This window comes from Mustelus asterias, chromosome 22 (assembly GCF_964213995.1).
Source record: "Mustelus asterias chromosome 22, sMusAst1.hap1.1, whole genome shotgun sequence".
NCBI classification, from domain to species: Eukaryota; Metazoa; Chordata; class Chondrichthyes; order Carcharhiniformes; family Triakidae; genus Mustelus; species Mustelus asterias.
In genome coordinates, this window is record NC_135822.1 from 72411363 (window position 1) to 72483451 (window position 72089).

The 72089-nt window shown below is 48.1% G+C and overlaps 1 protein-coding gene across 2 annotated transcripts; it reads right to left on the reverse strand.

The window, feature by feature from the left end:
* Positions 1-5351: 5351 nt before the first annotated feature.
* On the reverse strand, positions 5352-35418 carry tgfa (transforming growth factor, alpha). 2 transcript variants are annotated; one of them, XM_078238579.1, is made up of 7 exons: positions 35271-35418; positions 35039-35137; positions 27400-27453; positions 14054-14171; positions 11178-11327; positions 7216-7319; positions 5352-5780 (listed from the first exon to the last, which is right to left on the reverse strand). In XM_078238579.1, exons 2-7 carry the CDS (start codon positions 35076-35078, stop codon positions 5773-5775), a joined length of 474 nt encoding a protein of 157 aa, XP_078094705.1. In that variant the 5' UTR covers positions 35079-35137; positions 35271-35418; the 3' UTR covers positions 5352-5772. The 2 variants fall into 2 exon arrangements, with proteins under 2 accessions (XP_078094705.1, XP_078094703.1); XM_078238577.1 differs by lacking the exon at positions 35271-35418 and having other exon boundaries at positions 35039-35158.
* Between the last annotated feature and the right edge of the window lie 36671 nt (positions 35419-72089).

The following is a 72089-nucleotide window of genomic DNA, read 5'->3' on the forward strand; positions in this document are numbered from 1 at the left end:
TCCCACCGTTCACCCTATTTATGCCTTCCATAATTTTATACACCTCTATTAGGTCACCCCTCATCCTCCGTCTTTCCAGTGAGAACAACCCCAGTTTACCCAATCTCTCCTCATAACTAAGCCCTTCCATACCAGGCAACATCCTGGTACACCTCCTCTGCACTCTCTCTAAAGCCTCCACGTCCTTCTGGTAGTGTGGCGACCAGAACTGGACGCAGTATTCCAAATGCGGCCGAACCAACGTTCTATACAACTGCAACATCAGACCCCAACTTTTATATTCTATGCCCCGTTCTATAAAGGCAAGCATGCCATCTGCCTTCTTCACTACCTTCTCCACCTGTGACGTCACCTTCAAGGATCTGTGGACTTGTACACCCAGGTCCCTCTGCGTATCTACACCCTTTATGGTTCTGCCATTTATCGTATAGCTCCCCCCTACGTTAGTTCTACCAAAATGCATCACTTCGCACTGATCTGGATTGAACTCCATCTGCCATTTCTTTGCCCAAATTTCCAGCCTATCTATATCCTTCTGTAGCCTCTGACAATGTTCCTCACTATCTGCAAGTCCAGCCATTTTCGCGTCGTCCGCAAACTTACTGATCACCCCAGTCAATCGGGGAGCTTGTACTCCAGGAAGCGATCCACTGCCCATCACAACAATAATGAATAATTCAAAGTGTTAAGCAGATAAACATGGGAGTCAAACTCCAAAAATTTCTGTTGTTAAACTGAGGTCTTTTTTTAAGGTGAGTAAATCATCTCCGGCTACGGAGAAGTCAAACGTTATGGGAACATGTGATGTGGAGATGCTGGTGTTGGACTGGGGTAGGCACAGTAAGAAACCTCACAGTAAGAAGCCTCACTTCTTGTTCCACGCGCATGAGGACAGCCTTAACTGGGACCTTGGGTTCATGTCACATTCCGTGTAATCCCCACCATTTGGCCTGGGCTTGCAAACTCTCACTAACTGTCCTGGCTTGAGACAATACACATCTCTTTAACCTGTGCTTAACCCTCTCTCCACTCACAGTGTCGCTGTACCTGCAAAGACTTGATTACCTGTAAAGACTCGCATTCCAACCATTATCTTGCAATTATCTTGTAATTGTGTCTTTGTGTCTATATGCTGGGTTTGGAATTAAGGGTTATGGTGAGCGGGCGGGTAAGTGGAGCTGAGTCCACAAAAAGATCAGCCATGATCTTATTGAATGGCGGAGCAGGCTCGAGGGGCCAGATGGCCTCCTCCTGCTCCGAGTTCTTATTTTATGTTCTTGTCCATGCCGCCCTTTTTTTTTAACCACGACGCTAGTCCCAATTGCCTGCATTTGGCCCATATCCCTCTATACCCATCTTACCCATGTAACTGTCTAAATGCTTTTCAAAAGACAAAATTATACCCACCTACACTACTATCTCTGGCAGCTTGTTCCAGATACTCATCACCCTCCGTGTGAGAAAATTGCCCCTCTGGACCCTTTTGCATCTCGCTCCTCTCGCCTTAAACCTATACCCTCTAGTTTTAGACTCCCCTACCTTTGGGAAAAGATATTGACTCTCTAGCTGATCTGTGCCCCTCACTATTTTATAGACCTCTATAAGATCACCCCTCAGCCTCCTACGCTCCAGAGAAAAAAGTCCCAGTCTATCCAGCCTCTCCTTATAACTCAAACCATCAAGTCCCAGTAGCATCCCAGTAAATCTTTTCTGCACTCTTTCTAGTTTAATAATATCCTTTCTATAATAGGGTGACCAGAATTGCACACAGTATTCCAAGTGTGGCCTTACCAATGTCTTGTACAACTTCAACAAGACGTCCCAACAATTGAGAAAAACATTCTACAATCAGGCAGAGTCAACATGGTTTTGTGAAAGGGAAGTCATCTTTTTCAAATTGACTTGAGTTCTTTGAGAAGGTGGATAAAGGGGAAACAGTAGATGTGATGTATTTGGATTTCCAAAAGGCATTTTATAAGGTGCCCCATGAAAGGTCAATGTTCAAGATCTCATGGTGTTGGGTCGATATATTAGCATGATCAGAGGGGCTGTCTCACTCACAGGAGACAGAGAGTCACTGGAATAAATGTATGATTTTCAGGTGGGCAAACTGTAACTTGTGGAGTCCCACATGGCTGGGGTCTCCGTTATTTAGAGTCTCTATTATTGCAGCTCCATTGGAGGTAACTTTGCTGAAGATACAAAGGTCAGCAAGATGGCAAGTTGTTAGGAGGACATGAGGAAGATGCACAGGGATATAAATCAGGAAATGAGTGGGCAAAAATCCGGCAGATGGAACATAACTCGGGGAAATGCAAGCTTGCCCGCTCTTGCAGGAAGAATGAAAAAGCAGTAGATTGCTTAAATGGAGAGAGACTGTAGATTGCTGCCATACAGAGGGATCTGGGTGTCCTAGCACATGCAGCACATGGTGTTAGCTTTCAGGGACAGCGAGTGGTTAGGATGGCAAATGCAATCACCTTCTTTGCAAAGGTGATGGAACATAAAAGTAGGGAGAACTGTGCAGGTCGCTGGTGAGACTGCACCTTGAATAGTGTGCAGGTCACTAAGGAGGGGTTTAGTTACACTGAAAGCAGTTCAGAAAAGTTTCATTTGGCTAATTGCTTATTGCTTATAAGGAGAGGTTGAATAGATTGGGCCGTAACTCATTGGAGTTTAGAAGAATGAGGGGTGATCTTATTGAAACATTTAAGATCTTGAGAGGATGTTGACAGGATCAGGTTCAAGTTTTTAGGTGTCCAGATCGCCAACACCCTGTCCTGGTCCCCCCATGCCGACACTATAGTTAAGAAAGCCCACCAACGCCTCTACTTTCTCAGAAGACTAAGGAAATTTGGTATGTCAGCTACGACTCTCACCAACCTTTACAGATGCACCATAGAAAGCATTCTTTCTGGTTGTATCACAGCTTGGTATGGCTCCTGCTCTGCCCAAGACCGCAAGGAACTACAAAGGGTCCTGAATGTAGCCCAATCCATCACGCAAACCAGCCTCCCATCCATTGACACTATTTACACTTCCCGCCGACTTGGAAAAACAGCCAACATAATTAAGGACCCCACGCACCCCGGACATTCTCTCTTCCACCTTCTTCCGTCGGGATAAAGATACAAAAGTCTGAGGTCACGTACCAACCGACTCAAGAACAGCTTCTTCCCTGCTGCTGTCAGACTTTTGAATGGACTTACCTTGCATTAAGTTGATCTTTCTCTACACCCTAGCTATGACTACATTCTACACCTTCTCCTTTCCTTCTCTATGAACGGTATGCTTTGTCTGTACAGCGCGTAAGAAACAATGCTTTTCACTGTATGTTAACACATGTGACAATAATAAACCAAATCAAATCTCATGAGGGGATTGAGCAATAGTAGCTTCAAAATCAGGGTCGTCCACTTCAGACGGAGATGAGGAGGAATTTCCTCTCTCGGAGAGTCGTTAGTCGGTGGAATTCTCCCCTCCCCCAGACAGCAGTGGGGGATGCGGGTCAGTGAATATATTCTAGACTGAGTTGGACACGTTACTGATAGACAAAGGAGTCAAGGGTTAAGGGGTAGTTAGACATGAAAGTGGAGTTGAGGCCTCAGTCAGAGCAGAAATGATGTTATTGAATGGTGGAGCAGACTCGATGGGCCGAATGGACTACCCCTTCCTCCTATTTCCTACAATCCTATCAAACCTATCTCTTTGGCCAGTTTTTCAGTCACCTGACTCGTGTGACTCTGCATCAAACAGTCTCACTATGTTTGGGATGTTTTGCATTCTGCAAATGGAAAATCCCTCTCACCTTCCTTCAGCAAATGAGAAAGTAACATCCTTTCCTGGAACACTCCTCAACTTCCTATGACTAACATTCCAGGACAGGAAGTGATGCTGATGTGAGCAGCCAATGACAGCGAGGGTTTGTTGTCCAGTCAGGTTGTGACGAGATGGAGCCTCCCTGATTCCGAATACCCCCGAGTGCTTCAGGGAAAAGTCAGGACTTCTGAAGTATAGTCACTGTCATCATGCATAGCAGCTCATTTATGCATAGCAAGATCCCACTCTCCCTCACGGTGGCATGGTGGTTTAGCACTGCTGCCTCACAGCGCCAGGGACCCGGGTTCGATTCCCAGCTTGGTTCACTGTCTGTGTGGAGTTTGCACATTCTCCCCGTGTCTGCGTGGGTTTCCTCCGCATGCTCCGGTTTCCTCCCACACTCCAAAGATGTATAGGTTAGGTGGATTGGCCATGCTAAATTCTCCCTCGTGTCAGTAGAATTAACTCAGATAAATGCATGGGATTATGGGGTTAGGGCCTTGGTGGGATTGTGGTCGGTGCAGACTTGATGGACCAAATGGCCTCATTATGCACTGTAGGGATTCTATGATTCTCTCCTTTCCTTCTCTATAAACGGTATGCTTTGTCTGTATTGCGCGCAGGAAACAGTACTTTTCACTGTATGTTAATACATGTGACAATAATAAATCAAATCAAATTCAGTGAGATAATGGTTCTGTTTCTGAGTGATATTGGCTGAAATCTAGCCCTCTCCAAGGGCCAGTAATAGGCATGATGGGCCAAGTTGCCTCCTGTACCATCTGATAAGCTTTCTTTCAATTCCCTCTCGAACTGACTCCATATCCTGACTCAACACTCCTTGAAAGTGGAGTCACAGGTGGACAGAGTGGTGAAGAAGGCATTCAGCATGCTTGGTTTCATTGGTCAGAACATTGAATACAGGAGTTGGGACGTCTTGTTGAAGTTGTGCAAGACATTGGTAAGGCCACACTTGGAATACTGTGTACAGTTCTGGTCACCCTATTATAGAAAGGATATTATTAAACTAGAAAGAGTGCAGAAGAGATTTACTGGGATGCTATTGGGACTTGATGGTTTGAGTTATAAGGAGAGGCTGGATAGACTGGGACTTTTTTCTCTGGAGCGTAGAAGACTGAGGGGTGATCTTATAGAGGTCTATAAAATAATGAGGGGCATAGATCAGCTAGATCGTCAATATCTTTTCCCAAAGGTCGGGGAGTCTAAAACTAGAGGGCATAGGTTTAAGGTGAGAGGGTAGAGATACAAAAGGGTCCAGAGGGGCAATTTTTTCACACAGAGGGTGGTGAGTGTCTGGAACAAGCTGCCAGAGGTAGTAGTAGAGGCGGGTACAATTTTAAAAAGCATTTAGACAGTTACATGGGTAAGATGGGACTGGAGGGATATGGGCCAAACGCAGGCAACTGGGACTAGCTTCGGGTTTAAAAACATGGAGAGGTTAGGCCGAAGGGCCTGTTTCCATACTGTAAACCTCTATGACTCCATAACACCATGTGACAGACACACACATATTAAAAAAAAGCTTTTTATTTCATGTCTCAGAAATTTAAATAGTTTCACAAATAATTTGAGTTATTTTCTGGTTGTTAAATAATGAAACAATCCCACAGGTATGGTTTTAAATTACACTCTGCAATTCTGAATGAGCAAATAGCTTGCCTCACTGTTTTAACATTTCTATAAATTAAATCAACAATAAAAGAACAAAAAAAAAGAAATCGAAGTCCCACATAGTACAAAACGCTTTCCTTTGTGCTCCTCAATAGATGTGGTTCTTGTACCCAGAGGTGAGGTCCCCTCGGGTAAGACAGAAATGTCTGGGGGTGGGGGGGGGGGGGGGAGATTCCGCTGCCTATTACAGTGCTGTGGCAGTGCAGGGGGGACAGATGGATGGATGGAGGTCAGACGTGGCGGGGCCGGTGTTTCGCGTCCTCACACCCCTGTCAGGGACGGAAAGGCAAGGGTTATTAAAACAGACGTCGCCACCGGAAACACAAGTTCAATCACTGCAGGCTCAGAACATGACAAAAAGAAAGACCCACCCGCCTACTCAGGACTCCCAGGATGTTCCAAAGCGGGTTACAGCCAATGCCTTACTCCTGGAGATGCAGTCCTGGTTGTTCTGTCGGAAATGCCGCTGCCAATTTGCGCACAGCAAGATCCCACAAACAGAAAGATAACCATGAACTGATCATGTGATGAGTGAGGGACAGGAAAGTGGGGAGAAAACCACTGATCTTCCTTCAAAGACGTGGAGATGCCGGCATTGGACTGGGATGGGCACAGTAAGAGGTCTCACGACATCAGGTTAAAGTCCAACAGGATGAAGGAGCAGCGCTCCGAAAGCTCGTGATAAACCTGTTGGACTTTAACCTGGTGTTGTGAGACTTCTTACTGGGCCCTTCCTTCAAATGCTGACATCTGACCCTGCACGAGAGGGGGCTTCTTTAATTTTCCATCCTCGAAGCAGCACCCTCTGGCAGTGCGGCACTCCCTCGCTACCGCCCTCGGAGGGCCAGCCAGGACTGTTTGCTCTCGTCTCTGACAAGAGATTCAAAGCCACGACTTTGGGACTGAGGAGGGGAGGCAGTGCTGTCCACCACACCAGAGCTATAACGGAAGCCCATTCAGATCCACGGCCAGTTCTGGGCTGTTTCTCTTGTGTGACGTTAGTGTCCCTTTGTGAGATGTGTTTTTTTTTAAATCATGATCTCTGCAGCTCTCACAGTCAGTGTTTCTCAGCTCACAACCTTCGGTGATGTCATTGTTGGGGGGAAACAAAAAAAGCTATGTGTCGCTCAGATGACAAGGGTTGTTTTGGCTGCAGCGTTAGAAGATTGGCTGAAAGATGCCTCTCTCCCTGTTTTTAGTTTTGAAAGTTTTACCAGTTCGCTGAAAACACAGCTTATTGCCACGCTGCAGTAAAGAATCCATGTTTTGGTGTTTTTGGGGAGCTGATGACTACAAGCTGCTCTGAGTTTTCAAGATCATTCAAAATCAACATTCAGCCCAGGGAATTGGATTCCAGCATCATGTGAGCTTTAGCCTGTGCAGTGATAAATCTGCTTCAAGGGTTCTGTCTATGGGTTTTGGTTTTAATTGCAACACATTAGGGATATTCTTTAAGGGTTATATATTATAGTGGTGGTTTTGTTGTTTGTAATTGATAAAAATTGCTGCAATTTTCTTACTATACATGTTAACTATATTCTTAAATAAACCTTGTTTGATAAAAGCTCCCAAGTGGGTCACTTGAATCACACCTGAAGTGAAACATCTCATGCCCACCCAAGCCAAATTCAAGAGGCAAAGCTTATGATTCAGGCGGGCTTCATACAACACGTTGGAGTTTCTAACCCGAACCGTAACACTTGCCTGTGTCTCCCTGAGTGCCGGGCGGTCCACTCTTCAGCAGGCTGGCTTCGGGTTTGGCAAATATCCTTTGGTACAGGTCACAATTCCTCCGTTTCCGGCAATAACTACCAGAGAGAGAAAACGTCAAGAGGTGAGTCAGTAAAATCCGGTGGACTTGAGTTATCCAAATATGGAACGTGGCTGCTGCTGACTAAGCTGGTGCTTACTGCACATCCCTCATTGCCCCTTGAGAAAATGGTGGAAAAGACACCTTCCTTAACCACTGAGTTACTCACTCAGCATTCCAGAGCCAACCACATTGCTGTGGCTCTGGAGTCACATGTAGGCCAGCCTTTGATTTGATTTGATTTGATTTATTATTGTCAATGTATTAACATACATGAAAAGTATTGTTCCTTGCACGCTATACAGACAGAACATAGAGAAGGAGAGAGTGCAGAATGTAGTGTGACAGTCATAGCTAGGGTGTAGAGAAAGATCAACTTAATGCGAGGTAGGTCCATTCAAACGTCTGACAGCAGCAGGGAAGAAGCTGTCCTTGACCGGGTAAGGGCGGCAGATTTATTTTCCTAAAGGACATTAGTGAGCCAGATGGGTTTTTCCGACAATCGACAATGGTTTTGTGGTCACCGTTACTGAGGCTCGGGCTGGAATTTTACCAACCCGCCCACCACGGAATCGGAGCGGGCGAGGGGCGGACAACGGAAATGTCCGTTGACATCGGGCGGGATTTTACGGTTTTGGGGGCAAGCGAGGCCATAAAATCCCGCCCTGGATTCCAATTTCAGATTCATTCGATTGAATTTAAATTCTCCACCTGATCGTCACGAGGACACTTGTGTGAAATATTGGGGAAAAGAAGGTTGAAGAGTATTGGATTGAGGGGTTTGGAAGGGTTTATTAACGAATTGATCGTGGGGATAAAGAGAGATGGTGAAGTGAGTCTGGGATAGAGAGGGGAGTGCATCTGGAAAAGAGAGCTCGACCATTCTAGAATGAAGCCAGGAAACAAACCCTCATTCCTCTCTCCACAAACAAAGCCCAGTTTTACCCCATTAATCACTTGAAATCTGAGATCAATCGGTATCTTGAGGCAAGGATGAAGGATGTGGAAACAAAGGCAAGAGTTGGAGTTAAGATTGAGAGCAAACATGCTTTAACTGAATGGCTAAACAGGTTTGAGGGGCTGAATGGCCTCCTCCCAGTTCCAGAGTGGTGTTTTGGCGCTTTGATTGACTTCCCTTTCATTCCAAATTCACTTCCTCTGGGATCTTCCCGATCTTAGTATCTATCATTGAACTCTCAGCGAGATCAGAGTTCTGTGGATTTCTGGTAACATAGAAGATAGGGGCAGGAAGAGGCCATTTGGCCCTTCGAGCCTGCTCTGCCATTCATCACGATCATGGCTGATTGTCCAACTCAATAGCCTAATCCTGCTTTCTCCCCATAACCTTTGATCCCATTCCCAAGTGCTATATCCAGCCGCCTCTTGAATACATTACATTGGTAACCGGATGTTGATCTGGAATATTCATCCGAGGGGCCAGTGGAGACAGATCGGGGAAGGTTTACGGGGAATGCGGGAGGGAGGATAATTGGATAGTTCTTTCAAAGAGGCTACATGCTTTGATGAACCAGATTTGCTCAGTAACAGGCACAATGCTTCATCTCAGACAGGATCCAGGTTGTTAAGAGCTGTTTTCGTGGGTTCAGACGTTGAGGATTACTGCTTGGGTGGAGGAGAAACATGAGAAGGACTGCTCGGGGGCCAGACGTTTCAATGTCTTATTGTCAAAGTCATCCTCTTTAAGTGGACTTGGAAAGTCGCACAGTCATTCTATCCTTCTCCCTAGAATCTGTATCGTAAAACCTTGTAAGAAGTCTCACAACACCAGGTTAAAGTCCAACAGGTTTATTTGGTAGCAAATACCATAAGCTTTCGGAGCACATTGTCTGTACCTTTAAGACCTGGCTGGCTGTAGGATTCGCATTCTAATCAGTATTCTGCAACTTAATTTTGTCTGTTTGCACTGTTTGAGAGCACATTTCCACTCCATCTGACGAAGGAGCAGTGCTCCGAAAGCTTATGGTATTTGCTACCAAATAAACCTGTTGGGCTTTAACCTGGGGTGGTCAGACTTCTTACCGTGTTCACCCCAGTCCAACGCCGGCATCTCCACATCGTAAAACCTTGCCACTTTTCTCTCTCTCCTCCTAACAGACTTCACAGAAAAATGGCCTCTTTCACCAGCCTGTGCTAAGATTTACTGACACTATATGGTTTGACTTGTCTGATTAAGGATGCGATATAACTGCTTCTTGTTGTTACTGGGTGAAGAATATCTAATGGTAACCTCTTCACCAGGTTCATGAAGGTGAGGTTTACCCTGTATAACCCGCCCACAGGAACAATTTGAGGGCGGGGGGGGGGTCTGTGCTCTAGGGGCATGGGCGAACCCGGGCGAGGTACATCCTGGGGAGTTGCGGCCCTTTGATACATTCCCTGAACTTTGTTAGTCTGCAAGTCACGGAAAGCAGGGCTTCAATAGCGGGAGATGCGCTCACTGCAAATACCATTCTGCCGCAGCTCCTCACTCTGCACCCAATTTCTCGCTAGGTTTGAGAGAGTCAGCGAAACAAAAAAAAGGGAAGAGGATGAGAGGATGTTGAACTGATGTTTCCCCTGGTGGGAGAGACTCAAAATAGAGAGCACAAGTTTCAAAATACGGGGATTCCCATTTCAGATGGAGATGAGGAAATGTGGTCATTGTTCCTTTTAGGGCAACACAGCAGAGTCAGGGTCACCTGGCTGCAGGGACCAAGTGGGACGGAGAGTGGGTCGTCACCCCAGTGAGTGGAGTCATCTCTCAGGCAGAAGACAAAGTGGAGACTGTGTCAACCGTGGGGGTGCTAGCCTCTGTAGAATCATAGAATCTTTCAGTGCAGGAGGCCATTCGGCCCATCAAGCCTGCACTGACAACAATCCCACCCAGTCCCTATCCCCATAACCCCATGCATTTACCTTGCTAGTCCCCCTGACACTAAGGGGCAATTTATCATAGAATCACAGAATTACTACAGTGCAGAAGGACGCCATTCGGCCCATCGAGTCTGCACCTACCACAATCCCATCTCGTAACTCCACATATTTACCCTAGCTAATCCCCCTGACAATAGAGTCAATTTAGCATGGCCAATCCACCTAACACGCACATCTTTGGACTGTGGGAGGAAACCGGAGCACCCGGAGGAAACCCACGCAGACACGGGGAGAATGTGCAAACTCCACACAGACAGTCACCCAAGCCGGGAATCGAACCCGGGTCCCTGGAGCTGTGAGGCAGCAGTGCTAACCACTGTGCCACCTTGCTGCCCCGTACAGTTTCTCTTATTACTAAATACCTTGTGTGTTTCCAATGAAATCTGTGAATGTGTGCCATTACACAGGGTGTCGTTACTCTGTGGAATTCACAGAGAACAGAAGCGGCTCAATTATTGAATATTTTTATGACTGAGTTTGAGAGATTCTTCGATGACAAGGGTGTCAAAGGATGTGGGGAATAGACAGTAAAGCAGAGACCACTATCAGATCAACCATAACCTTATTCAATAGTGGAGCAAGCTCGAGGGGCTGAATGGCCTATCCCTGCTCCTATTCCATAGGTTCCTCTGAGAGAAATTGAAAATAACGATGTGCATTTATGTCTCGTCCAACATAATGAGACGTCCCTTATCCATCCCACCCCAGGCTGCTTGCTGTGCCTTCTACATTTCAATACTTTCATCGGTTGTGAGGCTGGGTGGGATGCCCGCAGTTCCCGCGAGGCGCTCTGTAAATGCAAGTTCTTTCCTTCCTCTGAGGGGTTTTGGTGGAGCCCTCCTGTTCCCAGATGGACTCCTGACTGTCCCGGCTGGTCACTAACCCCACCCTGCCACCCTGGTACCGGCAAGACGGAACTTACTGTAGTAAGACGCACACTGCAATGAGGAGGACCGAGACAATGACAGACACCACCACTAACGTGGTGATGGCTTGCTGTTTCTGGTTGCTGGCCACGACCGCGAGCAGGTCAGCGTGTTCACACCGCGCGCCAATGTAGCCCAAGTGACAACTGCAAAGCAAACATCCCATTTGTGAAAGACATTCTCAAGCTGATACAATCGCACAGCGCGGTAGGAGGACCTTCAGCCCATCATATGCCAGTTCTGGATCTTTGGAGATAACTATCCAATCAATCCACCCAGATTCCCCAGACGCCTGGGCTAGAATACAAGTCAGAGTTTTAACAACACCAGGTTAAAGTCCAACAGGTTTATTTGGTAGCAAATACCATTAGCTTTCGGAGCGCTGCTCCTTCATCAGATGGAGTGGAAATCTCATGGAGTGGAGATCTGACAAAGGAGCAGGGCTCCGAAAGCTAATGGCATTTGCTACCAAATAAACTTGTTGGACTTTAACCTGGCGTTGTTAAAACTCTTATTGTGTTCATCCCAGTCCAACGCTGGCATCTCCACATCTAGAATACAAGAGCAGGGATGTACTTCTGAGGCTGTATAAGGCTCTGGTCAGACCCCATTTGGAGTATTGTGAGCACTTTTGGGCCCCGTATCAGAGGAAGGATGTGCTGGCCTTGGAAAGGGTCCAGAGGAGTTTAACAAGAATGATCCCTGGAATGAAGGGTTTGTCATATGAGGAGCGGTTGAGGAGTCTGGATCTGTACTCGATGGAGTTTAGAAGGATGAGGGGGATCTAATTGATAATTACAGAATTCTGAGAGGTTTAGATAGATTGGACGTGGAGACGATGTTTCCACTAGTGGGAGAGACTAGAACTCGAGGGCTCAACCTCCGAGTGAAGGGACGATCCTTTAAAACAGAGATGAGGAGGAATTTCTTCAGCCAGAGAGTGGTGAATCTGTGGAAGTCTTTGCCGCAGAAGGCTGTGGAGGCCAGGTCATTGAATGTCTTTAAGACAGAGATAGATAGGTTCTTGATTAATAAGGGGATCAGGGGTTACGGGGAAAAGGCAGGAGAATGTGGATGAGAAAAATATCAGCCATGATTGAATGGCGGAGCAGACTCGATGGGCCGAGTGGCCTAATTCTGCTCCTATGTCGTATGGTCTTATGGTCCAAGCCAGCAAATCTTCCCTTTTGGATCCTTCCAATTCTCTATCAGTGTTACAGCTTATTGGACAGCGCAGGACAAATCAAAACTCACCGCAACAAAAAACTCAACTCCCTCCAATCCCTCAACAAACCATCTTAATTTCCGTTTCTCCCTATCGACCTATCAAAGCCCTTGGTGATTTTAAACGCCTCTACTAAATGTCCTGTTAACCTTCCCTGCTCGGAGGATAATAATGGCAGTCTCTCCACATAATGAGGGCTCTTGGGATGGCACAGTAGCACAGTGGTTAGCACTGCTGCCTCACAGTGCCCGGGACCCGGGTTCGATTCCCGGCTTGGGTCACTGCCTGTGCGGAGTCTGCACATTCTCCCCGTGTCTGCGTGGGTTTCCTCCGGGTGCTCCGGTTTCCTCCCACAGTCTGAAAGACGTGCTGGTTCGATGGATTGGCCGTGCTAAATTCTCCCTCAGTGTACCTGAACAGGCGCCGTAATGTGGCGACTGGAGGACTAGAGTAACTTCATTGCAGTGTTAATGTAAGCCTTACTTGTGACTAATAAATAAACTTTTGACTCCTTCCTTCTGCTAAACCTCTCGGTGTCCTCCCTCCAAGGATGCCCAGTCTGTCTTGCCTCCCCCGCACCCCTCAGGATTGGTTTGGATTTGGCTACTGAGTCACTCACTGCAACTGGGGAGAACTAATTGACCAATCATTGCGGCTTCCTCATTTCCTACCTCAGCGACTCGACTGAAGTCATCTGAGCGGGACAGAATTAGTCAGTGGGTAACCCGCCCTCCCTGAGCCAGACACAGAGAGGGCAGCACATACGCCCGAGCTTTGGGCACAGTCGATAGGGAGAAACTGAGCCCATCGGTGGAAATATCACCAACCGAGGATGCATAATTTAAGGTAACTGGCAAAGAGAGCAATGACAAGGGTGGCACGGTGGCACAGTGGGTTAGCGCTGCTGCCTCACAGCGCCAGGGACCCAGGTTCGATTCCCGGCTTGGGTCACTGTCTGTGTGGAGTTTGCACATCCTCCCCGTGTCTGCGTGGGTTTCCTCCGGGTGCCCCGGTTTCCTCCCACAGTCCAAAGATGTGCAGGTTAGGAGCATTGGCCGTGCATCAGGGGGGATTAGGAGGGTAAATATGTGGGGTTACAGGGATAGGGCCTGGGTGGGATTGTTGTCGGTGCAGGCTCGATGGGCCAAATGGCCTCCTTCTGCACTGTAGGGATTCTATGATAAGATGCAGATAAAAGTCTTTCACGCAGTGAGTGGTAAGGATCTGGAATGCACTGCCCACGACTGTGGTGGAGGAAGGTTCGACCGTGGTTTTCCAAAGGGAAGTGGATCATGATGTTTTAAAGTTTAAAGTTTATTTACTAGTGTCACTAGTGGGCTTACATTGAGGTTCGGATGAGGTTATGGGGAGAAAAAGGGCTAAATGTTCAGAGAAATCTGCTGTCATTCACAAATCCCAACAAATTAACCTATAGATTCAAGGTGCCTTGTGAGGTGACTGTGGTGATTGTCCCTTTGAGGGCAACACAGCAGAGGAAGGCTCGCCTGCTTTGAGGGAACCGAATGGGATGAGAGCGAGTTTATGAATAAATACCTTTGGTGGGAGGGTTTCTAATGAAGTCTGTGAAGGTTCATTAATTACGTTCTGCCCCACTTATTCCAAAAGCTTCTGAACAACACGACTTACATGCACAATGCAAGAGATATCTGCGTCAGAAAATGACACGTCCCATGGAGACAGTAGTGTGTGTAAGAGACAGGACAGACCCCAAAGTGTGACTGGACAGCTGCGGCAATTGGTGGACCTACAGAGACAGAACAAAGAGCATTTTAATAAGCAAACCAATCATCTCCCTCACCGTGGCAAGACTTCATTCGTGTCCCATGTCATACATGTACATACTGCATGTTGGGGTTGGTGCTGTGGACTGCCCCTTTAAGGGTGTGGGTCAGGTGACACCCTGGGCTGTGAGCTCTCTCCATTGGGCAATCTGAGATCTGATTGTGAGCGAGTGAGTGCCCACCTTAAATAAACAGCTCCCAGGATCGAGGTTACCAAGCCGACCCCGTGATTCTTGATGCACCGTCAGTCCATAGGGGCATTCCTAATATTCTACTCCTCACGTTATTTCTCCCTCAGTCTTGCAGTGTGGTCAGATTTGAGGGGGCGGCAGGGGGTGCCACCTTTGCCTCTGAGGCAGATAGTTTAAGACCCATTCCCAGGACTTGAGCTCAGAGATCCAGGCGGACTCTGTAAAATACCGAGAGGGACACTTAGTTGCTGGAGCTTGCATTTTGTGTGTAAGAGAGGTTCCTGTGGGGCTGTTTCGATGGGCGCGAAGTATCGTAACACATGATTCAAAGGTCAGAAAGTCTTCAGATTGCTTTGCCATTTCTCGAGCTTGTGGAACCTTGCTGTGTGCAAAACAGCTGTCACATCTGTCCACATTGCAACACAGACTATTAGACCATAAGACATAGGAGCAGAATTAGGCCACTCGGCCCATCGAGTCTGCTCCACCATTCAATCATGGCTGATTTTTTTCTCATCCCCATTCTCCTGCCTTTTCCCCATAACCCCTGATCCCCTTATTCACCAAGAACCTATCTATCTCTGTCTTAAAGACACTCAATGACCTGGCCTCCACAGCCTTCTGCGGCAAAGAGTTCCACAGATTCACCACCCCTCTGGCTGAAGAAATTCCTCCCCATCTCTGTTTTAAAGGATCGTCCCTTTAGCCTAAGGTTGTGCCCTCCGGTTCTAGTTTGTCCTACTAGTGGAAACAGAGGTTGGGTTGCCACAAGAAACTTGTATTTGGGTTTCTGTTTGTCCCGTTGACAATCCTCAGGACATCTCGGGAATTTCACAACCCCAGGAAGTCATTTCAGAAGCCAATTTACACACAGGAAGATCCCACAAACAACAAGGTGGTAACACTGAGATCATCCATCTGGGTTGCAGGGTGAGGGGTGGTTTCCCTGATTAGTGCCATTGCATTGCCTGCAGTCACTCAGAAGGTCGAAGAGGGCAGGCAGGGCCTCATTTTGGCTTCTCGTTGAAAGAAACAGCTTTGACAGAGTCCCTAATTTATCCATAATATATTTGGAAATGTAGCCACTGCTGTGATGGAGACAAGCACAGCGGCCAATTTGTGCACAGCAAGATTCCACAAGCTCGACAACTGACGAAAGATCTGAAGACGTTCTGGTCTTTGAGTCAGGGAATTGTTAAACGTCTCTGCCACAGTCATGCAGCCGGGTGAGTGTCAGCCTGGATTAGGGGCTCAACTCAGAGTGGGGGGTCAAACCCACAATGTTCTGACTCAGAGGGTGGACACTGACCACTGCAAAACAGCTCGCACCTACTGAGGGTGCTGTCCAGCCAATCCAATCTCATTCTCTTTTCTCCAATAGAATGGAGAGGCGTGGTTAGAATCCATCATACTGGAAGCCTTGACGTGGAGATGCCGGCTGGACTGGGGTGGGCACAGTAAGAAGTCTCACAACCACCAGGTTAAAGTCTCACATTCCAACCATTATCTTGCAATTGTGTCTCTGTCTATATATGCCGTGTTTGTGAAGCCGACCTCTCCACTCACCTGATGAAGGGCCAACGCTCCGCAAGCTCGTGATTCCAAATAAACATGTTGGACTTTAACCTGGTGTTGTGAGACTTCTTACTGTATCATTCTGGAATAATGTATACAGCTGCCACAAAGCAGAAGCTGCTTTGGTCTAGGGGGTGGCACGGTGGCACAACGGTTAGCCCTGCTGCCTCACAGCGCCAGGGACCCTGGTTCGATTCCGGCCTCGGGTCACTGTCTGTGTAGAGTTTGCACGTTCTCCTCGTGTCTGTGTGGGTTTCCCCCGGGTGCTCCGGTTTCCCCCCACTCTCCAAAGATGTGCGGGTTAGGTTGATTGACCATGCAAAATTGACCTGAATGTCAGAGGATTAGCAGGGTAAATATGTGGGGTTACGGGGATGAGGCCTGGCTGGGATTGTGGTCAGTACGGACTTGATGGGCCAAATGGCCTCCTTCTGCACTGTAGGGAATCTACGATGGATTCTACAGTGGGTGTTTTGCTTTTTAATTAAAGCCTTTTCTGTACAGTCCGTCCGTCGCATGTATCTTCCTCCTGAGGTGTAAAGGCCTCAGGTACAGTCAAGTGTTAACAGTTTAAAAAGGCATCGCATGTCAATGTGTTGAAAATATGCAGGGACATCTGACACGCTCTGAACTGTGGAAGATGTTATTGTGTGGCCAGCATACGGCCAGCATACATTGCTGCCGTTTTGTTTGGAGAATAGGAGAGCTTTCATTCACCGGGCAGAATGGAGACATCCTATCTCAGCAGCTGTTGTCTGTGCAGTGCCTGCTTGCCCATGCCAGCCGCTTTGATCTGCCGACGGCTGGCTCAGGTACAGTCAAAAGCGCCGATTCCCCAAAGCTTCAGAGGTTTGGAGTTAGCCAGGGTTTCCAATGTCTGTATTCATGTGTTTACTGAGGGAACCTGTCGAGTGGGAGAGAACCATTCATCCTTCACCCCGCTTCTCCCTCCAGCCCTGCCGCTACTACACCTGGTACTCAGCGCAGAGAGAAACTGTCCTGTGTGTGTGTGTGTGTGTGTGTGTGTATGTATATGTGTGTGTTGTGTGTGTGTGTATATATGTGTGTGTGTATGTATATGTGTGTGTGTGTTGTGTGTGTGTATATGTGTGTGTGTATGTATATGTGTGTGTGTATACATGTGTGTGTCTGTGTGTGTATATGTGTGTGTGTCTGTGTATATGCGTGTATGTATGTGTGAGTCTGTGTGTGTGTATATATGTGTGTGTGTATATGTGTGTGTGTGTGCGTATGTGTCTGTGTGTGTATATATGTGTGTGTGTATATGTGTGTGTGTGTGCGTATGTGTCTGTGTGTGTATATTTGTGAGTGTGTGTGTGTGTGTGTGAGTGTGTGTGTGTATATGTGTGTGCGTCTGTGTGTGTATATTTGTGAGGGTGTAAGTGTGTGTGTGTGGGAGGGTGTGAGTGTGTGTGTGAGTATGTGTGTGAGTGTGTGTGTGAGTGTGTGTGTGTGTGTGTATATGTGTGTATATTTGTGAGTGTGTGAGTGTGTGTGTGTGAGGGCGTGAGTGTGTGTGTGTGTGTGTGTGAGTGAGTGTATGTGTGAGTGTGAGTGAGTGTGTGTGAGTGTGTGTGTGTGTGTGTGAGTGTGAGGTTTCCTTTTAACCCTTCGCTACGTGGAGACAAAGATGTGCATTTCTATAGCAACTTGCAGCAGCTCAAGACATTGCTTTTACATTGTGTTTGACAGCCAATGAAGTACTTTGGGAAGCACCATGGCTGCTGTAGGTAGTGTAGCAACCAATGTGCGCACTTTCGGTGGGACTGGAAGATGCTGCCGGTGGAAAGGGCCGGAGAATCCTGCCCGATAATCCTGCCCCTGGTCTCGGAAAGTGTCGCGCTCTGAAAGCGTTGGCATCTTGGACACGGGTGGTGTCAGATTTCACTGAAACCCACAAACGGGGTGAGGAAGGGGCCTGGGTTTTGACTCCATCTGACAGGAAGAGGGAAGACGCAGGAACACGTTAACTAATGTTCCAGGGAGCCGGGTTCGAATCCCACCACGGCAGATGGTGGAATTTGAATGCAATAAAAAAATATCTGGAATTAAGAATCTACTGATGACCGTGAAACCATTGTCGATTGTCGGAATAACCCATCTGGTTCACTAATGTCCTTTAGGGAAGGAAATCTGCTGTTCTTACCCGGTCTGGCCTACATGTTACTCCAGAGCCACGGCAATGTGGTTGACTCCCATCTGATTCCTGGGATGGCAGGATTGTCATATGAGGAGAGAGTGGGTCGACTGGGCCTGTATTTGGTGGAATTTACAATAATGACAGGGAAACGATATAAACATTCTGACAGAGCTGGGCTTGGGTGCAGGAGAGTTGTTTAAATGGTAAAAAATAGCAGCATGCTGCTGTGCAGAGGGACCTGAGTGTCCTTGTGCAGGAATCACAAGGAGTTGGTTTGCAGGTGCAGCAGGTAATTAAGAAGTCAAATAGAATTTTGTCCTTCATTGCTAGAGGGATGGAGTTTAAAAATAGCAAGGTTATGTTGCAGCTGTATAAGGTGCTGGTGTACTGTGTACAGTTTTGGTCTCCTTACTTGAGAAAGGATATACTGGCACTGGAGGGGGTGCAGAGGAGATTCACGAGGTTGATTCCGGAGCTGAGAGGGTTGGCTTATGAGGAGAGACTGAGTAGACTGGGGCTATACTCATTGAAATTCAGAAGAATGAGGGGAGATCTTATAGAAACATATAAGATTATGAAGGGAATAGATAAGATAGAAGCAGGGAAGTTGTTTCCACTGGCGGGTGAAACTAGAACTCGGGGGCATAGCTTCAAAATAAGGGGAAGCAGATTTAGGACTGAGTTGAGGAGAAACTTCTTCACACAAAGGGTTGTGAATCTGTGGAATTCCCTGCCCAGTGAAGCAGTTGAGGCTACCTCATTGAATGTTTTTAAGGCAAGGATAGATAGATTTTTGAACAGTAAAGGAATTAAGGGTTATGGTGAGCGGGTGGGTAAGTGCAGCTGAGTCCACGAAAAGATCAGCCATGATCTTATTGAATGACGGAGCAGGCTCGAGGGGCCAGATGGCCCACTCCTGCTCCGAATTCGTATGTTCTTATGTTCTGACTCTGGCTTGCGGTTGGGTGCTGGGGTCTAAAACAAGGGGTCACAGTCTCAGGATGCAGGAGAGGCCATTCAGGACTGAGGTGAGGAGAACTTTCTTCACTCAGAGGTGGTGAACCTGTGGAATACTCTACAGCAGAAAGATGTGGAAATCAAGTTACCGAATAGATTTAAGAATGAAATCGATTTCTCGGCTGGAATTTTACCGGGCGGGCGAGGCTGGCGAACGGCATTCTCCATTGGCCTTGGGTGGGCGAGATGGTGAAATTCTGGCACTGGAAGCTAAAGGTGTCCAGGGGTATGGGGAGGGTGTGGGAGTAGGGAGCTGAGATAAAGCATCCGCCATGATCATATTGAATGGTGGAACAGGCTAGATGGGCCGAATGGCCTATTCCTGCTCCCATTTTCGATGTTCCTCTTTGATATACCGACACTGTCTTTTCCAACTATTGTATAGCAATGGTCCTTAGCTCTCAAGTCTACCTCATTCCAGGAGGGAAGTGAATACCTGAAAATATCCACAACAAAACTCTGATTCCCAAAGGTGGCGGTTCAGAATTCTAGAGTTACTGCCGCAATTATTCAGCCTGACTTAGGTACAAAAACCGGTCAGATTGCAGCTGCTCTGCTCTCCAGCTGTCGGAGTATTTCTTTACTGATGGCGAGGCATCAAAGGGTTAGCGAGCATTGCCTTTGCTTCCACAGCTCTGGCAGTCAGCTCCACGGGGTAAGAGGCTGAGAGAGTCCACCTCAACTCAAATAGCAGCAGGCCCTGAGGCTCAACTGCATCGCAAATAAATCCCATCGGGAATTCAGAAGAAACTTCTTTCCCTACGGGGAGTGGGGGAGAATGTGGGGCTCGCTCCCACGGGGAGTGGGGGAGAATGTGGGGCTCGCTCCCACGGGGAGTGGGTCCCAGTTTCTTCCAGTTTCAGAGGGAGGTTCCTCAGTGCGAGTGGTGCGATGGCTTTCTGAAGGAGCGCCTTTGGCCAAACATCGATCCATCCTTTCGGAGGTCTTTGATCCAGGGGGTGAAGTTGTTCCCTCATGTTCCTGCTTCCCGGGGTTGGCTTAAACATGGATGGTATTTTCTCCCTCTCGCTGAGAAAGCTCAGCAGGCGAGAAATCAAGATGGACACTCCAGCTGCAGTACCGAGGGGGGAGCTGCACTGCCGGAGGTGCCATCCTTCGGGTAGGACGCTACCCAAAGTTCTGTCTATCCCCGAGGAGGGATGGAAAAGATCCCATGTCTCCATTCTGAAGGAGAGCAGGGGAAATCCCTCCCCCCTCCATCCCCCCCACTGGCATGGACCATACTGATTCCCCAACCAACATCAGAGTCTCTGCTCATGGTCGCTCTGTTGTTTGTGGGATCTTGCCGTGCACAAATTGGCTGCTGTGTTTCCTGCCTTCTTCAACAATGGCAACCTTGCCTTTTCTGGGGTGTGGCGGCTGGTACGGCAGATGTTGGACACATCTGGAGATTGTGACTGCAACTCACAACCACACACACCCGGGTTAATCAGCCTTCAGAGGTCAGGGAGCATTAACCAGGCTGGTCTTTCAGCAAGCACAGATGATTCACAGCTAATCCGAATGGAGTGTTTAAGATGATTAAAGGTTTTGATAATGTTGAGTTAGAGAGAAGCGATTGAGGGGAGTGGGGGGGCGGGGGGGTGAATGGTTTAGGGGCAGCGGGGAGTCCACATTGAGGGGAACAAGAGAATGTCACCTTTGAACTTTCAGGTTTGAGGTCAGGAAAACCTGCTGTGGCAGCAAGAATCGCTTCTCAATTCCACAAGCACAATTGTTAGGTTGGACTGTGTGGTTAGATTAGATTACGATGCACAGTGATTAGCACTGCTGCTTCACGGAGCCAGGGCCCAGGTTCGATTCCAGTCTCTCTGTGCGGAGTCTGCATGTTCTCCCCACGTCCATGTTCAGGCCAAGGTTAAAGTTCGGAGTTCAGGCACAGGTTGGCCGCTCTATGGTGGACCAGGTGATGGGGCTGAATGGCCTCCTCTGTAGATCCAAACCGGTTTGCCCATCTTCTCCTGGACATGGGGGATAGTGGAAGCAGAGGGACAGGGATGGAGAAGGTGGAGGAGGATTCCCTCCTGTTCTACATTCCCAGCTTTCTCCATCCTGATCCGTCAGGAGCCCTCCAGGAGGGAGAACCTCTTTGCTGCTCTGCTATAACTATGGCCTCTCCACCAGGACCATCTCTCATCCCTTTACTTGTCCCACTGCCATCTCCCTCCGCTTGCACCATCAACCCTCGTATTCCTGAATCTCTCCCGTCTCTCACCCTATCACAGGCTGTCTCTGTTATTTTCCTCATTGCCCCCCTCCCCGGTGACCTCCAGACACCCTCTCCCTGCCCCTGTGTTTGTGGAAAGCCTGTTTCAGCCTGAACATTATCCAGCTGTGGTGAAAGGGGTTCAAGCTAAAACATTAACTCGGTTTCTCTCTCCGCAGATGCAGGCCTGACCCTGCTGGATATTTCCCGCTCTCCGGCCTTCCGGTTCTGCCAGTCTCCATCCCAGGAAACGTAAATTCACAACTCGGAAAATCGGCACGCAAGCGCGTGGATTCTAACTGGAAGCAGAGCAGGGGTCAGGTCTAAAGTTTATTTATTAGTGTCACAAGTAAGGCTTACATTAACACTGCAATGAAGTTACTGTGAAATTCCCCTCGTCGCCACACTCCGGCGCCTGTTCGGATACACTGAGGGAGAATTTATCATGGCCAATGCACCCTAACCAGCACGTCTTTCAGAGTGTGGGAGGAAACCGGAGCACCCGGAGGAACCCCACGCAGACACGGGGAGAACGTGCAGACTCCACACAGACAGTGACCCGAGCCAGGAATCGAACCCGGGTCCCTGGCGCTGTGAGGCAGCAGTGCCAACCACTGTGACGCCGCGCCGCCCCTACCTGCCACCCTGTCCAATATTCACCCCTCAACCAACATCACCGCAAAACGAGAAGACGATTATTTGGTACGGCTGCCAGTGGGATCGCGCTGTGCGCGGATTAACCTCCTCATTCTCTCCATTCAAGCAGTGACGGCACTGCATACGGACGCCATTGGCTGTGAAGCGCTTTGGGTTGCTCTGAGGTTGAGAGAGGCAGGGGGAGGGATGTGAGATCCTGCTGTGTAAATTTGCACTTCAGGTTCAGATAGTCAGGCCTCCCCAGGCGATACAGCTCATTCCCCGAGTCACACCGGATCTCGGCAGTGTAATTACTGCCTCGGAGCTCCTTCCTGGTATTTGAGAACGCACACACTATTATTTTGGACGCAGGAATGTAGAGGAATGAACAGATTAGAACATTCCACAGCCCTGAAAGGTTCTGGCCTTTATTTCCATCTCACAGTGACGCTGCTCACTCAAGGCCAACTATTAACTGGGAGGTGATGACTGACCCCAGTGCCTCTGCTTTGGAGTCAGCAAGGCGGAATTTTATTACAATTCATTGCTGGGGTATGGGCCAGGTCAGTATTTGTGAACCAGCTCCTTGAGTAGGTGGAGTTGAGCCGCCTTCTGGAAACACTGCAGTCCAGGTGGTGTAGGTACACCCACAGTGCTGTTAGGGAGGGAGTTCCAGGATTGTGACCCAGCGACGGTGAAGGAACGGCCGATATTTTTCCAAGTCAGGATGGTGCGTGACTTGGAGGAGAACCTCCAGGTTCCCATGTGTCAGCTGCCCTTGTCCTTCTCGGTGGCAGAGTAAAGAGGCAATGAAAATGAATCACCCTGTTCAAAAGGGAACTGGAGAAATATTGCAAAAAGGAAATCACTGCAACACGAAGGAGGAAATGCAGGAGGGGAGGGGGTACTTTTTCCCAGAACCATCCGAGCCATGACGGGCAGAATGGTCTCATTCAATGCTGCGATCCTAAGGAGGGGAAGGGCACTGTAGAATTGCCAGTGTGAAGTTTGCAGAGGAGAGAGTTGGTCTTGAACAGTCTGGAGGTGGCCAGGAGAAGGCGTTCTGGTGACCACTGTCAAAGAGCAAGAGCAGCGTTCCAATTCCTGCCAGTGACTGTGGCGGAGATTCCAACCGGGAATCACCAACCTGTCACCTCCACAGAGCCTCCCATTTCAATCCCTATCTCTATTCAGGATTCAAGTTACATCTATAACTGGCTGCCCAGAATATCAACTTCAGGAAGCGGAAAGGAGAACATGCCCCTGTCTACATCAACGGGGACGAAGTAGAAATGGTCGAGAGCTTCAAGTTTTTAGGTGTGCAGATCACCAACAACCTGTCCTGCTCCCCCCATGCCGACACTATAGTTAAGAAAGCCCCACCAACGCCTCTACTTTCTTTGGAGACTAAGGAAATTTGGCATGTCCGCTACGACTCTCACCAACGTTTACAGATGCACCATAGAAAGCATTCTTTCTGGTTGTATCACAGTTTGGTATGGCTCCTGCTCTGCCCAAGACCGCAAGAAACTACAAAGGGTCGTGAATGTAGCCCAATCCATCACGCAAACCAGCCTGCCATCCATTGACTCTGTCTACACTTCCCGCTGCCTCGGAAAAGCAGCCAGCATAATTAAGGACCCCACGCACCCCGGACATTCTCTCTTCCACCTTCTTCCGTCGGGAAAAAGATACGAAAGTCTGAGGTCACGTAGCAACCGACTCAAGAACAGCTTCTTCCCTGCTGCCTGTCAGACTTTTGAATGGACTTACCTTGCATTAAGTTGATCTTTCCCTACACCCTCGCTATGACTGTAACACTACATTCTCCACTCTCTCCTTTCCTTCTCTATGAACGGTATGCTTTGTCTGTATAGCGCGTAAGAAACAATACTTTTCACTGTATGTTAATACATGTTTTAATAATAAATCATGATTCGTCACATTGAGAGATAACCAAGGTATGAATGAGGGTTTCAGCAGCTGATAAGCTGAGATGGGGAGTGGGAAGAGTGGGCTGAGAACAGGATTGAGAATGTGAATTGTAGGTGAAAGTTGCCTTCTCTCCACCCTGATACCATCATCATTCCGAATTGATGTATCACGCAGAGTTTCCACACAGGAACCGTTCTGTGTCACAATGATACCTGTCCTTTACCCCAGGGTGTAGGCCAGTGAACTATATTCAGAAGTTCCAGGAAAGAGAATTGGAAGAAGACACTTGGATCATTCATTCCCAGATTGAGAAGGATGAATCAAGTTTCACATTCGAGCCCCTGTTCAGGTGTGGTGTAACCCGAGCTCCGAGTATTCTGTTCTGAGTGTTTGATGTGCTGGAGAAGGAGTGATTGAAGGTGTTTGTGTGTAGGTTGTTGAATATTTTTAAATCCCTGTTGAATTCCACTCCTGAGTTGGGGCAGTTTCCCATCTCCCACCACCCCGCCCCCCCCCCCCCCCCCCCCCCCTCACCTCCGCCGGGCCTGGCCTGCTTTCCGCAGAGGCCGGTCCTGCCCATGTCTACCGAGTTTGGTGTTCTCCTCCGGTTTCGCTGCCTGGGAACCTGCCGCAGCGGGGCTGCTAACGGCGGGACTGGAAAATCCCATCAGCGGAAAGGACCGGAAAATTCATCAAATTACGTTCCATCTATTGTACTCCCAGGTGGGAGTGCAGCTCCAAATGTTTTTTAAAAATTCATTCGTGGGACATGGGCGTCGCCGGCTGGGCCAGCATTTATTGCCCATCCCTAGTTGCCTGAGGGCAGTTGAGAGTCAACCACATTGCTGTGGCTCTGGAGTCACATGTAGACCAGACCAGGTAAGGATGGCAGATTTCCTTCCCTAAAGAACATTAGTGAACCAGGTGGGTTTTTCCGACAATGGTTTCATGGTCATCAGTAGATTCTTAATTCCAGATATTGTTTTATTGAATTTAAATTCCACCATCTGCCGTGGCGGGATTCGAACCCCAGTCCCCAGAACATTGGCTGAGTTTCTGGATTAATAGTCTAGCGATAATGCCACTAGACCATTGCCTTTCAAATCTTCTTGTTATTAAATTCCCATGGCGATGGGGGAAAAGGGCAGGAAGGGCCAGTACAGGCTGGATAGAGTGAATGGCCTTCATTCTGTGATTGTTTACAGGATTTCAGTTGGATTTCCTGGTGAGGTTAGAACCAGGCTGGTTGTGAATCTGGAACACAATGTCTCAGCTAATGATGTACTTCCTGCCTCCATGTCCCAGTGGGGAGCCCTTTCACCTCTGAGTCAGAAAGTTCTCAGTACAAGTCTTGCTTCAGAGACCAGCACCAATGCCTACACCTCAGCGTGGTACCGAGGGAGAGCTGCACTGTCCGAGTCAAAGACCCTCCTGCTTTGTTGGACGGACAGCTGGGATTCCCTGGAAGAGCAAGGAAGTTCTCCCCGGTCTCCCCACCAATCTTCATCCCTCAATCAACATCACAAAGAGAACAGATGGTCTGGTGTTTGTGGGATCTTGCTGTGCACAGATTGTCTCCTGACTTCCCTGAGTTACATCAGCGAGTCCACTTCAACCACTGGCTGCGAAGCATCTTGGGACAAGCCAAGGCATTCTTCCTGACTCCTGCCCTCTCTGGGAGTAATCTGCGCTGGTATTCCAGTGCTGAAGGAGTGCCGCACTGTCACCTGAAATCAAAGCTCCAAAGGTCCCAGCGCCATGGAAAGAAGGTGAGAGAGTTCTACAGTCCTGACTGACATATCTCTCTCATCGACAGCAACATAGCACCTCCACATTGTTGGAAACTGACGGGGTACAAATCACAATGACTGCATTTGTAAAGCCGTGTGTTAGTTGGGAAATGTTTGAAGGGCCTGGGGTCACGTGCTTAACAAACTCTTTCCCTCTCTTCCCACATGTTTGACATGTTAACCACGGGCAGAGCTGAGGCTGTGTCGAATGAAAATACCGATGTTCTCATTCAGTCGCCAAAGACAATTGTTTATCAGCCAGTTCCACCTCCAGAGTGATCTCAGTCTGTGTCAGATCGCAGGTGCTGATCACAGCACAGACAGTAGCACCCTCAACCTCAGACTCAGAAGACAGGTTACTTCAGAGAGTTGAGTCAGAGACCAAGGTCTGACCCTCCCAGCGCTGCACCGACAGAGTGCCGCACTGTCAGAGGTGTCGCACCATGCTCGCTCAGGCAGACGTACAAGATCACACACCGATCCCGCAGCGTGTTCTCCTCCCGATGCCCTGGCCAATACTTATCCCCCGATCAACATCACTAAAGCTGATTGTGCAGCAATCATCACATTGCTCTTTGCGGGATCTTGCTGTGCACAAAGTGGGTGCCATGTTTCCCAGATCATAATAACATTTACACTTCAGAAAGTACGTAGCTGGCTGTAAATTGCTTTGGAACTTCCCAAGGATGTGAAAGGGGGCAAGATAAATGCAAGTTCTGGTCTTGAAATGACACCAGAGCTGAATGGACCAAAGGAGTCACCTCGGAGGTTGCTTGTGTGTCTGGCCAGTCCCCAGGTGGAGAAAACAAATGGGGGGTCACCGAGACTCGGGAACGACCCACTGACGCCTTCAGGAACATTTTGTCCCATGTTTGTGATACTTGCACAGGATACTGTTGCTTTAGCGAGCCCTTGGGTTTAGAAAGCTGAACTCATTGTGTTTACACTGTTTGAAGGTTTTGCGAGATAGAGAAAGAATTTCATCCTGGGTGGGTTGAACCCAGGACAGAGGGCTGATTTCAGGAAGCTTTCCGTGTTCCCCACATTATCGAAGGGCCACGGAAACTCTCTCCCGAAAAACAGCCAGGTGTGGACGTGTTGGGGTCAACAGAGCTTTCAGAGTTGAGATTGGAAAAACATTGCGTTCAGTCAGGACGTCAAAGGACATTGAGTGAACTGGAACAAAGACAGATCAGCTATGATTCAATCAAACTGAGCAATAATGAGGGGCACAGATCAGCTAGATGGTCAACACCTTTTCCCAAAGGTAGGGGAGTCTAAAACTAGAGGGCATAGGTTTAAGGTGAGAGGGGAGAGATACAAAAGTGTCCAAAAGGAGCAATTTTTTCACACAGAGGGTGGTGAGTGTCTGGAACGAGCTGCCAGAGGTAGTAGTAGAGGCGGGTATAATTTTGTCTTTTAAAAAGCATTTAGACAGTTACATGGGTAAGATGGGTATAGAGGGATACGGGCCAAATGTGGGCAACTGGGACTAGCTTAGTGGTTAAAAACCAAAGGGTGGCATGGACAAGTTGGGCCTGTTTCCATGCTGTAAACCTCGATAACTCTATAACATGTTGGAGGGGCTGAATGGCCTCCTCCGCTACGACGGAGTTATTTTTTAAATTGCCGCGTTAATTGTGGAATCCACTCACTGACCTGTCAATGTGGAGGTTGTGTTTTCCAGAGAGTTACAGACAACGAAAAGGGAACCTGTTGGAAGAACAAACAGCAACAAATAACAGCCATTACTGCAAAGAATGGAAAACAATATCTTGACTCAACACATTCCTTTCAAAAAAATTATCACTTACATTCCTCTCAGTTCAATGTCACTGCGAATGGAATCAATTTAATACAGACGGATTCAGAGGAGTCTTTTCTCAATTTGCAGATCCCCAGAGAACAGTTGGCCATTTGGCCCATTATCCCTGTACTAGCCCTTTGAAAGAACGATCAGTTGGTGCCACTCCCCCAACTCCTGCTCTCTCCCTGTAACATCCTCTTCCAGTACCTAAGCTAGTTGAAAGTTATTATAATGATCCATTCTCACTGACCCTCCCAAATACTCTCTGCTTCAGGGTCAGGGTTCACAAGTTCATAAGATATAGGAGCAGAATCAGGCCATTCGGCCCATCGAGTCCGCTCTGTCATTCTATCATGGCTGATAAGTTTCTCATCCCCATTGTCCTGCCTTCTCCCCATAACCCTTCAACCCATTACCTATTAAAAATCTGTCTAACTCCTCCTTAAATTTACTCACTGTTCCAGCATCCACTTTGGGGTAGCGAATTCCACAGATTCACAACCTTATGGGAGAAGTAGTTTCCCCTCAACTCTGTTTTAAATTTGCTACCCCTTATCCTAAGACTATGACCTCTCGTCCTAGAATGCCCCACAAGAGGAAGCATCCGCTCCACGTCTACTTTATCCATTCCTTTTATATACTTGAATACCCTGAATCTGATCTTCCCTCATTCTTCTCAATTCCAGAGAGTATCGGCCTAAACTGTTCAATCTCTCTTCATACGACAAACCCCTCATCTCTGGAATCAATCTAGTGAACCTCCTCTGAACTGCCTCCAATGTCATTACATCTTTCCTCAAATACGGTGACCAGAACCGTGCACAATACTCCAGGTACGGCCTCACCAATGCCTTGTATAGTTGCAGCAATACTTCCTCACCTTTATATTCTATTCCTTTAGCTATAATTGTCCACATTCCATTTGCTTTCTTTATTATCTGCTGTACCTGCATGCTAGTTTTCTGTGACTCATGAACAAGGACACCCAGATCCCTCTGCACCGGAGCACCCCGAAGTCTCTCCCCATTTATTAATCAGTCTTGTGGTCATACATTTCCCCAGTCCGGTTCCCTTGGATCTGAACTGTGGGTCCACTCTGCTGACAGGGTAGATGGGGAGATATTTCCACTAGTCGGAGAATCGCCAACAAGGGGGTATAGCTACAAGATAAAGGGTTGTCATTTAAAACTTGAGGTGCGGAGGGTGGGGAATCTCTGCTGCCTCAGAGGTGGGAATGTTACCCATCGAGCCATTCCAGGAATGTGAAAATCCTGGAACGGACCTTTCTATCCCAGTGGAATAATGATCATATCCAGAAAAGATCTTAAAGTAAAGTAAAGTTTATTTATTAGTGTCACAAGTAAGTCTTGCATTAACACTGCAATGAAGTTACTGTGAAAATCCCCCAGTCACCACACTCCAGCGTCTGTTCGGGTCCACTGAGGAAGAATTTAGCACGGCCAATGCACCTAACTTGCACGTCTTTCGGACTGTGGGAGGAAACCGGAGCACCCGGAGGAAACCCACGCAGACACGGGGAGAATGTGCAGACTCCACACAGACAGTGACCCAAGCCGGGAATCGAACCCGGGTCCCTGGCGCTGTGAAGCAGCAGTGCTAACCACTGTACCACCCCTAAACAGAGATGAGGAGAATTATTTTCTCTCTGAGGGTGGTGAATCTTTGGAACTCTTCCTCATAAAGGCAGTGGAAGCAGAGACTTTGACACAGGTTAATGGCAGGGCTGGGTAGACTCTTGATTAACGAGGGGGGGGGGTGAAAGGTTATCGGGGGGGGGGGTTAGGCAGGAGTGTGGGGCTGAGGTTACAATCAGACCAGCCAGGATCTTATTGAATTGTGGGGCAGGCTCGAGGGGCCAGGTGGCCTCACTCCTGCTCCCACTCATACACTTGTACACATATTCACACAACTTCTTAACCAGAATTATTGCTGGGGTGGAGAGGAAGGTGAGGAGGGGGGGTGGGGAGGTAGGGGGAAGATGGGGAAGGTGAGAAGGGGGAGTGGGAGGTTGGAGGGAGGGAGGGGGAAGGAGAGGGAGAAGGGGGGAGGGAGGGTGAGGAGGGGGCGGGGAGGTAGGGGGTGGATTCTTCCTGCTGCCCCCCTCCCCCGGCCGTTACTCACCCTCCCAGGGACATCACTGTGGCAATGTGCCAGCTTATTGCTGCTTCCTTCGCACTGAAGCTTTTTTTAAACATGGGTCCCCGGAGGAAACATCACTTTCAGGATTAGAAGCCAGGGCTGTGTGTGTGTGAGTGTGTGTGTTATCAGTGCTGACAGCCAGTGTGAGGGGTGGAGAGGGAGATACAGACATAAGTCTAAGTGACAAGAAGTACAAGCAGAACACATTAGGGCGCTGATCTTTCACTCTGAGCACATCCCGTTGTTCACTCACTCAACTGGAGAACAACAACCCTCACTCACTCTGCTGCAAGGTCCCATCCTCACTCACTCACATCCCCCCCCTCCGTCCCGAGAGCACGGACTTGCTCCCAGATCAAATCCCAAACATCCCGCTGAAGCTGAGGAAACGAGCATTAATATTCCCTTTGAACCAATTCCCATCCCTGTAAACCGATGGAATGAAATCAGTGGCAGCAGCAGGCAGTCAGTGCCAGGCAGATCCAATTCCACTAAAGATGTGAACACACGGGAGCCAATTCAGTCCGACAGAAGGATAGAATCTGGGTCAGCTTTGACAGAATGATCACGCAGTCAGAGTTCATTCCTAACCTGTACCCCCCCCACCCACCCCCTTGCCGCACTCCCCAAGGAATCTCTGCAGACTCCCCATGGCGCTGGAATAGGAATAGGGAGACAAGTGTTCTGGAACCACTTTTACTCAACTCCCAAATCAGCTTGCCTCTTTCTAATCCTTTCCGGACTTTGTTAAAAACCCTCAACACCATTCTAAATTGGAAATATGTCGCCGTTCCTTCACTGTCGCTGGGGCAAAATCCTGGAACTCCCTCCCTCACAGCACGCAGGGTGTACCTACATCGCATGGACCGCAGCGGTTCAAGAAGGCAGCTTATCGCCACCTTCTCAAGGGGCAATTAGAGATGGGCAATAAATGCTGGTCTTCGCCAGCGACGCCTTTGAATGAATGAAATACAAAAAGGGCAGTGGGTCTGTCAAACCATCGGATTCACTGGAATGGAAGGAGGCCATTCAGCCCACTCAAGCCTGCTGAGCCACTGACAAAAATCGTCACTTTCCTGCACTACCGCCTGGTTTCCTTGTTGCAATGGAGATCGCAATCTGAGTCCTGAGTATGCCTGGGCATCTCTGGGATGGACAATGCCAAAGACTCACAAGCCGCAGAGTGAAGACGTTTCTCTGCTTGTCAATGTCTGGCCCGCGGTTCTGAGAGTGTCCATCCCCCAGCCAGAGATAACATCCTCTCCATATCTACCCTGTCAAACCCCTCGCAACCTTGAGATCATCTCACGTTCTCCTAAACTCTGCAGAACAATTCACTTTGTAGTTTCCTGCGGTCTTGGGCAGAGCAGGAGCCATACCAAGCTGTGATACAACCAGAAAGAATGGTGCATCTGTAAAGGTTGGTGAGAATCGTAGCGGACATGCCAAATTTCCTTAGTCTTCTGAGAAAGTAGAGGCGTTGGTGGGCTTTCTTAACTATAGGGTCGGCATGGGGGGGGACCAGGACAGGTTGTTGGTGATCTGGACATCTAAAAACCTGAAGCTCTCAACCCTTTCTACTTCGTCCCCATTGATGTAGACAGGGGCATGTTCTCCTTTACGCTCCCTGAAGTCAATGACAATCTCCTTCATTTTGTTGACATTGAGTGCGAGATTATTGTCAACTTAAGAACAGCTTCTTCCCTGCTGCCATCAGATTTTTGAATGGACCAACCTCGCACTAAGTTGATCTTTCTCTACACCCTAGCTATGACTGTAACACTACATTCTGCACTCTCGCCTTTCTTTCTCTTTGAACGGTATGCTTTGTCTGTATAGCGCACAAGAAACAATATTTTTCACCGCATGGTAATGCATGTGACAATAATAAATCAAATTAAAATCTTGGCCTCTCAACACGGACCAACCCTCTCAACCTGGCAATCAGCCTCACCTCATCCCCCACCTCCAGGGGGCTAGTCTATTTTTCCTCAGGTAAGGAGGCCCAAACCATTCCCCCGCTGTGAGCTGACGAAAAGGCTGGATGATTGTTCAGCCATGGCGATATGACGGAGGAAGGAGTTTGCATCACTTACGAGAGGGTGTCATTGGGAAGTCATCAGGCACCAATCAACTCCCCCAAGTCTGGAGTTGATGACGAGCAAATCCTCCAGCGGTGACTCAGCACGTTTCATCAGCAAAGGGAAAGTCCTCAGGAAGCTCCAGTTGTCAGCCCGGGGTCATAGAGAGTCATTGAGCAATACAGCACGGAAACAGGCCCTTCAGCCCACAAGATTGGCCAAGGACTGCTGCTCCTGAACATTGCCCAGTGAACACTCCATCCTACCCTGACCTCCACTCCCCCCGTGGGGAGAAATCAGGCTGGAAAAAAAGCCCCTCACCAAAACCCCCTGTGCCTCTGACCCCCAAAACCCCACGCCCATCAGCGAACAGACCCCAGATCTCAGTGAGCTGCAGAGCTTCTAGCGGAGCTCTCTGCCTGACACCAATCATGGAGACCAATGGGAGCAGAGAGTCGGTGTTTACAGAGAGACGACGGGGGGTGCGAGCGGGGGCACAGAGGGGCATGGTAAGACCCACATACACGATGCTGGAAAATCAGGAGCACACATTGCTGACCCAGTGGTTAGCACTGCTGCCTCACAACGCCAGGGACCCGGGTTCGATTCCCGCCTCGGGTCACTGTGCGGAGTTTGCACGTTCTCCCCGTGTCTGCGGGGGTTTCCTCCGGTTGCTCCAGTTTCCTCCCACAGTCCGAAAGACGTGCGAGTTAGGTGGATTGGTCATGCTAAATTGCCCCTTAGTGTCAAGGGGGCTCGCGAGGGTAAATGCATGGGGTTATGGGGATAGATCCTGGGTGGGATTGTGGTCGGTGCAGACTCGATGGGCCGAAAGGCCTCCTTCTGCACTGCAGGGATTCTATGATTCTATGAACCCTGCCTCAAAGAGGGACTGAACTCACCAGGAAACCCAGGCACCGATAATGGGGAGAAAACCACTGGAAGACTTCCCTGTAATCGGAATCAGTCCAGATCAGTTCTCCCTCTGACTGAACAAAACCCTTTTCTAAAGTTGTATTTTCAACTCCCTCCCTATCTCTGTCACCTCCTCCAGTCCTCTGAGATCTCTGTGATCCTTCATGGCCACTTGGATATTCCTGATTTCCAATACTCCAGCAGCACCTGGATCTGAAGCTCTGGAATTCCCTTGCTAAACCACCCCGCCTGGCTCCCTTGCTTTAAGGCCCCCCCTTCCCCCCTCCCCACCCCTCGGTGACCAAACCTCAGGTCACCTGTCTCAAATGAGGTCACACATTTTCCTGTGAAGATCCTTAGGATATTTCAGGATAGAATAGGCGCTATATTAATGTAAGTTGCTGCTTGTCGAACTTCTGAATGAGTCTGACTCATTCGCAGTCTCCCTGCTTCACTGACGGGGAAGCCACAGTTGACGAGGGTTCTGAGCCAGCCGTGTAATCGGACGGTGGCGTTCTGAGACCCTCTGCTGGGCACTTTTCAAACCCCCCCCCTACCCAGCAGACAGCAGATAAATGGACAGCAGGAACACCGAATGGACGGGTATTGCTACAGCAAAGGTTTTAGTCTGAACAATCTGGATACATTGCCTGAAATGTCAGGTAGTTTGTGGGTCCAAGTCCCCAGTCCAATCACCTGAGCACAAACTCTCAGTGGGAGCGCCGTACTGTCAGAACGGCAGTACTGAGGGAGTGCCGCACTGTCAGAGGGTCAGTACTGAGGGAGTGCCGCACTGTCAGAGGGTCAGTGCTGAGGGAGTGCCGCACTGTCAGAGGGTCAGTACTGAGGGAGTGCCGCACTGTCAGAGGGTCAGTACTGAGGGAGTGCCGCACTGTCAGAGGGTCAGTGCTGAGGGAGTGCCGCACTGTCAGAAGGTCAGTATTGAGGGAGTGCTGCACTGTCAGAGGGTCAGTATTGAGGGAGTGCTGCACTGTCAGAGGGTCAGTACCGAGGGAGTGCCGCACTGTCAGAGGGTCAGTACTGAGGGAGTGCAGCACTGTCAGAGGCTCAGTACTGAGGGAGTGCAGCACTGTCAGAGGGTCAGTGCTGAGGGAGTGTGGCACTGTCAGAGGATCAGTACTGAGGGAGTGCCGCACTGTCAGAGGGTCAGTACTGAGGGAGTGCCGCACTGTCAGAGGGTCAGTACTGAGGGAGTGCCGCACTGTCAGAGGGTCAGTACTGAGGGACTGCCGCACTGTTGGGCATTGGAGGTCCCACGGTGCTATTTGAAGATGAGCAGGGGAGTTCTTTCATTTTTCCCTGTCTCGACATCACAAGAAGATAGATTCTCTGGTTGTTCTCACATTGCTTTGTGTGGGATCTTGCCGTGTGCAGGTGATTTTGCTTTTTGCACTTCCTGCAGTGACTGCAGTTCGAGAGAACCTCAGTGCCTGTGAAGTGCTTCCAGATGCCCTGAGGCAGAGGCTAGTGTTTCCTTTTTCAGATGACTGCTTAATCTGCCAGGTCATGCAGGGCTAGATCTTCGGGGACAAGGTTTGTCAGTTTACCATTTACCAGACTTCAGCTAAAACAGGGCAATCACTGCCATTCCCCTGGCTTCGAACAACTGCAACCCTCGAGAAACGTGGAACATCAACCCCGGGGCGAAAATGGGGCTTTTTAACCCCTCAACCCTCGGTACACAATGACAATGAGTTGCCCCTCTCTCCCCATCTCTTTGAGAATGTATTGAGAGCGAGAGACATTCACTGCAGCAAAAGCATTAACTGAAAGCTCTGTCAGGAAGAATAAACTTCAATCCTTCCTTCAGGCAATAAGAGTGTTGACAAAAGGCCCCTGGGGCAATTGGCTGATTTAGGGAATGGGAGAATCTACATTTCAGTCTGTATTTTCTCCCGGCGCACTGGGATTTCCAGACAATTTTTCATTTCCAGCTGATTCTTTCCGATGAGCCGGTGATTTAAATCCCATTCTAAAAGCACAGAACTCCCACTTTGCTTTGCCTTGGAGGGACTTGATTCAATTTACTGGTTCATTGAGATTGCTTTAGCTCCTTAAGCGACGGAAAGATCACTAGACTGTGACCAGGACATGAGGAAAGACTCGAATCCTGTCTCTCCTTAATGAATCAAGTTATTCGCATTGAGAACACACACACACAGGTACAGACTTAGGAAGAGACTTTCGTCAATGCCAAGCAAGATAGCACACTTTCGGCAGGAGCAAGATTCCCAGCCAGAAGGAGATGTCTCTCTTAAACGAGAAGGCTGGGGAAGCGGGGGGGGGGGGGGGGGGGTAAGCGATGATTCCTTACCTAAAAGGATGAGAATAACTTCCACACAGGAATTGAACATTGTCCTTCGCTTGCGTGCCTTCACATACACTGTGGATTGTGATGTTGCTGTGGGTTGGGCTGTAGAGTCAGAGAGAGAGAGAGTGAGTGTGTGACCAGCCAGGCAAAACTGACTCTTAAAGCTATCGTGTCCTTCACGAGGCAAATGGAAAACTGCCAATTGACACTCTGCCTGCCTCCACTTGGATCAAACCTTCACTTGTTGCGGGTGTCTCTTGAAGACTCTTGGTTTATCCCGGTTTTCTTTTAAATGCTGAACAACCAAAATTCTTTGACGTACGTCAAATAGTGACACATCCTGTGTCTGGATCATAGCATGTCTCAGTGTTTCATCATGTCCCGCTTATCCAAAGATGGATTGATGTTGATTTGATCTTCATTTCAGCAGTAATGTCACCTTTATCGCTGGACTATTAATCCAGAAACTCAGATAGTGTTCTGGGGAACCGGGTTCGAAACCTGCCCCGGCAGACAGTGGAATTTGAATTCAATCAAAACTATCTGGGATTAAGAATCTACTGATGACCATGAAACCATTGTCGATTGTCGGGAAAACCCATCTGGTTCGCGAATGTCCTTTAGCGAAGGAAATCTGCCGGCCTTACGTGGTCTGGCTTACACGTGACTCCAGAGCCACAGCAATGTGGTTGACTCTCAACAGCCCTCTGAAATGGCCGAACAAGCCAAGGGCAACTATGGATGGGCAATAAATGCAGAGTGGCACTCCCTCAGTACTGACCCTCTGACAGTGCGGCACTCCCTCAGTACTGACCCTCTGACAGTGCGGCACTCCCTCAGTACTGACCCTCTGACAGTGCGGCACTCCCTCAGTACTGACCCTCTGACAGTGCGGCAGTCCCTCAGTACTGACCCTCTGACAGTGCGGCACTCCCTCAGTACTGACCCTCTGACAGTGCGGCACTCCCTCAGTACTGACCCTCTGACAGTGCGGCACTCCCTCAGTACTGACCCTCTGACAGTGTGGCACTCCCTCAGTACTGACCCTATGACAGTGCGGCACTCCCTCAGTACTGACCCTCTGACAGTGCGGCACTCCCTCAGTACTGACCCTCTGACAGTGCGGCACTCCCTCAGTACTGACCCTCTGACAGTGCCGCACTCCCTCAGTACTGACCCTCTAACAGTGCCGCACTCTCTCAGCACTGACCCTCTGACAGTGCGGCACTCCCTCAGTACTGACCCTCTAACAGTGCCGCACTCTCTCAGCACTGACCCTCTGACAGTGCCGCACTCTCTCAGTACTGACCCTCTGACAGTGCGGCACTCTCTCAGTACTATTTCTAAAACCTGGAATTCGAGAGCCAGGGGAACTGGACTGAAGTTAAGTGTAGGTGTAGAGGGGGACATGAGGAAGAGGTTGGTTGGTGCCTGGAATTCACTGTCTGTTGGTGGAGGCAGAGACCCTAAACTCTTTTAACAAGTACCTGGATCTGCTAATCCGCTAATCCCATTTGCAGGAAAATGGGATTGGCCTGGCTTTATTGGTAGATATTGTCTGCGCAGACATGATGGGCCGAATGGCATTTTTTGCACTCTCTGCACCGTAAGTGCTGTAAGCTACAGGGCTATGGGCCGGCGGCAGGATGGTGGGATTAGAAAGGCACCTGTGTGTCCTTGGGCTGGCATGCCACAAGATGGGCCGAATGGCCTCATTTCGTGCTGTAACGTTTCTGTGGAACCAATGGCTGGGAAGGCCTTTGAGACTGATACTCATGAAAGGTGCTATGTAAATGCAAGTCTTGATTTTGGACTTGCTCTGCCGCCTTCAAAGATGCCATCATCTCCTGGGGGTTGAAGTGTGGTTTAGAAATGAAGTATTCTCCCCCGCCGCCTCAGCACATTCCCAAAGTGTGACACCCTTTGTTTTCTCACAGGTTGGGCCCAATAACCCAGCTGATCTTTGTGCAAGACGTATGTGACTCGTGGGCCCCCTCTGGTGGAGGCTTACACACAGGCTGCACACCACAAACAAGGCAGATGGCTTCTCACCCGGCTGGGTGCATGGCTCAGAATGACACATTGCTGCATCCCTGCGGGGCAGTTCAGACAATGAGACTAACTCTGTGTCTGAGGGTTGAATATTCTGTTGAAGAGCGGCGACTGGGCAATGTACCGATTTCCATAGAACCAGAGAAAGGAGGCAATTTGGCCCATCTTGTCCATACCATCAACACCTCTGGGACAAGGTATATATGATGTGGAGATGCCGGCGTTGGACTGGGGTGAAGACAGTAAGAAGTCTCACAACACCAGGTTAAAGTCCAACAGGTTTATTTGGTAGCAAAAGCCACGAGCTTTCGGGAACAGGCTGTCCCTTGCTGTACACATTGACTGTACCTTTAAGACTTGATTAGCTGTAAAGGCTCACATTCCAATCATTATTCATGTAAATTGAGTTTCTGTCTTTGTGCCTTGTTTGTAATCAGAACACCCACCCACCTGAAGAAGGGGCAGTGCTCCGAAAGCTCGTGGCTTTTGCTACCAAATAAACCTGTTGGACTTTAACCTGGTGTTGTGAGACTTCTTCCAAGGTATATAGACAGGGGAAATGGTGTTCAAAGAGGTGGATGTTTGTATGCACATATCTAATTTCGAGGCTAATGTCATAGTCAGAGAGGTTTACAGCATGGAAACAGGCCCTTCGGCCCAACTTGTCCATGCCACCCTTTTTTTTTACCATTGAGCTGGTCCCAATTGCCTGCGTTTGGCCCATATCCCTCAATACCCATCTTACCCATGTAACTGTCTAAATGCTTTTTAAAAGACAAAATTGTACCCGCCTCTACTACTACCTCTGGCAGCTTGTTCCAGACACTCACCACCCTCTGTGTGAAAAAATTGCCCCTCTGGACTCTTTTGTATCTCTCCCCTCTCACCTTAAACCTATGCCCTCTAGTTTTAGACTCCCCTACCTTTGGGAAAAGATATTGACTATCGAGCTGATCTATGCCCCTCATTATTTTATAGACCTCTATAAGATCAACCCTCAGCCTCCTACGCTCCAGAGAAAAAAGTCCCAGTCTATCCAGCCTCTCCGTATAACTCAAACCATCAAGTCCCGATAGCATCCCAGTAAATCTTTTCTGCACTCTTTCTAGTTTAATAATATCCTTTCTATAATAGGGTGACCAGAACTGTGCACAGCATTCCAAGTGTGGCCTTACCAATGTCTTGTGCATCTTCAACAAGACGTCCCAACTCCTGTATTCAATGTTCTGACCAATGAAACCAAGCATGTTGAAGCCTTCTTCACCACTCAGTCCACCTGTGACTCCAATTTCAAGGAGCTATGAACATGTACCCCAAGGTCTCTTTGTTCTGTAACTCTCCCCAACGCCCTACCATTAACTGAATAAGTCCTGCCCTGTGGCTGTTTGCAAACTATTTCCAAGCAATTGAATGTGAGAAAAATGAGAACCCCTCGATTGGGTGTTTCAGGATCACAAGGATGTTTATGTTTATTTATTAGTGTCACAAGTAGGCTTACATTAACGCTGCAATGAAGTTACTGTGAAATTCCCCGAGTCGCCACACTCCGGCGCCTGTTCGGGTACACTGAGGGGGAATTTAGCACGGCCGATGCAACAAACCGCACGTTTTTCGGACTGTGGGAGGAAACCGGAGCACCCGGAGGAAACCCACCCAGACACGGGGAGAACATGCAGACTCCACACAGACAATGACCCAAGCCGGGAATTGAACCTGGCTCCCTAGTGCTGTGAGGCAGCAGTGCTAACCACTGTGCCCCAAGCATAATAATAACAGCATAAGGTTTTATTCATGCAGGATAAATGCTTCTATCTGAGAGATGAGAGAGTTTAGACAAGCCAGACAGGGTAACAAGGTGACTTCTTTCTGGTGGCCTTTTGCCATCAATGCCAATGATGGTTTTCCCTTGTCGATGGAAGTCATGATGTGGAGATGCCGGCGTTGGACTGGGGTGAACACAGTAAGAAGTCTCACAACACCAGGTTAAAGTCCAACAGCTTTATTTGGTAGCAAAAGCCACCAGCTTTCGGAACAGGCTGTCCCTTGCTGTACACACTGTCTGTACCTTTAAGACTTGATTAGCTGTAAAGGCTCACATTCCAATCGTTATTCATGTAAATTGAGTTTGTGTCTTTGTGCCTTGTTTGTAATCAGAACACCCACCCACCTGACGAAGGGACAGCCTGTTCCGAAAGCTCGTGGCTTTTGCCACCAAATAAATCTGTTGGACTTTAACCTGGTGTTGTGAGACTTCTTCCAAGGTATATAGACAGGGGAAATCGTGTTCAAAGAGGTGGATGTTTGTATGCACATATCTAATTTTGAAGCTAATGTCATCGTCAGAGAGGTTGACAGCATGGAAACAGGCCCTTCGGCCCAACTTGTCCATGCCGCCCTTTCTTTTTACCATTGAGCTGGTCCCAATTGCCTGCGTTTGGCCCATATCCCTCAATACCCATCTTACCCATGTAACTGTCTAAATGCTTTTTAAAAGACAAAATTGTACCCGCCTCTACTACTACCTCTGGCAGCTTGTTCCAGACACTCACCACCCTCTGTGTGAACAAATTGTCCCTCTGGACACTTTTCTATCTCTCCCCTCTCATCTTAAACCTATACCCTCTAGTTTTAGACTCCCCTACCTTTGGGAAAAGATATTGACTATCTAGCTGATCTATGCCCCTCATTATTTTATAGACCTCTATAAGATCAAACCTCAGCCTTCTACGCTCCAGAGAAAAAAGTCACAGTCTATCCAGCCTCTCCTTATAACTCAAACCATCAAGTCCCGGTCGCATCCCAGTAAATCTTTTCTGCACTCTTTCTAGTTTAATAATATCCTTTCTATAATAGGGTGACCAGAACTGTGCACAGCATTCCAAGTGTGGCCTTACCAATGTCTTCTACATCTTCAACAAGACGTCCCAACTCCTGTATTCAATGTTCTGACCAATGAAACCAAGCATGTTGAATGCCTTCTTCTCCACTCTGTCCACCTGTGACTCCACTTTCAAGGAGCTATGAACATGTACCCCTTGATCTCTTCGTTCTGTAACTCTCCCCAACGCCCTACCATTAACTGAATAAGTCCTGCCCTGTGGCTGTTTGCAAACTATTTCCAAGCAATTGAATGTGAGAAAAATCAGAACCCCCCCCTTGGGTGTTTCAGGATCACAAGGATGTTTATGTTTATTTATTAGCGTCACAAGTAGGCTTACGTTAACGCTGCAATGAAGTTACTGTGAAATTTCCCTAGTCGCCACACTCCAGCGCCTGTTCGGGTACACTGAGGGAGAGTTTAGCGTGGCCAATCCACCTAACCAGCACTTCTTTCGGACGGTGGGAGGAAACCGGAGCACCCGGAGGAAACCCACGCAGGCATGGGGAGAACGTGCAGACTCCACACAGACAGTCAGCCAAGCCAAGAATCGAACCTAGGTCCCCGGATGTCACTGAATGAGCTGTCTGTAGTTTCCTCCCTGCTTGGATGTCGGAAACACAGCAGCTGAACTGTACACAGAAAGATGCCACAACAGCAATGAGATCATTATCTGCTTATCTGTTTCTCAGGGATATACACTGACCCGAGGACATGGGATAACTCAGCAACTCTGTGACCCTGCCACTTGGTCTGTTACACTAACCCCAGCGCTACGGCAGATGAGGCCTCGGTTTACTGCCTTATCCAAAAGGTGGCACTGCCAATACAGCAGCACTCCCTCGGTAATGCCTGTACAGCACTTGTAGCACCAGCGTGGGTTCTGTCTTTGCTTTCTCAGATGGAGGACTATTCAGGGTTTAATTGAATTTATTACCAGCCGCTGCTGGAATGGGATTTGAACCCATGTCCCCAGAGATTAGCCTGGGCCTCTGGGTTACTGATCCAGTGATGTTACCACTGTGTCACCGTCTGACCCAATCAGCCTGGGAGATCTGTCCTCAAAATCCGGGACACATTCGCTGAAGATGAGAGATGATTATTGAGCCCCTGTCCCATTGGGAATGATCCCTCTGAACTTTACCCCTCCGCTGTTAAGTTTACCGTTAAGTACCAATAAAGAAATGAGTTTGTATTCATATTGATCACATTTGAAAGAAAATATTGTCAGTGAGGGGAAAGGGCTGAGGGATCTTTCATCTCCCTGTAAAGATCTGAAAAGGAATTCAGTCACACGGGGGTCACTCAGCTCCCCATGCCTCTTTGACAGAACCATCTCGGTCTACCTGACTTTTCCTCATGCTCCAGCTAATTACCCCGCTCCAAGTATTGGTCCAGTTCCCTTTCGGAAGTTCCTGTTCAATTTACTTCCACCAACCTCCATATTCTTCAGAGGGATATGGTACCCGGAAGGGTAGGGGTTTTTAGTTCAGTTGGGCAGCATGGTCAGTGCAGGCTTGGAGGGCCGAAGGGCCTGTTCCTGTGCTGTAATTTTCTTTGTTCTTTGTTTGTATCACAACAAACTCACTGAGCGCGATCTTACCGGCCTGTGTGTTCCTTGATTCCTCAGTTGCTGGATCTTGCAATATCGATTTATGGCTGTCACAAGTAGGCTTACATTAACACTGCAATGAAGTTACTGTGAAAATCCCCGAGTCACCACACTCCGGCGCTTGTTCGGGTACACTGAGGGGGAATTTAGCACGGCCGATGCAACTAATCGGCACGTCTTTCGGACTGTGGGAGGAAACCGGAGCGCCCGGAGGAAACCCACCCAGACACGGGGAGAACATGCAGACTCCACACAGACAATGACCCAAGCCGGGAATCGAACCTGGCTCCCTAGCGCTGTGAGGCAGCAGTGCTAACCACTGTGCCCCTAGCATAATAATAACAGCATAAGGTTTTATTCATGCATGATAAATGCTTCTATCTGAGAGATGAGAGAGTTTAGACAAGCCAGACAGGGTAACAAGGTGACTTCTTTCTGGTGGCATTTTGCCATCAATGCCAATGATGGTTTTCCCTTGTCGATGATAGTCATGATGTGGAGATGTCGGCGTTGGACTGGGGTGAACACAGTAAGAAGTCTCACAACACCAGGTTAAAGTCCAACAGGTTTATTTGTTAGCAAATACCATATGTCTGTGTGGATATGCTCAATCCTCTTGGAGACCCTCTCCACTTGGAGCCGGCATTTTGCGGTGTCGATGGGAGTCATGATGCGGAGATGCCGGCGTTGGACTGGGGTGAACACAGTAAAAAGTCTCACAACACCAGGTTAAAGTCCAACAGGTTTATTTGGTAGCAAAAGCCACGAGCTTTCGGAACAGGCTGTCCCTTGCTGTACACATTGTCTGTACCTTTAAGACTTGATTAGCTGTAAAGGCTCACATTCCAATCATTATTCATGTAAATTGAGTTTCTGTCTTTGTGCCTTGTTTGTAATCAGAACACCCACCCACCTGACGAAGGGACAGCCTGTTCCGAAAGCTCGTGGCTTTTGCTACCAAATAAACCTGTTGGACTTTAACCTGGTGTTGTGAGACTTCTTCCAAGGTATATAGGCAGGGGATATGGTGTTCAAAGAGGTGGATGCTGCATGCACATATCTAATTTCGAGGCTAATGTCATAGTCAGAGAGGTTTACAGCATGGAAACAGGCCCTTCGGCCCAACTTGTCCATGCCGCCCTTTTTTTTTAACATTGAGCTGGTCCCAATTGCCTGCGTTTGGCCCATATCCCTCAATACCCATCTTACCCATGTAACTGTCTAAATGCTTTTTAAAAGACAAAATTGTACCCGCCTCTACAACTGCCTCTGGCAGCTTGTTCCAGACACTCACCACCCTCTGTGTGAAAAAATTGCCCCCCTGGACCCTTTTGTATCTCTCCCCTCTCATCTTAAACCTATACCCTCTAGTTGTAGACTCCCCTACCTTTGGGAAAAGATATTGACTCTCTAGCTGATCTATGCCCCTCATTATTTTATAGACCTATATAAGATCACCCCTCAGCCTCCTACGCTCCAGAGGAAAAAGTCCCAGTCGATCCAGCCTCTCCTTATAACTCAAACCATCAAGTCCCGGTAGCATCCCAGTAAATCTTTTCTGCACTCTTTCTAGTTGAATAATATCCTTTCTATAATAGGGTGACCAGAACTGTGCACAGCATTCCAAGTGTGGCCTTACCAATGTCTTGTACATCTTCAACAAGACGTCCCAACTCCTGTATTCGATGTTCTGACCAATGAAACCAAGCATGTTGAATGCCTACTTCACCACTCTGTCCACCTGTGAATCCACTTTCAAGGAGCTATGAACATGTAGCCCAAGGTCTCTTTGTTCTGTAACTTTCCCCAACGCCCTACCATTAACTGCATAAGTCCTGCCCTGTGGGTGTTTGCAAACTATTTCCAAGCAATTGAATGTGAGAAAAATCGGAACCCCTCGATTGTGTGTTTCAGAATCACAAGGATGTTTATGTTTATTTATTAGTGTCACAAGTAGGCTTACATTAACGCAGCAATGAAGTTACTGTGAAATTCCCCTAGTCGCCACACTCCAGCGCCTATTCGGGTACACTGAGGGAGAGTTTAGCCTGGCCAATCCACCTAACCAGCACTACTTTCGGACAGTGGGAGGAAACCGGAGCACCTGGAGGAAACCCAAGCAGACATGGGGAAAATGTGCAGACTCCACACAGAGAGTCACCCAAGCCAAGAATCGAACCTAGGTCCCCGGATGTCACTGAATGAGCTGTCTGTAGTTTCCTCCCTGCTTGGATGTCAGAAACACAGCAGCTGAACTGTCCACAGCAAGATGCCACAACAGCAATGAGATCATTATCGGCTTATCTGTTTCTCAGGGATATACACTGACCCGAGGACATGGGATAACTCAGCAACTCTGTGACCCTGCCACTTGGTCTGTTACACTAACCCCAGCGCTACGGCAGATGAGGCCTCGGTTTACTGCCTTATCCAAAAGGTGGCACTGGCAATACAGCAGCACTCCCTCGGTAATGCCTGTACAGCACGTGTAGCACCAGCGTGGGTTCTGTCTTTGCTTTCTCAGATGGAGGACTATTCAGGGTTTAATTGAATTTATTACCAGCCGCTGCTGGAATGGGATTTGAACCCATGTCCCCAGAGATTAGCCTGGGCCTCTGGGTTACTGATCCAGTGATGTTACCACTGTGTCACCGTCTGACCCAATCAGCCTGGGAGATCTGTCCTCAAAATCCGGGACACATTCGCTGAAGATGAGAGATGATTATTGAGCCCCTGTCCCATTGGGAATGATCCCTCTGAACTTTACCCCTCCGGTGTTGAGTTTACCGTTAAGTACCAATAAAGAAATGAGTTTGTATTCATATTGATCACATTTGAAAGGAAACATTGTCAGTGAGGGGAAAGGGCTGAGGGATCTTTCATCTCCCTGTAAAGATCTGAAAAGGAATTCAGTCACACGGGGGTCACTCAGCTCCCCATGCCTCTTTGACAGAACCATCTCGGTCTACCTGACTTTTCCTCATGCTCCAGCTAATTACCCCGCTCCAAGTATTGGTCTAGTTCCTTTTCGGAAGTTCCTGTTCAATTTACTTCCACCAACCTCCATATTCTTCAGAGGGATATGGTCCCCGGAAGGGTCGGGGTTTTAGTTCAGTTGGGCAGCATGGTCAGTGCAGGCTTGGAGGGCCGAAGGGCCTGTTCCTGTGCTGTAATTTTCTTTGTTCTTTGTTTGTATCACAACAAACTCACTGAGCGCGATCTTACCGGCCTGTGTGTTCCTTGATTCCTCAGTTGCTGGATCTTGCAATATCTATTCATGAGTGTGACAAGTAGGCTTACATTAACACTGCAATGAAGTTACTGTGAAAATCCCCCAGTCACCAGACTCCGGCGCCTGTTCGGGTACACTGAGGGGGAATTTAGCACGGCCAATCCAACGAACCGGCCAGTCTTTCGGACTGTGGGAGGAAACCGGAGCACCCGGAGGAAACCCACCCAGACACGGGGGGAACATGCAGACTCCACACAGACAATGACCCAAGCCGGGAATCGAACCTGGCTCCATAGCGCTGTGAGGCAGCAGTGCTAACCACTGTGCCCCTAGCATAATAATAACAGCATAAGGTTTTATTCATGCATGATAAATGCTTCTATCTGAGAGATGAGAGAGTTTAGACAAGCCAGACAGGGTAACAAGGTGACTTCTTTCTGGTGGCCTTTTGCCATCAATGCCAATGATGGTTTTCCCTTGTCGATGGTAGTCATGATGTGGAGATGCCGGCGTTGGACTGGGGTGAACACAGAAAGAAGTCTCACAACACCAGGTTAAAGTCCAACAGGTTTATTTGGTAGCAAAAGCCACGAGCTTTCGGAACAGGCTGTCCCTTGCTGTACACATTGTCTGTACCTTTAAGACTTGATTAGCTGTAAAGGCTCACATTCCAATCATTATTCATGTAAATTGAGTTTGTGTCTTTGTGCCTTGTTTGTAATCAGACCACCCACCCACCTGACGAAGGGACAGCCTGTTCCGAAAGCTCGTGGCTTTTGCTACCAAATAAACCTGTTGGACTTTAACCTGGTGTTGTGAGCCTTCTTCCAAGGTATATAGACAGGGGAGATGGTGTTCAAAGAGGTGGATGTTTGTATGCACATATCTAATTTTGAAGCTAATGTCATCGTCAGAGAGGTTTACAGCATGCAAACAGGCCCTTCGGCCCAACTTGTCCATGCCACCCTTTTTTTTTACCATTGAACTGGTCCCAATTGCCTGCGTTTGGCCCATATCCCTCAATACCCATCTTACCCATGTAACTATCTAAATGCTTTTTAAAAGACAAAATTGTACCCGCCTCTACTACTGCCTCTGGCAGCTTGTTTCACTCACCACCCTCTGTGTGAACAAATTGCCTCTCTGGACCCTTTTGTATCTCTCCCCTCTCATCTTAAATCTATACCCTCTAGTTTTAGACTCCCCTACCTTTGGGAAAAGATATTGACTATCTAGCTGATCTATGCCCCTCATTATTTTATAGACCTCGATAAGATCACCCCTCAGCCTCCTACGCTCCAGAGAAAAAAGTCCCAGTCTATCCAGCCTCTCCTTATAACTCAAACCATCAAGTCCCGGTAGCATCCCAGTAAATCTTTTCTGCACTCTTTCTAGTTTAATAATATCCTTTCTATAATAGGGTGACCAGAACTGTGCACAGCATTCCAAGTGTGGCCTTACCAATGTCTTGTACATCTTCAACAAGACGTCCCAACTCCTGTATTCGATGTTCTGACCAATGAAACCAAGCATGTTGAATGCCTACTTCACCACTCTGTCCACCTGTGAATCCACTTTCAAGGAGCTGTGAACATGTACCCTTGATCTCTTTGTTCTGTAACTTTCCCCAACGCCCTACCATTAACTGAATAAGTCCTGCCCTGTGGGTGTTTGCAAACTATTTCCAAGCAATTGAATGTGAGAAAAATCGGAACCCCTCGATTGTGTGTTTCAGAATCACAAGGATGTTTATGTTTATTTATTAGTGTCACAAGTAGGCTTACATTAACGCAGCAATGAAGTTACTGTGGAATTCCCCGAGTCGCCACACTCCAGCGCCTGTTCGGGTACACTGAGGGAGAGTTTAGCATGGCCAATCCACCTAACCAGCACTACTTTCGGACAGTGGGAGGAAACCGGAGCACCTGGAGGAAACCCAAGCAGACATGGGGAAAATGTGCAGACTCCACACAGACAGTCAGCCAAGCCAAGAATCGAACCTAGGTCCCCGGATGTCACTGAATGAGCTGTCTGTAGTTTCCTCCCTGCTTGGATGTCGGAAACACAGCAGCTGAACTGTCCACAGCAAGATGCCACAACAGCAATGAGATCATTATCTGCTTGTCTGTTTCTCAGGGATATACACTGACCCGAGGACATGGGATAACTCAGCAACTCTGTGACCCTGCCACTTGGTCTGTTACACTAACCCCAGCGCTACGGCAGATGAGGCCTCGGTTTACTGCCCTATCCAAAAGGTGGCACTGGCAATACAGCAGCACTCCCTCGGTAATGCCTGTACAGCACTTGTAGCACCAACGTGGGTTCTGTCTTTGCTTTCTCAGATGGAGGACTATTCAGGGTTTAATTGAATTTATTACCAGCCGCTGCTGGAATGGGATTTGAACCCATGTCCCCAGAGATTAGCCTGGGCCTCTGGGTTACTGATCCAGTGATGTTACCACTGTGTCACCGTCTGACCCAATCAGCCTGGGAGATCTGTCCTCAAATTCGCTGAAGATGAGAGATGATTATTGAGCCCCTGTCCCATTGGGAATGATCCCTCTGAACTTTACCCCTCCGCTGTTGAGTTTACCGTTAAGTACCAATAAAGAAATGAGTTTGTATTCATATTGATCACATTTGAAAGGAATCATTGTCAGTGAGGGGAAAGGGCTGAGGGATCTTTCATCTCCCTGTAAAGATCTGAAAAGGAATTCAGTCACACGGGGGTCACTCAGCTCCCCATGCCTCTTTGACAGAACCATCTCGGTCTACCTGACTTTTCCTCATGCTCCAGCTAATTACCCCGCTCCAAGTATTGGTCCAGTTCCTTTTCGGAAGTTCCTGTTCAATTTACTTCCACCAACCTCCATATTCTTCAGAGGGATATGGTCCCCGGAAGGGTAGGGGTTTTTAGTTCAGTTGGGCAGCATGGTCAGTGCAGGCTTGGAGGGCCGAAGGGCCTGTTCCTGTGCTGTAATTTTCTTTGTTCTTTGTTTGTATCACAACAAACTCACTGAGCGCGATCTTACCGGCCTGTGTGTTCCTTGATTCCTCAGTTGCTGGATCTTGCAATATCTATTCATGAGTGTGACAAGTAGGCTTACATTAACACTGCAATGAAGTTACTGTGAAAATCCCCGAGTCACCACACTCCGGCGCCTGTTCGGGTACACTGAGGGGGAATTTAGCACGGCCAATGCAACTAACCGGCACGTCATTCGGACTGTGCGAGGAAACCGGAGCACCCGGAGGAAACCCACCCAGACACGGGGAGAACATGCAGACTCCACACAGACAATGACCCAAGCCGGGAATCGAACCTGGCTCCCTAGCGCTGTGAGGCAGCAGTGCTAACCACTGTGCCCCTAGCATAATAATAACAGCATAAGGTTTTATTCATGCATGATAAATGCTTCTATCTGAGAGATGAGAGAGTTTAGACAAGCCAGACAGGGTAACAAGGTGACTTCTTTCTGGTGGCCTTTTGCCATCAATGCCAATGATGGTTTTCCCTTGTCGATGGTGGTCATGATGTGGAGATGCCGGCGTTGGACTGGGGTGAACACAGTAAGAAGTCTCACAACACCAGGTTAAAGTCCAACAGGTTTATTTGGTAGCAAAAGCCACGAGCTTTCGGAACAGGCTGTCCCTTGCTGTACACATTGTCTGTACCTTTAAGACTTGATTAGCTGTAAAGGCTCACATTCCAATCATTATTCATGTAAATTGAGTTTGTGTCTTTGTGCCTTGTTTGTAATCAGAACACCCACCCACCTGACGAAGGGACAGCCTGTTCCGAAAGCTGGTGGCTTTTGCTACCAAATAAACCAGTTGGACTTTAACCTGGTGTTGTGAGACTTCTTCCAAGGTATATAGACAGGGGAAATGGTGTTCAAAGAGGTGGATGTTTGCATGCACATAACTAATTTCGCGGCTAATGTCATAGTCAGAGAGGTTTACAGCATGGAAACAGGCCCTTCGGCCCAACTTGTCCATGCCGCCCTTTTTTTTAACCATTGAGCTGGTCCCAATTGCCTGCGTTTGGCCCATATCCCTCAATACCCATCTTACCCATGTAACTGTCTAAATGCTTTTTAAAAGACAAAATTGTACCCGCCTCTACAACTGCCTCTGGCAGCTTGTTCCAGACACTCACCACGCTCTGTGTGAAAAAATTGACCTTCTCGATCCTTTTGTATCTCTCCCCTCTCATCTTAAACCTCTCCCCTCTAGTTTTAGACTCCCCTACCTTTGGGAAAAGATATTGACTAGCTGATCTATGCCCCTCATTATTTTATAGACCTCGAGAAGATCACCCCTCAGCCTCCTACGCTCCAGAGAAGAATGTCCCAGTCTATCCAGCCTCTCCTTATAACTCAAACCATCAAGTCCCGGTAGCATCCCAGTAAATCTTTTCTGCACTCTTTCTAGTTGAATAATATCCTTTCTATAATAGGGTGACCAGAACTGTGCACAGCATTCCAAGTGTGGCCTTACCAATGTCTTGTACATCTTCAACAAGACGTCCCAACCCCTGTACTCAATGTTCTGACCAATGAAACCAAGCATGTTGAATGCCTTCTTCACCACTCTGTCCACCTGTGACAACAATTTCAAGGAGCTATGAACATGTACCCCTTGATGTCTTTGTTCTGTAACTCTCCCCAACGCCCTACCATTAACTGAATAAGTCCTGCCCTGTGGGTGTTTGCAAACTATTTCCAAGCAATTGAATGTGAGAAAAATCAGAACCCCTCGATTGGTTGTTTCAGGATCACAAGGATGTTTATGTTTATTTATTAGTGTCACAAGTAGGCTTACGTTAACGCTGCAATGAAGTTACTGTGAAATTCCCCTAGTCGCCACACTCCGGCGCCTGTTCGGGTACACTGAGGGAGAGTTTAGCGTGGCCAATCCACCTAACCAGCACTTCTTTCGGACGGTGGGAGGAAACCGCAGCACCCGGAGAAAACACACGCAGGCATGGGGAGAACGTGCAGACTCCACACAGACAGTCACCCAAGCCAAGAATCGAACCTAGGTCCCCGGATGTCACTGAATGAGCTGTCTGTAGTTTCCTCCCTGCTTGGATGTCGGAAACACAGCAGCTGAACTGTACACAGCAAGATGCCACAACAGCAATGAGATCATTATCTGCTTATCTGTTTCTCAGGGATATACACTGACCCGAGGACATGGGATAACTCAGCAACTCTGTGACCCTGCCACTTGGTCTGTTACACTAACCCCAGCGCTACGGCAGATGAGGCTTCGGTTTACTGCCTTATCCAAAAGGTGGCACTGGCAATACAGCAGCACTCCCTCGGTAATGCCTGTACAGCACTTGTAGCACCAGCGTGGGTTCTGTCTTTGCTTTCTCAGATGGAGGACTATTCAGGGTTTAATTGAATTTATTACCAGCCGCTGCTGGAATGGGATTTGAACCCATGTCCCCAGAGATTAGCCTGGGCCTCTGGGTTACTGATCCAGTGATGTTACCACTGTGTCACCGTCTGACCCAATCAGCCTGGGAGATCTGTCCTCAAATTCGCTGAAGATGAGAGATGATTATTGAGCCCCTGTCCCATTGGGAATGATCCCTCTGAACTTTACCCCTCCGCTGTTAGGTTTACCGTTAAGTACCAATAAAGAAATGAGTTTGTGTTCATATTGACCACATTTGAAAGGAAACATTGTCAGTGAGGCGAAAGGGCTGAGGGATCTTTCATCTCCCTGTAAAGATCTGAAAAGGAATTCAGTCACACGGGGGTCACTCAGCTCCCCATGCCTCTTTGACAGAACCATCTCGGTCTACCTGACTTTTCCTCATGCTCCAGCTAATTACCCCGCTCCAAGTATTGGTCCAGTTCCCTTTCGGAAGTTCCTGTTCAATTTACTTCCACCAACCTCCATATTCTTCAGAGGGATATGGTACCCGGAAGTGTAGGGGTTTTCAGTTCAGTCGGGCAGCATGGTCAGTGCAGGCTTGGAGGGCCGAAGGGCCTGTTCCTGTGCTGTAATTTTCTTTGTTCTTTGTTTGTATCACAACAAACTCACTGAGCGCGATCTTACCGGCCTGTGTGTTCCTTGATTCCTCAGTTGCTGGATCTTGCAATATCTATTCATGAGTGTCACAAGGAGGCTTACATTAACACTGCAATGAAGTTACTGTGAAAATCCCCGAGTCACCACACTCCGGCGCCTGTTCGGGTACACTGAGGGGGAATTTAGCACGGCCGATGCAACCAACCGGCACGTCTTTCGGACTGTGGGAGGAAACCGGAGCACCCAGAAGAAACCCACCCAGACACGGGGAGAACATGCAGACTCCACACAGACAATGACCCAAGCCGGGAATTGAACCTGGCTCCCTAGCGCTGTGAGGCAGCAGTGCTAACCACTGTGCCCCTAGCATAATAATAACAGCATAAGGTTTTATTCATGCAGGATAAATGCTTCTATCTGAGAGATGAGAGAGTTTAGACAAGCCAGACAGGGTAACAAGGTGACTTTTTCTGGTGGCCTTTTGCCATCAATGCCAATGATGGTTTTCCCTTGTCGATGGTAGTCATGATGTGGAGATGCCGGCGTTGGACTGGGGTGAACACAGGAAGAAGTCTCACAACACCAGGTTAAAGTCCAACACGTTTATTTGGTAGCAAAAGCCACGAGCTTTCGGAACAGGCTGTCCCTTGCTGTACACATTGACTGTACCTTTAAGACTTGATTAGCTGTAAAGGCTCACATTCCAATCATTATTCATGTAAATTGAGTTTGTGTCTTTGTGCCTTGTTTGTGATCAGAACACCCACCCACCTGACGAAGGGACAGCCTGTTCCGAAAGCTCATGGCTTTTGCCACCAAATAAACCTGTTGGACTTTAACCTGGTGTTGTGAGACTTCTTCCAAGGTATACAGACAGGGGAAATGGTGTTCAAAGAGGTGGATGTTTGTATGCACATGTCTAATTTCGAGGCTAATGTCATAGTCAGAGAGGTTTACAGCATGGAAACAGGCCCTTCGGCCCACCTTGTCCATGCCGCCCTTTTTTTTTACCATTGAGCTGGTCCCAATTGCCTGCGTTTGGCCCATATCCCTCAATACCCATCTTACCCATGTAACTGTCTAAATGCTTTTTAAAAGACAAAATTGTACCCGCCTCTACTACTGCCTCTGGCAGCTTGTTCCAGACACTCACCACCCTCTGTGTGAAACAATTGCCCCCCTGGACCCTTTTGTATCTCTCCCCTCTCATCTTAAACCTATACCCTCTAGTTTTAGAATCCCCTACCTTTGGGAAAAGCTATTGACGATCTAGCTGATCTATGCCCCTCATTATTTTATAGACCTCTATAAGATCACCCCTCAGCCTCCTACGCTTAAGAGAAAAAAGTCCCAGTCTATCCAGCCTCTCCTTATAACTCAAACCATCAAGTCCCAGTAGCATCCCAGTAAATCTTTCTGCACTCTTTCTAGTTTAATAATATCCTTTCTATAATAGGGTGACCAGAACTGTGCACAGCATTCCAAGTGTGGCCTTACCAATGTCTTCTACATCTTCAACAAGACGTCCCAACTCCTGTATTCAATGTTCTGACCAATGAAAGCAAGCATGCTGAATGCCTTCTTCTCCACTCTGTCCACCTGTGACTCCACTTTCAAGGAGATGTGAACATGTACCCCTTGATGTCTTTGTTCTGTAACTCTCCCCAACGCCCTACCATTAACTGAATAAGTCCTGCCCTGTGGGTGTTTGCAAACTATTTCCAAGCAATTGAATGTGAGAAAAAACAGAACCCCCCCCCTTGGGTGTTTCAGGATCACAAGGATGTTTATGTTTATTTATTAGTGTCACAAGTAGGCTTACATTAACGCTGCAATGAAGTTACTGTGAAATTCCCCTCGTCGCCACACTCCAGCACCAGTTCGGGTACTCTGAGGGAGAGTTTAGCGTGGCCAATCCACCTAACCAGCACTTCATTCAGACGGTGGGAGGAAACCGGAGCACCCGGAGGAAACCCACGCAGACATGGGGAGAACGTGCAGACTCCACACAGACAGTCACCCAAGCCAAGAATCGAACCTAGGTCCCCGGATGTCACTGAATGCGCTGTCTGTAGTTTCCTCCCTGCTTGGATGTCGGAAACACAGCAGCTGAACTGTACACAGCAAGATGCCACAACAGCAATGAGATCATTATCTGCTTATCTGTTTCTCAGGGATATACACTGACCCGAGGACATGGGATAACTCAGCAACTCTGTGACCCTGCCACTTGGTCTGTTACACTAACCCCAGCGCTACGGCAGATGAGGCCTCGGTTTACTGCCTTATCCAAAAGGTGGCACTGGCAATACAGCAGCACTCCCTCGGTAATGCCTGTACAGCACTTGTAGCACCAGCGTGGGTTCTGTCTTTGCTTTCTCAGATGGAGGACTATTCAGGGTTTAATTGAATTTATTACCAGCCGCTGCTGGAATGGGATTTGAACCCATGTCCCCAGAGATTAGCCTGGGCCTCTGGGTTACTGATCCAGTGATGTTACCACTGTGTCACCGTCTGACCCAATCAGCCTGGGAGATCTGTCCTCAAAATGCAGGACACATTCGCTGGAGATGAGAGATGATTATTGAGCCCCTGTCCCATTGGGAATGATCCCTCTGAACTTTACCCCTCCGCTGTTAAGTTTACCGTTAAGTACCAATAAAGAAATGAGTTTGTATTCATATTGATCACATTTGAAAGGAAACATTGTCAGTGAGGGGAAAGGGCTGAGGGATCTTTCATCTCCCTGTAAAGATCTGAAAAGGAATTCAGTCACACGGGGGTCACTCAGCTCCCCATGCCTCTTTGACAGAACCATCTCGGTCTACCTGACTTTTCCTCATGCTCCAGCTAATTACCCCGCTCCAAGTATTGGTCCAGTTCCCTTTCGGAAGTTCCTGTTCAATTTACTTCCACCAACCTCCATATTCTTCAGAGGGATATGGTCCCCGGAAGGGTCGGGGTTTTAGTTCAGTTGGGCAGCATGGTCAGTGCAGGCTTGGAGGGCCGAAGGGCCTGTTCCTGTGCTGTAATTTTCTTTGTTCTTTGTTTGTATCACAACAAACTCACTGAGCGCGATCTTACCGGCCTGTGTGTTCCTTGATTCCTCAGTTGCTGGATCTTGCAATATCTATTCATGAGTGTCACAAGTAGGCTTACATTAACACTGCAATGAAGTTGCTGTGAAAATCCCCGAGTCACCACACTCCGGCGCCTGTTCGGGTACACTGAGGGTGAATTTAGCACGGCCGATGCAACTAACCGGCACGTCTTTCGGACTGTGGGAGGAAACCGGAGCACCCGGAGGAAACCCACCCAGACACGGGGAGAACATGCAGACTCCACACAGACAATGACCCAAGCCGGGAATCGAACCTGGCTCCCTAGCGCTGTGAGGCAGCAGTGCTAACCACTGTGCCCCTGGCATAATAATAACAGCATAAGGTTTTATTCATGCAGGATAAATGCTTCTATTTGACAGATGAGAGAGTTTAGACAAGCCAGACAGGGTAACAAGGTGACTTCTTTCTGGTGGCGTTTTGCCATCAATGCCAATGATGGTTTTCCCTTGTCGATGGTAGTCATGATGTGGAGATGCCGGCGTTGGACTGGGGTGAACACAGGAAGAAGTCTCACAACACCAGGTTAAAGTCCAACACGTTTATTTGGTAGCAAAAGCCACGAGCTTTCGGAACAGGCTGTCCCTTGCTGTACACATTGACTGTACCTTTAAGACTTGATTAGCTGTAAAGGCTCACATTCCAATCATTATTCATGTAAATTGAGTTTGTGTCTTTGTGCCTTGTTTGTGATCAGAACACCCACCCACCTGACGAAGGGACAGCCTGTTCCGAAAGCTCATGGCTTTTGCCACCAAATAAACCTGTTGGACTTTAACCTGGTGTTGTGAGCCTTCTTCCAAGGTATATAGACAGGGGAAATGGTGTTCAAAGAGGTGGATGTTTGTATGCACATATCTAATTTCGAGGCTAATGTCATAGTCAGAGAGGTTTACAGCATGGAAACAGGCCCTTCGGCCCAACTTGTCCATGCCGCCCTTTTTTTTTACCATTGAGCTGGTCCCAATTGCCTGCGTTTGGTCCATATCCCTCAATACCCATCTTACCCATGTAACTGTCTAAATGCTTTTTAAAAGACAAAATTGTACCCGCCTCTACTACTACCTCTGGCAGCTTGTTCCAGACACTCACCACCCTCTGTGTGACCAAATTGCCCCTCTGGACCCTTTTGTATCTCTCCCCTCTCATCTTAAACCTATACCCTTTAGTTTTAGACTCCCCTACCTTTGGGAAAAGATATTGACTATCTAGCTGATCTCTGCCCCTCATTATTTTATAGACCTCGATAAGATCTCCCCTCAGCCTCCTACGCTCCAGAGAAAAAAGTCCCAGTCTATCCAGCCTCTCCTTATAACTCAAACCATCAAGTCCCGGTAGCATCCCTGTAAATCTTTTCTGCACTCTTTCTAGTTTAATAATATCCTTTTTATAATAGGGTGACCAGAACAGTGCACAGCATTCCAAGTGTGGCCTTACCAATGTCTTGTACATCTTCAACAAGACGTCCCAACTCCTGTATTCAATCTTCTGACCAGTGAAACCAAGCATGTTGAATGCCTTCTTCACCACTCTCTCCACCTGTGACTCCACTTTCCAGGAGCTATGAACATGTACCCCATGATCTCTTTGTTCTGTAACTCTCCCCAACGCCCTACCATTAACTGAATAAGTCCTGCCCTGTGGGTGTTTGCAAACTATTTCCAAGCAATTGAATGTGAGAAAAATCAGAACCCCTCGATTGGGTGTTTCAGAATCACAAGGATGTTTATGTTTATTTATTAGTGTCACAAGTAGGCTTACATTAACGCTGCAATGAAGTTACTGTGAAATTCCCCTCGTCGCCACACTCCGGCGCCTGTTCGGGTACACTGAGGGAGAGTTTAGCGTGGCCAATCCACCTAACCAGCACTTCTTTCGGACGGTGGGAGGAAACCGGAGTACCCGGAGGAAACCCACGCAGGCATGGGGAGAACGTGCAGACTCCACACAGATAGTCAGCCAAGCCAAGAATCGAACCTAGGTCCCCGGATGTCACTGAATGAGCTGTCTGTAGTTTCCTCCCTGCTTGGATGTCGGAAGCACAGCAGCTGAACTCTACACAGCAAGATGCCACAACAGCAATGAGATCATTATCTGCTTACCTGTTTCTCAGGGATATACACTGACCCGAGGACATGGGATAACTCAGCAACTCTGTGACCCTGCCACTTGGTCTGTTACACTAACCCCAGCGCTACGGCAGATGAGGCCTCGGTTTACTGCCTTAGCCAAAAGGTGGCACTGGCAATACAGCAGCACTCCCTCGGTAATGCCTGTACAGCACTTGTAGCACCAGCGTGGGTTCTGTCTTTGCTTTCTCAGATGGAGGACTATTCAGGGTTTAATTGAATTTATTACCAGCCGCTGCTGGAATGGGATTTGAACCCATGTCCCCAGAGATTAGCCTGGGCCTCTGGGTTACTGATCCAGTGATGTTACCACTGTGTCACCGTCTGACCCAATCAGCCTGGGAGATCTGTCCTCAAAATCCGGGACACATTCGCGGAAGATGAGAGATGATTATTGAGCCCCTGTCCCATTGGGAATGATCCCTCTGAACTTTACCCCTCCGGTGTTAAGTTTACCGTTAAGTATCAATAAAGAAATGAGTTTGTGTTCATATTGATCACATTTGAAAGGAAACATTGTCAGTGAGGGGAAAGGGCTGAGGGATCTTTCATCTCCCTGTAAAGATCTGAAAAGGAATTCAGTCACACGGGGGTCACTCAGCTCCCCATGCCTCTTTGACAGAACCATCTCGGTCTACCTGACTTTTCTTCATGCTCCAGCTAATTACCCCGCTCCAAGTATTGGTCCAGTTCCCTTTCGGAAGTTCCTGTTCAAATTACTTTCACCAACCTCCATATTCTTCAGAGGGATATGGTCCCCGGAAGGGTAGGGGTTTTTAGTTCAGTTGGGCAGCATGGTCAGTGCAGGCTTGGAGGGCCGAAGGGCCTGTTCCTGTGCTGTAATTTTCTTTGTTCTTTGTTTGTATCACAACAAACTCACTGAGCGCGATCTTACCGGCCTGTGTGTTCCTTGATTCCTCAGTTGCTGGATCTTGCAATATCGATTTATGAGTGTCACAAGTAGGCTTACATTAACACTGCAATGAAGTTACTGTGAAAATCCCCCAGTCACCACACTCCGGCGCCTGTTCGGGTACACTGAGGGGGAATTTAGCACGGCCAATGCAACTAACCGGCACGTCTTTCGGACTGTGGGAGGAAACCGGAGCGCCCGGAGGAAACCCACCCAGACACGGGGAGAACATGCAGACTCCACACAGACAATGACCCAAGCCGGGAATCGAACCTGGCTCCCTAGCGCTGTGAGGCAGCAGTGCTAACCACTGTGCGCCTAGCATAATAATAACAGCATAAGGTTTTATTCATGCATGATAAATGCTTCTATCTGAGAGATGAGAGAGTTTAGACAAGCCAGACAGGGTAACAAGGTGACTTCTTTCTGGTGGCCTTTTGCCATCAATGCCAATGATGGTTTTCCCTTGTCGATGGAAGTCATGATGTGGAGATGCCGGCGATGGACTGGGGTGAACACAGTAAGAAGTCTCACAACACCAGGTTTAAGTCCAACAGGTTTATTTGGTAGCAAAAGCCACGAGCTTTCGGAACAGGCTGTCCCTTGCTGTACACATTGACTGTACCTTTAAGACTTGATTAGCTGTAAAGGCTCACATTCCAATCATTATTCATGTAAATTGAGTTTGTGTCTTTGTGCCTTGTTTGTAATCAGAACACCCACCCACCTGACGAAGGGACAGCCTGTTCCGAAAGCTCGTGGCTTTTGCTACCAAATAAACCTGTTGGACTTTAACCAGGTGTTGTGAGACTTCTTCCAAGGTATATAGACAGGGGAAATGGTGTTCAAAGAGGTGGATGCTGTATGCACATATCTAATTTCGAGGCTAATGTCATCGTCAGAGAGGTTTACAGCATGGAAACAGGCCCTTCGGCCCAACTTGTCCATGCCGCCCTTTTTTTTACCATTGAACTGGTCCCAATTGCCTGCGTTTGGCCCATATCCCTCAATACCCATCTTACCCATGTAACTGTCTAAATGCTTTTTAAAAGACAAAATTGTACCCGCCTCTACTACTGCCTCTGGCAGCTTGTTTCACTCACCACCTTCTGTGTGAAAAAATTGCCTCTCTGGACCCTTTTGTATCTCTCCCCTCTCATCTTAAATCTATACCCTCTAGTTTTAGACTCCCCTACCTTTGGGAAAAGATATTGACTATCTAGCTGATCTATGCCCCTCATTATTTTATAGACCTCTATAAGATCACCCCTCAGCCTCCTACGCTCCAGAGAAAAAAGTCCCAGTCTATCCAGCCTCTCCTTATAACTCAAACCATCAAGTCCCGGTAGCATCCCAGTAAATCTTTTCTGCACTCTTTCTAGTTTAATAATATCCTTTCTATAATAGGGTGACCAGAACTGTGCACAGCATTCCAAGTGTGGCCTTACCAATGTCTTGTACATCTTCAACAAGACGTCCCAACTCCTGTATTCAATGTTCTGACCAATGAAACCAAGCATGTTGAATGCCTACTTCACCACTCTGTCCACCTGTGACTCCACTTTCAAGGAGCTATGAACATGTAGCCCAAGGTCTCTTTGTTCTGTAACTCTCCCCAACACCCTACCATTAACTGAATAAGTCCTGCCCTGTGGGTGTTTGCATACTATTTCCAAGCAATTGAATGTGAGAAAAATCGGAACCCCTCGATTGTGTGTTTCAGAATCACAAGGATGTTTATGTTTATTTATTAGTGTCACAAGTAGGCTTACATTAACGCAGCAATGAAGTTACTGTGGAATTCCCCGAGTCGCCACACTCCACCGCCTGTTCGGGTACACTGAGGGAGAGTTTACAACGGCCAATCCACCTAACCAGCACTACTTTCGGACAGTGGGAGGAAACCGGAGCACCTGGAGGAAACCCAAGCAGACATGGGGAAAATGTGCAGACTCCACACAGACAGTCACCCAAGCCAAGAATCGAACCTAGGTCCCCGGATGTCACTGAATGAGCTGTCTGTAGTTTCCTCCCTGCTTGGATGTCGGAAACACAGCAGCTGAACTGTCCACAGCAAGATGCCACAACAGCAATGAGATCATTATCGGCTTATCTGTTTCTCAGGGATATACACTGACCCGAGGACATGGGATAACTCAGCAACTCTGTGACCCTGCCACTTGGTCTGTTACACTAACCCCAGCGCTACGGCAGATGAGGCCTCGGTTTACTGCCTTATCCAAAAGGTGGCACTGCCAATACAGCAGCACTCCCTCGGTAATGCCTGTACAGCACTTGTAGCACCAGCGTGGGTTCTGTCTTTGCTTTCTCAGATGGAGGACTATTCAGGGTTTAATTGAATTTATTACCAGCCGCTGCTGGAATGGGATTTGAACCCATGTCCCCAGAGATTAGCCTGGGCCTCTGGGTTACTGATCCAGTGATGTTACCACTGTGTCACCGTCTGACCCAATCAGCCTGGGAGATCTGTCCTCAAATTCGCTGAAGATGAGAGATGATTATTGAGCCCCTGTCCCATTGGGAATGATCCCTCTGAACTTTACCCCTCCGCTGTTGAGTTTACCGTTAAGTACCAATAAAGAAATGAGTTTGTATTCATATTGATCACATTTGAAAGGAATCATTGTCAGTGAGGGGAAAGGGCTGAGGGATCTTTCATCTCCCTGTAAAGATCTGAAAAGGAATTCAGTCACACGGGGGTCACTCAGCTCCCCATGCCTCTTTGACAGAACCATCTCGGTCTACCTGACTTTTCCTCATGCTCCAGCTAATTACCCCGCTCCAAGTATTGGTCCAGTTCCTTTTCGGAAGTTCCTGTTCAATTTACTTCCACCAACCTCCATATTCTTCAGAGGGATATGGTCCCCGGAAGGGTAGGGGTTTTTAGTTCAGTTGGGCAGCATGGTCAGTGCAGGCTTGGAGGGCCGAAGGGCCTGTTCCTGTGCTGTAATTTTCTTTGTTCTTTGTTTGTATCACAACAAACTCACTGAGCGCGATCTTACCGGCCTGTGTGTTCCTTGATTCCTCAGTTGCTGGATCTTGCAATATCTATTCATGAGTGTGACAAGTAGGCTTACATTAACACTGCAATGAAGTTACTGTGAAAATCCCCGAGTCACCACACTCCGGCGCCTGTTCGGGTACACTGAGGGGGAATTTAGCACGGCCAATGCAACTAACCGGCACGTCATTCGGACTGTGCGAGGAAACCGGAGCACCCGGAGGAAACCCACCCAGACACGGGGAGAACATGCAGACTCCACACAGACAATGACCCAAGCCGGGAATCGAACCTGGATCCCTAGCGCTGTGAGGCAGCAGTGCTAACCACTGTGCCCCTAGCATAATAATAACAGCATAAGGTTTTATTCATGCATGATAAATGCTTCTATCTGAGAGATGAGAGAGTTTAGACAAGCCAGACAGGGTAACAAGGTGACTTCTTTCTGGTGGCCTTTTGCCATCAATGCCAATGATGGTTTTCCCTTGTCGATGGTGGTCATGATGTGGAGATGCCGGCGTTGGACTGGGGTGAACACAGTAAGAAGTCTCACAACACCAGGTTAAAGTCCAACAGGTTTATTTGGTAGCAAAAGCCACGAGCTTTCGGAACAGGCTGTCCCTTGCTGTACACATTGTCTGTACCTTTAAGACTTGATTAGCTGTAAAGGCTCACATTCCAATCATTATTCATGTAAATTGAGTTTGTGTCTTTGTGCCTTGTTTGTAATCAGAACACCCACCCACCTGACGAAGGGACAGCCTGTTCCGAAAGCTGGTGGCTTTTGCTACCAAATAAACCAGTTGGACTTTAACCTGGTGTTGTGAGACTTCTTCCAAGGTATATAGACAGGGGAAATGGTGTTCAAAGAGGTGGATGTTTGCATGCACATAACTAATTTCGAGGCTAATGTCATAGTCAGAGAGGTTTACAGCATGGAAACAGGCCCTTCGGCCCAACTTGTCCATGCCGCCCTTTTTTTTAACCATTGAGCTGGTCCCAATTGCCTGCGTTTGGCCCATATCCCTCAATACCCATCTTACCCATGTAACTGTCTAAATGCTTTTTAAAAGACAAAATTGTACCCGCCTCTACAACTGCCTCTGGCAGCTTGTTCCAGACACTCACCACGCTCTGTGTGAAAAAATTGACCTTCTCGATCCTTTTGTATCTCTCCCCTCTCATCTTAAACCTCTCCCCTCTAGTTTTAGACTCCCCTACCTTTGGGAAAAGATATTGACTAGCTGATCTATGCCCCTCATTATTTTATAGACCTCGAGAAGATCACCCCTCAGCCTCCTACGCTCCAGAGAAGAATGTCCCAGTCTATCCAGCCTCTCCTTATAACTCAAACCATCAAGTCCCGGTAGCATCCCAGTAAATCTTTTCTGCACTCTTTCTAGTTGAATAATATCCTTTCTATAATAGGGTGACCAGAACTGTGCACAGCATTCCAAGTGTGGCCTTACCAATGTCTTGTACATCTTCAACAAGACGTCCCAACCCCTGTACTCAATGTTCTGACCAATGAAACCAAGCATGTTGAATGCCTTCTTCACCACTCTGTCCACCTGTGACAACAATTTCAAGGAGCTATGAACATGTACCCCTTGATGTCTTTGTTCTGTAACTCTCCCCAACGCCCTACCATTAACTGAATAAGTCCTGCCCTGTGGGTGTTTGCAAACTATTTCCAAGCAATTGAATGTGAGAAAAATCAGAACCCCTCGATTGGTTGTTTCAGGATCACAAGGATGTTTATGTTTATTTATTAGTGTCACAAGTAGGCTTACGTTAACGCTGCAATGAAGTTACTGTGAAATTCCCCTAGTCGCCACACTCCGGCGCCTGTTCGGGTACACTGAGGGAGAGTTTAGCGTGGCCAATCCATCTAACCAGCACTTCTTTCGGACGGTGGGAGGAAACCGCAGCACCCGGAGAAAACACACGCAGGCATGGGGAGAACGTGCAGACTCCACACAGACAGTCACCCAAGCCAAGAATCGAACCTAGGTCCCCGGATGTCACTGAATGAGCTGTCTGTAGTTTCCTCCCTGCTTGGATGTCGGAAACACAGCAGCTGAACTGTACACAGCAAGATGCCACAACAGCAATGAGATCATTATCTGCTTATCTGTTTCTCAGGGATATACACTGACCCGAGGACATGGGATAACTCAGCAACTCTGTGACCCTGCCACTTGGTCTGTTACACTAACCCCAGCGCTACGGCAGATGAGGCTTCGGTTTACTGCCTTATCCAAAAGGTGGCACTGGCAATACAGCAGCACTCCCTCGGTAATGCCTGTACAGCACTTGTAGCACCAGCGTGGGTTCTGTCTTTGCTTTCTCAGATGGAGGACTATTCAGGGTTTAATTGAATTTATTACCAGCCGCTGCTGGAATGGGATTTGAACCCATGTCCCCAGAGATTAGCCTGGGCCTCTGGGTTACTGATCCAGTGATGTTACCACTGTGTCACCGTCTGACCCAATCAGCCTGGGAGATCTGTCCTCAAATTCGCTGAAGATGAGAGATGATTATTGAGCCCCTGTCCCATTGGGAATGATCCCTCTGAACTTTACCCCTCCGCTGTTAAGTTTACCGTTAAGTACCAATAAAGAAATGAGTTTGTGTTCATATTGACCACATTTGAAAGGAAACATTGTCAGTGAGGGGAAAGGGCTGAGGGATCTTTCATCTCCCTGTAAAGATCTGAAAAGGAATTCAGTCACACGGGGGTCACTCAGCTCCCCATGCCTCTTTGACAGAACCATCTCGGTCTACCTGACTTTTCCTCATGCTCCAGCTAATTACCCCGCTCCAAGTATTGGTCCAGTTCCCTTTCGGAAGTTCCTGTTCAATTTACTTCCACCAACCTCCATATTCTTCAGAGGGATATGGTACCCGGAAGTGTAGGGGTTTTCAGTTCAGTCGGGCAGCATGGTCAGTGCAGGCTTGGAGGGCCGAAGGGCCTGTTCCTGTGCTGTAATTTTCTTTGTTCTTTGTTTGTATCACAACAAACTCACTGAGCGCGATCTTACCGGCCTGTGTGTTCCTTGATTCCTCAGTTGCTGGATCTTGCAATATCTATTCATGAGTGTCACAAGGAGGCTTACATTAACACTGCAATGAAGTTACTGTGAAAATCCCCGAGTCACCACACTCCGGCGCCTGTTCGGGTACACTGAGGGGGAATTTAGCACGGCCGATGCAACCAACCGGCACGTCTTTCGGACTGTGGGAGGAAACCGGAGCACCCAGAAGAAACCCACCCAGACACGGGGAGAACATGCAGACTCCACACAGACAATGACCCAAGCCGGGAATTGAACCTGGCTCCCTAGCGCTGTGAGGCAGCAGTGCTAACCACTGTGCCCCTAGCATAATAATAACAGCATAAGGTTTTATTCATGCAGGATAAATGCTTCTATCTGAGAGATGAGAGAGTTTAGACAAGCCAGACAGGGTAACAAGGTGACTTTTTCTGGTGGCCTTTTGCCATCAATGCCAATGATGGTTTTCCCTTGTCGATGGTAGTCATGATGTGGAGATGCCGGCGTTGGACTGGGGTGAACACAGGAAGAAGTCTCACAACACCAGGTTAAAGTCCAACACGTTTATTTGGTAGCAAAAGCCACGAGCTTTCGGAACAGGCTGTCCCTTGCTGTACACATTGACTGTACCTTTAAGACTTGATTAGCTGTAAAGGCTCACATTCCAATCATTATTCATGTAAACTGAGTTTGTGTCTTTGTGCCTTGTTTGTGATCAGAACACCCACCCACCTGACGAAGGGACAGCCTGTTCCGAAAGCTCATGGCTTTTGCCACCAAATAAACCTGTTGGACTTTAACCTGGTGTTGTGAGACTTCTTCCAAGGTATATAGACAGGGGAAATGGTGTTCAAAGAGGTGGATGTTTGTATGCACATGTCTAATTTCGAGGCTAATGTCATAGTCAGAGAGGTTTACAGCATGGAAACAGGCCCTTCGGCCCACCTTGTCCATGCCGCCCTTTTTTTTTACCATTGAGCTGGTCCCAATTGCCTGCGTTTGGCCCATATCCCTCAATACCCATCTTACCCATGTAACTGTCTAAATGCTTTTTAAAAGACAAAATTGTACCCGCCTCTACTACTGCCTCTGGCAGCTTGTTCCAGACACTCACCACCCTCTGTGTGAAACAATTGCCCCCCTGGACCCTTTTGTATCTCTCCCCTCTCATCTTAAACCTATACCCTCTAGTTTTAGAATCCCCTACCTTTGGGAAAAGCTATTGACGATCTAGCTGATCTATGCCCCTCATTATTTTATAGACCTCTATAAGATCACCCCTCAGCCTCCTACGCTTAAGAGAAAAAAGTCCCAGTCTATCCAGCCTCTCCTTATAACTCAAACCATCAAGTCCCAGTAGCATCCCAGTAAATCTTTCTGCACTCTTTCTAGTTTAATAATATCCTTTCTATAATAGGGTGACCAGAACTGTGCACAGCATTCCAAGTGTGGCCTTACCAATGTCTTCTACATCTTCAACAAGACGTCCCAACTCCTGTATTCAATGTTCTGACCAATGAAAGCAAGCATGCTGAATGCCTTCTTCTCCACTCTGTCCACCTGTGACTCCACTTTCAAGGAGATGTGAACATGTACCCCTTGATGTCTTTGTTCTGTAACTCTCCCCAACGCCCTACCATTAACTGAATAAGTCCTGCCCTGTGGGTGTTTGCAAACTATTTCCAAGCAATTGAATGTGAGAAAAAACAGAACCCCCCCCTTGGGTGTTTCAGGATCACAAGGATGTTTATGTTTATTTATTAGTGTCACAAGTAGGCTTACATTAACGCTGCAATGAAGTTACTGTGAAATTCCCCTCGTCGCCACACTCCAGCACCAGTTCGGGTACTCTGAGGGAGAGTTTAGCGTGGCCAATCCACCTAACCAGCACTTCATTCAGACGGTGGGAGGAAACCGGAGCACCCGGAGGAAACCCACGCAGACATGGGGAGAACGTGCAGACTCCACACAGACAGTCACCCAAGCCAAGAATCGAACCTAGGTCCCCGGATGTCACTGAATGCACTGTCTGTAGTTTCCTCCCTGCTTGGATGTCGGAAACACAGCAGCTGAACTGTACACAGCAAGATGCCACAACAGCAATGAGATCATTATCTGCTTATCTGTTTCTCAGGGATATACACTGACCCGAGGACATGGGATAACTCAGCAACTCTGTGACCCTGCCACTTGGTCTGTTACACTAACCCCAGCGCTACGGCAGATGAGGCCTCGGTTTACTGCCTTATCCAAAAGGTGGCACTGGCAATACAGCAGCACTCCCTCGGTAATGCCTGTACAGCACTTGTAGCACCAGCGTGGGTTCTGTCTTTGCTTTCTCAGATGGAGGACTATTCAGGGTTTAATTGAATTTATTACCAGCCGCTGCTGGAATGGGATTTGAACCCATGTCCCCAGAGATTAGCCTGGGCCTCTGGGTTACTGATCCAGTGATGTTACCACTGTGTCACCGTCTGACCCAATCAGCCTGGGAGATCTGTCCTCAAATTCGCTGAAGATGAGAGATGATTATTGAGCCCCTGTCCCATTGGGAATGATCCCTCTGAACTTTACCCCTCCGCTGTTAAGTTTACCGTTAAGTACCAATAAAGAAATGAGTTTGTGTTCATATTGACCACATTTGAAAGGAAACATTGTCAGTGAGGGGAAAGGGCTGAGGGATCTTTCATCTCCCTGTAAAGATCTGAAAAGGAATTCAGTCACACGGGGGTCACTCAGCTCCCCATGCCTCTTTGACAGAACCATCTCGGTCTACCTGACTTTTCCTCATGCTCCAGCTAATTACCCCGCTCCAAGTATTGGTCCAGTTCCCTTTCGGAAGTTCCTGTTCAATTTACTTCCACCAACCTCCATATTCTTCAGAGGGATATGGTACCCGGAAGTGTAGGGGTTTTCAGTTCAGTCGGGCAGCATGGTCAGTGCAGGCTTGGAGGGCCGAAGGGCCTGTTCCTGTGCTGTAATTTTCTTTGTTCTTTGTTTGTATCACAACAAACTCACTGAGCGCGATCTTACCGGCCTGTGTGTTCCTTGATTCCTCAGTTGCTGGATCTTGCAATATCTATTCATGAGTGTCACAAGGAGGCTTACATTAACACTGCAATGAAGTTACTGTGAAAATCCCCGAGTCACCACACTCCGGCGCCTGTTCGGGTACACTGAGGGGGAATTTAGCACGGCCGATGCAACCAACCGGCACGTCTTTCGGACTGTGGGAGGAAACCGGAGCACCCAGAAGAAACCCACCCAGACACGGGGAGAACATGCAGACTCCACACAGACAATGACCCAAGCCGGGAATTGAACCTGGCTCCCTAGCGCTGTGAGGCAGCAGTGCTAACCACTGTGCCCCTAGCATAATAATAACAGCATAAGGTTTTATTCATGCAGGATAAATGCTTCTATCTGAGAGATGAGAGAGTTTAGACAAGCCAGACAGGGTAACAAGGTGACTTTTTCTGGTGGCCTTTTGCCATCAATGCCAATGATGGTTTTCCCTTGTCGATGGTAGTCATGATGTGGAGATGCCGGCGTTGGACTGGGGTGAACACAGGAAGAAGTCTCACAACACCAGGTTAAAGTCCAACACGTTTATTTGGTAGCAAAAGCCACGAGCTTTCGGAACAGGCTGTCCCTTGCTGTACACATTGACTGTACCTTTAAGACTTGATTAGCTGTAAAGGCTCACATTCCAATCATTATTCATGTAAATTGAGTTTGTGTCTTTGTGCCTTGTTTGTGATCAGAACACCCACCCACCTGACGAAGGGACAGCCTGTTCCGAAAGCTCATGGCTTTTGCCACCAAATAAACCTGTTGGACTTTAACCTGGTGTTGTGAGACTTCTTCCAAGGTATACAGACAGGGGAAATGGTGTTCAAAGAGGTGGATGTTTGTATGCACATGTCTAATTTCGAGGCTAATGTCATAGTCAGAGAGGTTTACAGCATGGAAACAGGCCCTTCGGCCCACCTTGTCCATGCCGCCCTTTTTTTTTACCATTGAGCTGGTCCCAATTGCCTGCGTTTGGCCCATATCCCTCAATACCCATCTTACCCATGTAACTGTCTAAATGCTTTTTAAAAGACAAAATTGTACCCGCCTCTACTACTGCCTCTGGCAGCTTGTTCCAGACACTCACCACCCTCTGTGTGAAACAATTGCCCCCCTGGACCCTTTTGTATCTCTCCCCTCTCATCTTAAACCTATACCCTCTAGTTTTAGAATCCCCTACCTTTGGGAAAAGCTATTGACGATCTAGCTGATCTATGCCCCTCATTATTTTATAGACCTCTATAAGATCACCCCTCAGCCTCCTACGCTTAAGAGAAAAAAGTCCCAGTCTATCCAGCCTCTCCTTATAACTCAAACCATCAAGTCCCAGTAGCATCCCAGTAAATCTTTCTGCACTCTTTCTAGTTTAATAATATCCTTTCTATAATAGGGTGACCAGAACTGTGCACAGCATTCCAAGTGTGGCCTTACCAATGTCTTCTACATCTTCAACAAGACGTCCCAACTCCTGTATTCAATGTTCTGACCAATGAAAGCAAGCATGCTGAATGCCTTCTTCTCCACTCTGTCCACCTGTGACTCCACTTTCAAGGAGATGTGAACATGTACCCCTTGATGTCTTTGTTCTGTAACTCTCCCCAACGCCCTACCATTAACTGAATAAGTCCTGCCCTGTGGGTGTTTGCAAACTATTTCCAAGCAATTGAATGTGAGAAAAAACAGAACCCCCCCCCTTGGGTGTTTCAGGATCACAAGGATGTTTATGTTTATTTATTAGTGTCACAAGTAGGCTTACATTAACGCTGCAATGAAGTTACTGTGAAATTCCCCTCGTCGCCACACTCCAGCACCAGTTCGGGTACTCTGAGGGAGAGTTTAGCGTGGCCAATCCACCTAACCAGCACTTCATTCAGACGGTGGGAGGAAACCGGAGCACCCGGAGGAAACCCACGCAGACATGGGGAGAACGTGCAGACTCCACACAGACAGTCACCCAAGCCAAGAATCGAACCTAGGTCCCCGGATGTCACTGAATGCGCTGTCTGTAGTTTCCTCCCTGCTTGGATGTCGGAAACACAGCAGCTGAACTGTACACAGCAAGATGCCACAACAGCAATGAGATCATTATCTGCTTATCTGTTTCTCAGGGATATACACTGACCCGAGGACATGGGATAACTCAGCAACTCTGTGACCCTGCCACTTGGTCTGTTACACTAACCCCAGCGCTACGGCAGATGAGGCCTCGGTTTACTGCCTTATCCAAAAGGTGGCACTGGCAATACAGCAGCACTCCCTCGGTAATGCCTGTACAGCACTTGTAGCACCAGCGTGGGTTCTGTCTTTGCTTTCTCAGATGGAGGACTATTCAGGGTTTAATTGAATTTATTACCAGCCGCTGCTGGAATGGGATTTGAACCCATGTCCCCAGAGATTAGCCTGGGCCTCTGGGTTACTGATCCAGTGATGTTACCACTGTGTCACCGTCAGACCCAATCAGCCTGGGAGATCTGTCCTCAAAATCCAGGACACATTCGCTGGAGATGAGAGATGATTATTGAGCCCCTGTCCCATTGGGAATGATCCCTCTGAACTTTACCCCTCCGCTGTTAAGTTTACCGTTAAGTACCAATAAAGAAATGAGTTTGTATTCATATTGATCACATTTGAAAGGAAACATTGTCAGTGAGGGGAAAGGGCTGAGGGACCTTTCATCTCCCTGTAAAGATCTGAAAAGGAATTCAGTCACACGGGGGTCACTCAGCTCCCCATGCCTCTTTGACAGAACCATCTCGGTCTACCTGACTTTTCCTCATGCTCCAGCTAATTACCCCGCTCCAAGTATTGGTCCAGTTCCCTTTCGGAAGTTCCTGTTCAATTTACTTCCACCAACCTCCATATTCTTCAGAGGGATATGGTCCCCGGAAGGGTCGGGGTTTTAGTTCAGTTGGGCAGCATGGTCAGTGCAGGCTTGGAGGGCCGAAGGGCCTGTTCCTGTGCTGTAATTTTCTTTGTTCTTTGTTTGTATCACAACAAACTCACTGAGCGCGATCTTACCGGCCTGTGTGTTCCTTGATTCCTCAGTTGCTGGATCTTGCAATATCTATTCATGAGTGTCACAAGTAGGCTTACATTAACACTGCAATGAAGTTACTGTGAAAATCCCCGAGTCACCACACTCCGGCGCCTGTTCGGGTACACTGAGGGGGAATTTAGCGCGGCCGATGCAACTAACCGGCACGTCTTTCGGACTGTGGGAGGAAACCGGAGCACCCGGAGGAAACCCACCCAGACACGGGGAGAACATGCAGACTCCACACAGACAATGACCCAAGCCGGGAATCGAACCTGGCTCCCTAGCGCTGTGAGGCAGCAGTGCTAACCACTGTGCCCCTGGCATAATAATAACAGCATAAGGTTTTATTCATGCAGGATAAATGCTTCTATTTGACAGATGAGAGAGTTTAGACAAGCCAGACAGGGTAACAAGGTGACTTCTTTCTGGTGGCGTTTTGCCATCAATGCCAATGATGGTTTTCCCTTGTCGATGGTAGTCATGATGTGGAGATGCCGGCGTTGGACTGGGGTGAACACAGGAAGAAGTCTCACAACACCAGGTTAAAGTCCAACACGTTTATTTGGTAGCAAAAGCCACGAGCTTTCGGAACAGGCTGTCCCTTGCTGTACACATTGACTGTACCTTTAAGACTTGATTAGCTGTAAAGGCTCACATTCCAATCATTATTCATGTAAATTGAGTTTGTGTCTTTGTGCCTTGTTTGTGATCAGAACACCCACCCACCTGACGAAGGGACAGCCTGTTCCGAAAGCTCATGGCTTTTGCCACCAAATAAACCTGTTGGACTTTAACCTTGTGTTGTGAGCCTTCTTCCAAGGTATATAGACAGGGGAAATGGTGTTCAAAGAGGTGGATGTTTGTATGCACATATCTAATTTCGAGGCTAATGTCATAGTCAGAGAGGTTTACAGCATGGAAACAGGCCCTTCGGCCCAACTTGTCCATGCCGCCCTTTTTTTTTACCATTGAGCTGGTCCCAATTGCCTGCGTTTGGTCCATATCCCTCAATACCCATCTTACCCATGTAACTGTCTAAATGCTTTTTAAAAGACAAAATTGTACCCGCCTCTACTACTACCTCTGGCAGCTTGTTCCAGACACTCACCACCCTCTGTGTGACCAAATTGCCCCTCTGGACCCTTTTGTATCTCTCCCCTCTCATCTTAAACCTATACCCTTTAGTTTTAGACTCCCCTACCTTTGGGAAAAGATATTGACTATCTAGCTGATCTCTGCCCCTCATTATTTTATAGACCTCGATAAGATCTCCCCTCAGCCTCCTACGCTCCAGAGAAAAAAGTCCCAGTCTATCCAGCCTCTCCTTATAACTCAAACCATCAAGTCCCGGTAGCATCCCTGTAAATCTTTTCTGCACTCTTTCTAGTTTAATAATATCCTTTTTATAATAGGGTGACCAGAACAGTGCACAGCATTCCAAGTGTGGCCTTACCAATGTCTTGTACATCTTCAACAAGACGTCCCAACTCCTGTATTCAATCTTCTGACCAGTGAAACCAAGCATGTTGAATGCCTTCTTCACCACTCTCTCCACCTGTGACTCCACTTTCCAGGAGCTATGAACATGTACCCCATGATCTCTTTGTTCTGTAACTCTCCCCAACGCCCTACCATTAACTGAATAAGTCCTGCCCTGTGGGTGTTTGCAAACTATTTCCAAGCAATTGAATGTGAGAAAAATCAGAACCCCTCGATTGGGTGTTTCAGAATCACAAGGATGTTTATGTTTATTTATTAGTGTCACAAGTAGGCTTACATTAACGCTGCAATGAAGTTACTGTGAAATTCCCCTCGTCGCCACACTCCGGCGCCTGTTCGGGTACACTGAGGGAGAGTTTAGCGTGGCCAATCCACCTAACCAGCACTTCTTTCGGACGGTGGGAGGAAACCGGAGTACCCGGAGGAAACCCACGCAGGCATGGGGAGAACGTGCAGACTCCACACAGACAGTCAGCCAAGCCAAGAATCGAACCTAGGTCCCCGGATGTCACTGAATGAGCAGTCTGTAGTTTCCTCCCTGCTTGGATGTCGGAAGCACAGCAGCTGAACTCTACACAGCAAGATGCCACAACAGCAATGAGATCATTATCTGCTTACCTGTTTCTCAGGGATATACACTGACCCGAGGACATGGGATAACTCAGCAACTCTGTGACCCTGCCACTTGGTCTGTTACACTAACCCCAGCGCTACGGCAGATGAGGCCTCGGTTTACTGCCTTAGCCAAAAGGTGGCACTGGCAATACAGCAGCACTCCCTCGGTAATGCCTGTACAGCACTTGTAGCACCAGCGTGGGTTCTGTCTTTGCTTTCTCAGATGGAGGACTATTCAGGGTTTAATTGAATTTATTACCAGCCGCTGCTGGAATGGGATTTGAACCCATGTCCCCAGAGATTAGCCTGGGCCTCTGGGTTACTGATCCAGTGATGTTACCACTGTGTCACCGTCTGACCCAATCAGCCTGGGAGATCTGTCCTCAAAATCCGGGACACATTCGCGGAAGATGAGAGATGATTATTGAGCCCCTGTCCCATTGGGAATGATCCCTCTGAACTTTACCCCTCCGGTGTTAAGTTTACCGTTAAGTATCAATAAAGAAATGAGTTTGTGTTCATATTGATCACATTTGAAAGGAAACATTGTCAGTGAGGGGAAAGGGCTGAGGGATCTTTCATCTCCCTGTAAAGATCTGAAAAGGAATTCAGTCACACGGGGGTCACTCAGCTCCCCATGCCTCTTTGACAGAACCATCTCGGTCTACCTGACTTTTCTTCATGCTCCAGCTAATTACCCCGCTCCAAGTATTGGTCCAGTTCCCTTTCGGAAGTTCCTGTTCAAATTACTTTCACCAACCTCCAT

What these genes read in the sequence shown, in the direction of transcription:
- tgfa (XM_078238579.1), bottom strand. Translation starts at nt 35,078, where the DNA reads ATGTTCAATTCCTGTGTGGAAGTTATTCTCATCCTTTTAG. An exon ending in ATATCTCTTGCATTGTGCAT is followed by an intron (nt 11,328 to 14,053) that starts GTAAGTCGTGTT and finishes TTTGCTTTGCAG; the next exon opens with TTGTCACTTGGGCTACATTG. An exon ending in GCAGTGTGCGTCTTACTACA is followed by an intron (nt 7,320 to 11,177) that starts GTAAGTTCCGTC and finishes TCTCTCTGGTAG; the next exon opens with TTATTGCCGGAAACGGAGGA.